This window comes from Argiope bruennichi, chromosome 11 (assembly GCF_947563725.1).
Source record: "Argiope bruennichi chromosome 11, qqArgBrue1.1, whole genome shotgun sequence".
NCBI classification, from domain to species: domain Eukaryota; kingdom Metazoa; phylum Arthropoda; class Arachnida; order Araneae; family Araneidae; genus Argiope; species Argiope bruennichi.
Window position 1 is genome coordinate 66,775,833 of NC_079161.1, and position 72,089 is coordinate 66,847,921.

Consider the following 72,089-nt stretch of genomic DNA (forward strand, 5'->3'; position numbering starts at 1 on the left):
CTTACCCGCGGGGAACTCTTAGGAATACTCTGATCTGCGGCGTTAATTATACAGTTGATGACATTTTGCACCGCTTCTGTAATGTCTGTTTCATTAACCATAGAATCAGTGATATTTGCTAGCTGCATGAACTTATCCCAGTCTGCCCGCTGGAATAGATACCGTGGTGGATAATTATTCGCCCCATCTCTATTAGAGTAAGAGACTATCAAGGGAAAGTGATCACTGTCATACAAATAATTTCCAACTGCAAAATTCAGCAGTGGTAAAAGATCAGGAGTGCAGATTGCCAAATCAATACTATGGAAGCTACGTGTGGGCTCGTGGAAGTACGTTTTTTCTTCATTATTGAGCAGACAGAGACAATTATTCGAAATAAATTGTTCAATCTGTCGCCCACGAGAATTTGTAACTTCCGAACCCCACAAAGTGCTATGTCCATTAAAATCGCCTAACAAGATAAATGGTGATGGAAGCTGATCAACCAAATTGTCTAGATCACTTTGACTAATAGTCCGTTGAGGTGGCAAGTAGATGCAACAGACCGTAACCAGAATTCGAGAACGAACCTGCACAGCCACGGCCTGCAAAGAGGTGTGTAGAGTAAGAGGTGTGCTCGGATAGAGATTAGAAGTGAAAATGCAAACACCACCTGATGGGTGGGTGCTGGAGGTAATATCTCTCCGAGTACAGTTATAGCCACGAAGTTTCAGAGGGAAATCAGACGATAAGAAGGTCTCTTGAAGTCCTATACAAATAGGATGAAATTTGTTGATGAGATGTTTAATGTTATGGAGTTTCGAACGAATGCCGCGACAGTTCCAAGAAAGGAAGGTACCCATTAAGAGGTTTTGGAAAGATAACTAAAAGCAGAAGAATGAGGAGTTGCTGGAGTGTCGCAACTCATTTTCAAATCATCCTCTTCCTCCGACGGATGGAGAGAGATGAGTTCAGAACTTTTAGGGGAATTGCCAAAAATGGATGGCAAGTCTTGTTGAACAAGGCCCCTATTCGCCAGTCCTAAAGCGATTGAATTTTTCAATGTAGATTTTTTGAGCTTTGTTGGCAAATCAGCTTGTGACAGGCCTCGTTTTGAAAGCCTTAGCGACAGAGATTTTTGAGATTTGGTTTTACCTTTACGTCTCCGAGTGTTTGACGATTCAGGAGCACTATTTGAAACCGAATCTGAATCTGCACTGGAGGACTGTGCTTTTTTGGATTGTTTTGTTTTTTCAGAATGAGTTTCTGGAATAGTTACTGGTTTAAAATTTTTTGCTAAAACAGATGCGTAGCTATTACTTGGGTTAGGAGTTTGAGATGTTACCTTGCGCCTTGCCTCTGGATAGGAAATATTTTCTTTGAATTTAACCGTTACAATTTGTTTTTCTAATTGCCAACGTGGGCAGAGTCGAGAATAGGCAGTATGATCGCCACTGCAGTTAATGCACTTTTCAGATTCGGCACACTGCTGACTGTCATGGCCCTTTTCCGAACAACGTGCGCAAGTTAGAGTTCCACGGCAGCTCGATTTTGCATGTCCAAAACGTTGGCACTGAAAACAACGTAGAGGGTTTGGTATATAGGGACGGACAGGTAAATGTATATACCCAGCTTTAATAGATTCTGGCAGTTTTGGGCTATTGAATGTTAAAATATAGTGTTTAGTATTGAGAAGTTCCCCGTTCCGTCTAATTGTTATTTGACGTACTTGAGTCACTCCTTGACCGCTCAATTCTTTTGTAATAATCTCAATAGGGACATTATATAACTCTCCGCAAGTGATTACACCCTTGGAGGAATTCAGAGATTTATGAGCACTAACAGTGATGGGAATAGTTGCTAAGGCTTTAAGTTTCAGAATTTTCTGTGCTTGTTGGCGGGAACTAACCTCCACTAGTAAATCGCCGGAGCGAAGTTTACGAATAGATGAGACATCACCAATCGTTGCAACGAAAGCCTTTTCAACAAGAAAAGGAGACACATTATGAAAGTTTTCTTTTGTATCGGAAACACGCTGTACGACAAAAAAATGATCAAATGGTTTTTCAACAGATTGCAGTTGTACTTTACGATGCCCACTGAAGGGACCCTTCTTGGGAGGAGGAGCCATACGACATTACATAAGATTCAGGCCCGACGGCACCGCCCACCACGGAGCCCAACAAGGGAAGGCAGCCACCGGCTCTGGCCATTCCCAGCCTCGGCGCTTACCTTGGTGCTAGCCGGAACCTATACGCTCGGAGTTACCCCCGGGGACAGTGACCACCCTTAACGCCAAGCCCAAGGAGTAACCCCTTCGCTTGATCCCTAGCAGACTAGCCACTCAGGTGACTAACTACCAGCCGATTGATGCACCGGGGACCACAGTGCACCACCCGTCTTTCAAATGGGTCGCCACGCACGGCCAACACGTGGGGTTTTGGCTGTCCATGAGAAGCAAGAAGCAAACAGAGCGGCGACAGCTTCTCATGGAGAGCTCCCTCGCTTGCCGTCGAGGGATAGAAGGACAAAGCAGACAGCAAAAGGCGTAGGGGAGAGAGAACTGAAAGGGAGTAAAGATCCCTAGGTACCTCGGGATTGGGACACCCGTACTCACCTAAAGAAGGTGAGCCCCTGAGGGGTGTGTCCAAATCGGAAACACCTGAAACATCTAGTCGGCTGCAAAAACTCCTGGACAGGGTGGGAACTGAACCCACAATTTAGCCGAGTCTTGGTTCTAGTGGCCTGGAAAATTTCCGGGGTCACTGCAATAACCCAGCTTTCTGAGTTGCCCCTTCCCCGGAGGCGGAACTTCACCCTCATCTCGCCCTCAGGGAGCGCGTTGCTCTTCCTGAGGCGTCTGAGGATTCTACTCTCCTGTTTATCTCGGTCTTCTTCACTACGCTCAAAGTTGTGAACAATAATGTGCGGATCCCTCCCCTTGGGATCGCTAATGTTCACTTTTTGCTCCACCTCGGGGCAACTTCTTAAAGCTTCATCGAGCTTTTCTTTCATAGAAAGCGTTTGGTTACCAGCAGCACCCCCTTATTCCTAACGGGCCGGGAGGCCACCAGCGTAACTCCGATTTTTCCCAGGCTGATGTTCTTCTCCAGGTGCCGTCTCACCTGGAGAGAATCAGTGAAGGAGGTGCCGTCCTTAGGGTGGATGACTGTCACCCCCTGTTTTTGACCCCTAGGGGCTTTGGGACGATTATCATTTCTACTGCCTTCTTTTCCTTTTTCCCTTGCCTTCTTTGAGCCTCCTCCCTTGCTGGCCATCTCGGCGAAGCTAGGCTTAGGGCTCTTCTTAGGTGGCGGACGATCTTCAACCACTTCCACTTCGGTCTGACAAGCGCTCTCCACACGCTCCACCAGGGGAGGTGGGAGGTCAGTCTGAATGGATTGGTCCATTCTTGGCGGGTTCGGACGGATCTCATAGGCTTTAACTATGTAGTTTACAAGCCTATCCGCCGCCTGCCGACTGATCTTCAACCCTGTGATGTACCGGGTTGCGCGGTTTAGTAGCTTGCCAATATCAGACCCTTTCGCCGTTTTTCTGGCCGCCCTTTTCTTCCTGCCCACCTTGGCAGCCAGCTTAGGAGTCGTCTCACTATCAGGCTTACTCGTGGGAGCTGCCACCACGGTAATTTCACTATCATGGTCCTCATGCTGAGGATCATTGTTAGCATCAAGCTGTCGAATGTCGCTAGAATCTAGGGAAACGTCAGAAAGTGTGACTGTGTTTAGCTCAATACGCACAGTTTTATTCATTTCTGGTGTACCCATATTGACTATTTTATTTGGTTGGTAAGTTCACTTACGGCGGAACTAACCAAGGACCGCCCCATTCCTCAACCGGAGTCTACGGGGAACTAACAGGGCCCTTTGCCTTTCCAGAACGTCCCCCCGTGGGCGTCACCCCACGACCCAAGACAAGTCTTAGGAGATTTCTCGAGGGGCTCTACCCTGGTCAAACCCGCGGTACCATTCGTCAACTCTTCTATGAGCAGAGCCATTGAACCAGGTATCTCATAGCCGCGCCACTCCGAAGATCTCCACATGCCAACTCACGGTAAATCCTCTGGCCAAGGGTCGACGTTACCGCCGATGATCCCAAGACTGGTACGATACCGCTTGGCATTTAAGCCAGACTTGACACGTTTCCTTCTCCTCGGTTTTGACAACTACTCGACCACCGTAATCCGTGCTTAAGCGCTTCCGAACCACGGAATTTTATCTCTCTTTATTCCTTTTATGTTTTATACATTTTTATTACATTTTAGTGTGGCACTTAGGTCTCCCTGGAACCCAGAGGTACAATACACACAGGATACAAGCATATGAATAATAGTTACAAGCATATAAATAATAGATACAAGCATATAAAATTCAAGCTGGCTCCATTTACTCAGGGGCTATGAGCCAGCTCATCGTGAACATCCAGTGGAAATTTAGTTTGGAGTAAGAAGACTCTGCTACGCCAAGACAAGTTGGCGGAGTGTCTTCCTCCGTAACGTCTCGCGCCACGAGAAGGCATTTCCACTTTGGGTGAGGAGAGCCTATTTGAGACGTACGGAGTTACCACCCCAACACCGTGCGCGAAGCACATCGTTGGTGCGAGTGGTGGAACCCGAGCAATTATCTACAAGAAGCTACCACAGAGGTCTTCACCAAGGGACACACCCAACCCACCCGTTTGGCAGAGCAAACAGCGGCGGCTTGTTAAAGCCTAGGTATTCGGTCGTTTATCCACGCAATGATTTGGTGGATGACATGAATGTTGTTAGGAGCTTTAAGAAGCTGATGTTTATCATGCACGTTTATTAATTTTTTCCTGAGTAAATGAGTATGTTTGCACTCATATATGTAATGGTCCGGTGTACCAACTTTGCCACAGTCGCAAAGTGGATCGTTTGTAAATCCGAATTTGTTAAAGTAGAAGGGAAATCTCCCATGACCTGAGAGGAATTGTATCAGCAAAGGATGGAATGATTTCATTTTAGTTGATACTTTAGGGAAATATTTGTGTGTTTGTGGGCCTTTTGTGCTACTTGCCCACTCGTTTTGCCATTCTGCTAATATGCAGCGCCGAATGTCGGCCTTCAAGGTACCATGCGACCTGGTGACATGCGTGTCGATGGTTTCTTTTTCGGTACCAAGCTTTGCTTGCTTGTCAGCCTCTTCATTACCTTGTACTCCAATGTGGGCTTTGACCCAGTGGAGGGACAGTCGTAGATGGGAGTTGACTGTTTTTATTCTGTCTGCTATTTGTTTTAGCATCCAGCTTTTGTGTTTAGGCGAAGCCAGAGCTGAAAGTAGCGAGAGCGAATCCGAGTATATGGAGACTTTGCTCCAAGGATTAGTGAGATCAATGTAATTGAGGGCCATGACGAAAGCATAGGCCTCTGCTTGAAATACCGTTGAGTGGTCGTCTAGGCGATGGGAGTCAACAAAAACAAGTTTACCGAAGTAAAAGCAAGCAATGGCAGAACCCACCCGATCGCCAATTTTAGAACCATCAGTAAAAATTTCAATACCTTCACCAGATGGTTGTTTTTTCAGGAATGGGAAAGTTAACCATTCACAGGGATGTTGGTCGTATGGGTTGCAAGTTGGTTCATACAGTTCGGGATCTAGGATTGTGTTTTCAAACTTAACTTGAATTTTTTGCACCTTGATTAGAAAGTTCGCGAATAGTTCTTTTGCACGAAGGTGAAGAGGCAAGATGCCTGCAAGAACTTGCAACGCGTGTGTGCTTGTAGTTCTATAGGCCTTTAGAATTTTAATTAGAGGCCTTCTCTGTATAATTTGAAAAGTGCGAGCTATTTGCTTAAATTTCAGACGGTGGCCCCATGCCCCATACCCAAATAGGACATAAGGCTCGTAGGCACCTGTGTATATGCGTCTATGGAGATGATGATGTCTGGAAAAGAATCTGTTAGCAACTGTGTTAAGTTTGTACATAAGCAGATCGCTTTTCCGACGGACATGCCTAAAATGCTCAGTGAAAGTGAGCTTGTTGTCCCAAATGACCCCCAAATATTTGAATGAAGAGACCACTTTAATGGTGGAGTTTTTGATGGAGATAGCCGGAGGGTCGTCTAAATTTAACCTGTTGCCGAATGTGATTGGCATGAGCACCATTTTGTCGAGTCCAAAAGCAAGCTTGTGCTCTTTACCCCAGTTAGTGAGGGTGTGCAGGATGGTAGCCCCTTTTGTCTCAATGTCTCCTTTGCAAGAGCCCCCTATGACAACCACGAGGTCATCGGCATATGCTTGAATGCAGCATCCAGGTGGGAGCGGAAGATTTAAAGCTGTGTCCACAATGATATTCCAGAACACTGGCCCGCTGCAGGAACCCTGTGGGACTCCTCTCTCTATTTCGAAGGACCATTTTTGTCCTTGCATTTCTATGGAACCTGTGCGTTGTTTGAAGTAATTTTGGACAAGTGCAAAGAGGTTTTGAGAGCAACCTGCCAAGGTCAGCTGATGTAAGATGCTCTCGCGCCAGACGTTGTCAAAAGCGCCGCTGACGTCAACAGAAAGGACGCAAGCCTTTCCCTTATGCTGAAGAGCCTGCTGTATATTGCTCCAGAGTTGGAAGTGAGCGGTTTCGCATGAGCGGCCCACTCTGAAACCATGTTGGTTTTGGTGTAGGAGCTGTTTCTGGTGAAGTAGAAAAGTAATCCTTTGTGTGATGAGTTTGTCTAGAATTTTGCCAAAGATCGAAAGCAGACAAATGGGCCTATATGAATTAGCCAGACTGAGATTCTTGTCCGGTTTAGCAATTAGTATGACTCTAGCGGTTTTCCACGAATCGGGAAAATACCCAATTTTTAGACAGGTGTTAAAAAGCTGTTCAATGACACCTGGATTTTGTTTGAACAGGATTTTAATGGTTTCTAAAGGAAGTTGGTCAAGACCAGGTGCCTTTTTTGGTTTGAGGGTATGTAGAACGTGCCGAATCTCTTGGCGCGTAAAGTCAGGGTCAGAGAAAGGAGAAACGTAAAGTAAATTTTTAGCCCTGATAGCTGCTTGTGCAAGAGTTTCTTTATTAATGTCATCTTTTGGAAAGAGGGCATCAATGATGGCCTGAACAGAATTTTGAAGTGAGGATGTTAAAGACCCGAATTGGTCGGTCACATTTTGAATAATCAGTTGTTGTTTTAATTTGCCTTTGGCAATTTTATAAGGGAGGTCAAAGGGATTGTATTTAGTGGCCTCAACACAAAGTTCTTCTAATGCTTTCCGACACTTATTGCCAATCATCCATTTGTATCTTGCCTCTTCTTTTTTATATTTAAATCTCCTTATGGATCTTTCATCTGGATTATGGCACCTCTGGAAGCGAGCACGTAGTGCTCTAGTTAGTTTTCTTTGGGTTTCCAGTTCCGAATCCCACCAGGGAACTGTATTATGTTTCTGGCTGTTCTTTGCAGAAACGAAGCATGTTTTTTGCAGGAGTGCAGTGATATAAGCTATGAAATTGTTTACTTCAAGAGATGTTTTTATGTTTTTAGCCGTCTCGAGATGTGAGTTGAAGTGCTTCTCGAGCGTTTTTCCAAGAAGCTTTAGTTTTCTCTTGCTGAAACGGGAACGTGTAGGTGGCAAGTGATTATTAGCAGCAAGGGAAAAGAGAATGTAGGAATGGTCACTGAGTGTGCTACGTTCCAATTGCCACGCCTCTTTGCGGTCATAAAGTGATGACGTAGAGAGCGTGACATCTATCCAACTTCTACCATTTTTTGTCTCAAATGTGGGCCCTGCGGTATAATCATTCCAAACCAGGAGATTCCTATGAATGATGAAGTCAATCATCGGAGCTCCAATGTCTCTCTTTCGTTTGATGTCGTCCCTATCAGGACCCCACAATTCTGATTGGATGTTGCCATCCCCCACAAGGAACCACTGTTTTGGTTTGATAACTTCTAACATGTCATTCAGATTATGGAAAAGGGTGTTTTTGTTAGAGGAAGGTGGAAAATAAAAAGAAATTAAGGTAAACGTGTCCGGACCCTGGGAGACATCAACACAGACAAATAGTTTGTCAATATGTCTAGTCACCACTGCAATGTTAGGGTTTCTGATGGAGATGAGAACACTACCGTCAGGATGGTGTATAGTGCGCCATTTAGATGGGAAAAAAGAGGAACCGGCATGCAGATATGGTTCCTGGACGCAATAGATGTCTGGTGTATTACTGTTGAATAGCATTGGTAACTCCTTGGTTGCTTTGAACGAGCGACCAAGATTACCCTGAAAAATTGACCAAGCAAATAAGTTAGAGGAAGGTGTACTAGTCATAATTGGTATGAGCTTTAAGTTTTTCGATGTTCTTCTTATAGAAGGGACAACTTAGAGAGGTGGCAGAGTGGTCTGTTTTGAAAGTAGTTTTTTGTTTTCTGTTACTTTCGCGACAGAACCGACACGTTTTGTTATTTTTATTGCAAGTTTTTGTTGCATGGTTTTCACAACATTTGCTGCAAGCTATTGGTGCAGTACAGGTATTTTTGGTATGGCCAAATCTGAGGCAATTTTGGCATCGGATCGGCTCAAGATGTTCTTTAAATTTCTTGGATCCGAATCCGTAATGCAGCCTTTTGTCATTTTGAATGACCTTAAAGATGTTTGGTGATAGAGACAAAACCCAGTGTGACCTAGCGCCCCTGCCTGGTTTTCTGAATAGCACTCTAATTTTGCCATCCGGTAGATTATTGTCTGCCTTAATTCTATTTATGAAGTTATCTTCTTCAACATTTTTGTTTTGATCGGTGTTGTCAACATCGTATATTATAATTTGCGGGTCACGCTTTTGTGGGAAGCGTGCCTCACAAATAGTTTTGAGGTAGTCATGAACATTAATTGCCTCCAAGAGTTTTGAGGCCATTTCCTGGGTGGGGACCGAGATCAGGATGTTTTTCGATCTTGCCTCCCTACAAGAAATAATTCTGACCCCTAGAGCTTTGGGGCATATATTTGCCTCCAGGAGAGATTTTAAATTGAGGTTAGTGGTGTTTTCCTCCTCCATTGGGTCTGAGTTTAGAGGAGCAACAAGGATTGTGGGCAAGGCCACAAATTCTGCCTTCTCTGTTATTTTCTGCCTTTTGGCTTGCTCAGGAGCCCTTTGTCTTACTGGTTGTTTAGCTGGTGTTATAGCTGATTGTTTAGCTAATGGTTTAGCTGGTGTTACAGCTGATTGTTTAGCTACTGGTTTAGTTGGTGGTTTAGCTGGTGGTTTAGCTATATTAGATATAGGAGGGTCACGATCCCTATTCTGTATTTGCAAATTTGGAGTGGGCAGGAGACCCTGCGACCACTGCTGAGCCACTGAGGCATACGTTTTTGTTATAGGTTGGGCTGGAGGTGACGCTGGAATGCCCACTTTTTGTTCCAAAGTTTCTATCCTCTTGTTTATTGCTCCCATGTCAAAGCTTTCAACAAGACGGGTAAAAATCCCCATAAGTTCAACTGCAGCATTGCTTTTCAGCTTGTGTTTGGCAATGAAAGTCTGCAGGTCATTTACCGCTAAGAAGTGGGACCTCTCAAAGTTTTTAAATATTCCCTGTTGGGACTCTGGAGTACCCGGGATGAGGTCCTCACTCTCCATATTGTCTATGTCAGTGTTACTGACCTTAGGGAGGGGTTTAAATGGAACACCCTCTGGAATGAGGTTGAGATGTTTTTCTGTCATTTTTTTGTTTGGCTTTCTTCAACGATTTAGCCAGGCGCTTTTTGCGCTTTTTCTGTTTAGTTGTTTCTGCGGTGTTTGCAGACTTGTTGGCCTTAGCCAAAAGAAACCTAGAACTAAGAGAGTGTTTCTTATTATTGTTTTTTAATTTCTCGGCAACTACCGAAGTAGTTGGAGGATTCCGCAGAGGAGAATCTGCCGCTAGTACATCATCTTCTTTCGCGTTTTCAAAAATATCGCTATCATCTGAAAGTAAGTTTAAGCTTGAGCGGGAGTCGCTTTTCGCCATAATCGTATTATCTAAATTTGTAGCCATATTTGAGAATTGGGACAGGGTTTGTTCTTTTTACGGTAGATGAAACCAGAACCGCCTCGTTCCTCTGGACTCCTAGTCAGGAGAAAGTTTCCGTCAAGAAAGTCCCTGGAGTCTACGAAGGCAAACTAACAGGGCCCTTACCAAAACTAACCTGTCTCAACGTGCCGTCCCAGCACGATCCGAGGGTACCTCCTCACCATACTTACGCGCAGCAAGGGACTCCCCCCAGAGGATTTCTCGAAAAGATCAAGTAAGTTAGGAACGTGGAGCCGTCCGTCTCCCCTTCTAAGAGCAAGGGAACACAACAGGTACCGAGCTAGAGGTGCCACTCCGAAAGTCTCCATCTGTCTTGCCGCCATCCCCGTTCTGCCGAAGGGCCTGGGTCACCCCAGTGATTCCCAACAGTGGCGTGAGATGGTTGCCATTGAAGGGCAGGTAAGACAGATTTCCTCTTCCTCGGTTTTTACGGCTAGCCCAGTCACCACACAACGTGCATAATAGCTTCCGTGGTGCGGAATTTTAATTTATTTTTTGTGTTTTTAATTTTGTACTGTTTTTGAAATTTTAGTGCGGCACTTAAACTGAATCAGGAGTCAAGAGGTGCTAATACGCACAGAAGAAGAAGAAAAACTGACTAACTAATGGTATTTACATTATTTACATTTTTGGAAAAGTTAATGAAATATTTGCTGCGTTAAGGTTCTAACTCGCGAGCAAGATAACTAGAATTTGGAAAGAGTTTGTGTGTGTAAAACGTTTTTGAAACCTGCAATTTTAAGTATTAATTTTAACTATTTATTTATTGCCTGTAGAGGCCTGATAAAACAAAGTTAAATCTAAAGGAACTTCAATAAATTTATTACTGTAAACTAACAAGTGTCTAGTTGTTCTGCACTAAAGGGGTAACCTAATTCAAGGGGTTACGAGAGACCGAAATGGTCACATAGCTAGAGAGACCCCCTCCCAGGCTCCTCACTACAGAGAAGACTGCTTAGACCGGTTAAGCACAAACAGCAGAGTTTGGTCCGCGAGGGCTCCATTCTCCAACTGTCCGGCACACACAGCCTAGACTGACGTCTCCTCCCAGCCCAGAACTGAGAGAGGGATGCGGGGGAACCAGAGGTTGGTTGTCCAGCAGCTTCCAATCGCAGACGGAGTTCAAGCTAACGCCTACTACGGGATGTCGCATCGTAGAAGTGCCAACTAGGGCGCCCGGTCGTCAACAAGAACAGAACCGCCGCTATGGTTTTCACAGCTGAAGCTCCTCGCAACTGGTATCCAGTGGAAATTTAGTTTGGAGTAAGAAGACTCTGCTACGCCAAGACAAGTTGGCGGAGTGTCTTCCTCCGTAACGTCTCGTGCCACGAGAAGGCATTTCCATTATGGGTGAGGAGAGCCTATTTGAGACGGAATCACTCACCCTCCTCTCCTTTCGGAGAGACGAGACAGTAAATAGGGACAGTTGGGAATCTCGTTAATCCATTCATGGGCGTCACTAATTAGATGACGAGGCATTTAGCTATTTTTTTTACCTGATAGAGCACCAGAAAGATGTTAGTAAAATAATACAAAAAAGGGGGCTAGGCAGCACCCCATAGGTTAAAAGGATCAGCCAGTCAGCCAATACCCGTCCTGCTCCATTTCCCCCTACTTGTGTGGGTGTTCATAAATCCGAACCGTCGATGACACGCCATAGTACCGATAATGGCGCGTGTGCCGAGGACGGATATGTCTGTCTTATTAATGATACCCAATATTGTGCCTACTTAGGTGACCAGACGCCCTTCAGTTTAGTGTTATACTGGAGAAAATAACTTTTTGGGCCTCTGTCTGCACTTTCACCGCCTGTTCTAATGGTTTAATATTATACTTTGGCGGTGTGAGCAGAGTCCAGCTCCACTCCGTCTCCTACTATTTGAGCGTCGAGGACGAGTGTAGTGCTGTTCTTATTTGCCACATAGTCGGGCTTAACGGTACCAGCAGGCAGAGGATAGATAGGCTCCTCTGCGACCTGGAACCCCTTCTATTGAAGGGAGCGGCTAATATAGTTACAGATAGCGTTATGCCGCTTTATTCGCAGGCCGTGTGTTCGAAAACACTGCTGGATCACATGATTGGGTGTCTCTAGGACGGCGACAGTTCCTTGGTTTTCCTTGGGGCTCCCCTAGCCGTCCTTGTCCGAGTGGGGAGAGCATTAATGCGGGTCTTTATCATATTAATGTAATCTCTCCCGCTGACAAAGAATGTCCCTTTTGAAACCCAGGTGTGCCATCTACTGAGGCATAGAGCCGCTCAGCCCACATCTGCCGCTGCTTAATTTTGGTATCTAAAAGTTTTCCATCCAAGAGTAGACTTTGTTCAATCTTAGACCGCTGTCGTACAATAAAATCACGGGATGCCTGACCTGCAGGATCCGTCGAAGATTTAAAATCGTTAAAATGGGGAACATCAACACCCCTAAAAGTTAAAAACTGATTAAAATAATTCAAGCGGTCAAGGCGTAATGACTTGAGTATTTGCTACTAACGCCAAGATCTACACCGGTGGCAGCTCCAGGCGGGCTCACGCCCGGCACCTCCGATGCTCGCCACCGCGACCCTCATACTCACCACCGGTTAATGCTCAATGAATCTCCAGAGGTGGTCGGGTATGGGCCCGACAGTGAAGCATCGTTCATTTTCAAGGCTAGTTGCTTCGGCAGGTGAGTTGTTACACACTCCTTAGCGGACTCCGACTTCCATGGCCACCGTCCTGCTGTCTGCCACCCAGCTACTTCATCACAATCCCCACCAAACAAGAACATCAACCTCACCTCTCCAGGCTCTCAACACCCCATCCCATCACTTCAGCCAAAACCCACCAAGTCAAATCATCTCAAATTTATCTTTCATTTCTCATCATCCGAGCATCACATACAACATCTCAACACGGCCAATACTAATGTTAACAAATAACACGAATCACCATAAAACGGTCCCAATTAATGTCTAGGGGACTGCATCTGTAATCTGCAATGTACCCCATCTGTAAAAACTCTGTATATAGTGTAAAGTATGTTTGTTTTTTCTTGTATATCCTTATGTAACCAAGTTCGGGAAAAAAAATAAAGTTGTTCGGGGTGCGGCGTTCGGCGTGGGATGCGAAGGGGATCCCCGAAAGACTAGGTTAGTCTCTTCCTCTCCATGTCCACCCAACTGTTAGAATAATCGTCAAGATTATAGTCGCAGGGGCATGGAGGGGTGTTATGTCTGGAGCCTCCAACCCTTCAAACTTAAATATATTATGTAAACCCCCTAATGACCCCCCCAACCCGAAAAATCAAACGAGTAACTCTAGTATGCTAACTCTTTTTCCAACTTTCATATAAAAGGCCGCCCCAATACATGGTGGATGATGTCATCCCCCTCTAAGTACAGCTACTCAGCCGCTAATCAACCGATTTAACTCAAATTTTAAACTTAAACTCACAAGTAGCGTCCCTTCCCCCCACCCCCGCCAGTGGTACCAACATAACTTTAAATTCATTTTTTTTTTCTTTCTTTCTCCGTCTCTCTCTTCGCATCTACATAAGCTCAACTCTCCAACTCAAATCTTAAACTCATTCGAACTCTAAATCATCTCGAACCGCACTCATCACTCCACAATAACTGACTCTAATAACAATAATAATGAAGGTTCGAAGCACCAGGAGTAGGGGGAAATGCGGGACCCTAGTACGCAGGACTCAGCACAATCCATTGTGGGCGCACGATCCCCAGCCGCCATTGCCGTTTCTTTTTATAGGTTAATTTTAGCACAGGAAAGACCAACCGAAATCCAGCAAGTGGAAAACCAAAATGGACAAGAGAACACACCAAGACCTCTCCCAACAATCTCCAAAGGTGAAAGACATTGTTTCACTCCTAGAGAATGATCACAAGCCAGCAAGGCAAAGGAGAACTTCCTCATCTTCCACCATCTCCAACTCCTCATCCATCACCTCCATGACGTCCAACGGGACACAACTAGAAGCGGAGACCACAGCACAACTGATACAGAAACTCCGCAACATCATAAACGGAGGAACCACGACGAACAACACCCAGGGCAAACCCAAATACAGGGCATATCTGAAATCAGATATAGCCTGCAAAGCAAACAAGCTCCTGGACAACCTGGAGTTCAAAATTGAGTCCTTGGAGGCAAGGCCGCAGGAAACCAGCCCAAACAAGAAAAAAGACACCAAGGAAACTGGGACAAGCATGGAAATAGCAGACTTCCCAGAAAACCACACTAATACCCCATCGCTGCAACCAAATAAATCCACATACGCGGCAATCATGAGAAAGCCAGCTCCAAAAAAACCACAGGCCCTCCTGATCTACCCCAGCGAGTCGTCCAGGGGACCAGGGGAAATAAAGGAACTCCTGAGAAAAGAAGTGGCGCATCCGGGAATCAAAATAAAGGACGTGCGCAACATCAAAAACGGAGTGGCAATAGTCTGCGAGAACAGCGAGGACGTCACAAGGCTAGAGTCCACCATAAAAAACTCCGCATCCCTTAAAGATACCATCCAAACTAAACAACCGGCAAAAAGGCACCCGAGCATTATACTGTACAACCTACCGGAGGATATATCAATAGATGAAATAAACGAGGCCCTAAGATCAAGAGCAGGAATCTCGGACGACCTCAAGTTGAGATTCAAGCTAACAGGAAGGCAACCAGGGACAGCGCACTGGGTAATGGAGGCCCCCAGCGACAGCTTCCACAAGATCAAGAAGCTAGGGAAGATTCCCATTAACTGGTCCATGTACCAGGTAAGGGAATTCTTCCACATCAAGAGATGCAATAAATGCCAAGGCTTCCGCCACCTAGCTAAAGATTGCCCCAAGAACCGGCCAGTCTGCGGAAGTTGCGCTGGCAACCACGAAACCAGGAGATGCAGATCCCCACAAGTAGTCTGCATCAACTGCGCCATGCACAACCAACTACATGGTACCAGGTACCCCATCAACCACCGTACAGACAACCAGAGCTGCTCCTGCTACAAGGGAGAGGTAGCTCTATACAAAAAATCAAGGGACTACTGATGGATAAAGGTCCCCCAAACCCCATATCCATACTCTCAACAACCCAACAAATCAACGCAGCTAGCCCCCCGAGCCAAAATAGCAACACAAGCAACCGCCCACCAGCCAATACCCTCCGATTACTCCAAATCAACCTAAGGAGATCGGAGATAGCAACCTCAGCTCTGTTAGAAGCCGCCTCCAAATTTAACCCCAAAATCATAATAGCCCAAGAACCCTACACCCTAGAAGGCAAAATATCTGGAATCCCACGGTCCTGGAAACACTATACCTCCAAAAACCTGAAAGCGGGAATCATCATCCTACCCACCTGCTCTAAACCAGTCTTCCTCTCCACTCAAGAAAATAGCGCAGCAATAAAAATTCAAACCAACAAAGGCCCTTTAAATATAATATCCACCTACTCCTCTCCAAATGAAAACATCCAAGAAGCAATACTTGAAATAGATAAAATAATAGATGAATTAAAAGAAGAAAAAATAATAATTGGGGCAGACTGGAACGCACATAACAGGCTGTGGGGATACTCAAACGAAGATACCAGGGGCTCACAGGTGGAGGATTTTCTCCTAGCAAAGGACCTGTTCCTTCAGAACGACGCAAACTCCCTTCCAACATTCGAGCACAACTTCTCTAAAGGCTGGCCAGATCTCACCATCACAAAAGGCACAGACATGGCAAACTCCACCAAGTGGTCGGTGTCGGAATTTTATTCCCACAGCGACCACAAATACATAATAATAGATATTGAAACCTCCCCAATCCAGCACCAATACATCCGCTTCAAAACAGCCTACGGGGGACACAAGAAAATGCTTGACTCCCTGTCCCAAACCTTGCCCGAAATAAACAGAATAATAAAAGAGAGCAAAAATAAAACTTCGCTTCAGGAAGCCACAATAGCCCTTCAATCAACCATCTTCAACGCCTGCAAAATCACGTACAAAACCAAAAAGGTAAAAGGCACACCAAACAACAACTGGTGGAACCAGGACCTCCAACTGCGGAAGAAGGAAATACAGGCGCTGAAAAGAAGAGTCCGCAAGTCCCCAACATTCGAAAAAGTAAAATATCAAACAATCCTCTCCAAAAAACAAGCGGAAATGAAGAGAGAAGCAAAGAAGGCAAAAAGAAAATCGTTCAGAAACCTCTGCACCAAAACAATAGATCCATATGGCCTCCCCTACAAAACAGTGGTGAAGGATAAGAACCCTCCCTCTGATCTGTTCCGACAACTGGAAGCCCCAATGGAAGGAGACATCAAGGATTTCGCTCTGAACATCCTGAAAGAGCTGTACCCCCAAGACTCCTCCAACATCAACAACCATAGCTCTCCACTAAACCCCACAATAGAAAAACCATTCACCAAGCAAGAAATTAAAAGAGTTCTCAAACAAGCCCCAACAAAGAAAGCACCAGGCCCAGATTCAATAGATTACATCATACTCAAGGAAATAAACTCAAGATTCCCAGATACCCTCCACTCCCTCTACAATAAATGCCTCTCTCTTCACTGCTTCCCACCATCTCTTAAAAAAGGCAATATAGTTCTCTTTCATAAAACAGGCAAAGACCCCCAAAAAGTAAATTCCTACAGGCCAGTAACCCTGCTCTCTACAATAGGGAAAACACTTGAAAAACTCCTTCTCGGAAGACTCAACCACAAGCTCAATAGTCTAAACTACCTCCACCACAACCAGTTCGGATTTAGGGAAGGCAAATCGACAGACCACGCGATAAGCCACCTAATCCAAAAGATCACAGACTCCAAGCTCAGAAAGAACCATACAATAGCCCTCTCCATAGATATCCAAGGCGCCTTCGACAACCTGCAATATAACTCCATCAGAAATAGCATCGATAAAATAGACCATCCATCAAACGTAACCGAAACCCTCAAGGACATACTAACGGACAGAAAGGTATGCCTCGAAACTCCTCAAGGAACAGTTGAATGGGACCAGAGTAAAGGCTGCGCACAAGGCTCCTGCACAGGCCCGATACTCTGGAACCTAGTCGCCAACGAGATCCTCTCTACTACCTGGAGTCCAAATGTGCATCTCCAAGCCTTCGCGGATGACTTTGTCTTTATAATAAGAGAGCCCACCGGAAAGAAACTAAAAGAAACAACAGACCAAGCTCTAGAAACCTTCCAGGCATGGCTCAACAATCACAAATTAAATATCTCAATAGAAAAAACAAACTACATTTTAATAAGTAAACTGGCCAACGGACCAAGAATAAAATGGCAAGGGACAACAATAAAAAGGAAAAATTCACTCAAGTACCTAGGAGTCCATATAGATTCAAAACTTAACTGGGCAGACCATCTCCAGCACATAAAGACAGGGTCATCCAACCTCATACAAAAGATTGGAAGGGTCGCCGGATCCAACTGGGGCCTCAAAAAAGACCACAGGAGAATTCTCTACAAAACCATCGCAGAGAAAATGATCCTGCATGGCTCGGTAGCATGGGCAGCCTCCCTCACCGCAAGGCAAAAACGAGCCCTGAACTCCATACACAGGAAGTTCCTGTTGAACATCAGCAGCGCCTACTCTACAACTCCAACAGCTGCACTCCAGGTTATAGAGGGATCCCTACCGCTGTACCTAAAAGCCGAACTGGAAGCGGCCTACATAAAATTAACAAGGCTCAAAAAAGAAGTCTCCATAGACGGGAATACATTCAAACCCTCCGACTACGAAGGAAAACCATCCTCAGCAAAATTCCACCCAGCTGACTTCCACGTGGAGGAGAAAGTCTCAACAGCCAAGGCATTCTCACCACAGGAAGAAATCAACATATTCACGGATGGCTCACACCTCAATGACCTAACTGGATGCGCCTTCTGCGTAATAGCCAAAGAGGAAGTCCAAAATGAATGGATGGGGAAGCTGAAGAAGGAAAACTCAGTCTTCCAGGCAGAGTTAACCGCCATCAAGGAAGCATGCCGCTGGTCCAAACAACAAAATAAACCAACAAAAATTTGGACAGACAGCGAGTCAAGCCTCCATTCAATTAAAACCATCAAAACCAATAGTACAATAGCCCAAGACATCCAAGAAGACCTCCTCAAAACCAACCACATCAAATTAGGCTGGGTCAAAGCCCACGCCGCAAACGCAGGCAACGAGCTAGCAGACCAACTGGCAAAAAAAGCAACAACAGAAGGAACCCCAATTGACATCCCGCTCCCCAGGAACCAACTTAAAAAACAACTGCACACAATAATGGTCAAAAGATGGCAAGAAGAGTGGAACGCAGGAGAAACAGGAAGGTCCACCTACACGATCCTTCCTAAGGTCAAAACCACTGAAACCGGTTGGAGAAGGGAGGAGATCATGTTTGTAACAGGGCATGGTCCCTTCCCTGCCTACCTTCACCGATTTCACCTACGAGACAGCAGCACCTGCGGCTGTGGCGAGGAGGGCACTGCATTCCACTACGCCACAAGCTGCCCCTTAACCACCTCCTACCACTTCACCAGGCCATCACAACATCTAGAGCCAACCTGGTGGAAGGGAATTACGAGCAACAAAAATTCCCGCATCAAAATAATCCAGTTAGTCAGGTTCCTGCGGGCAAATGAGGACATCCTCTTCACCCAGTAACGAGAGCCTCCAACCTCCAAACCCGTCCACAAACCTCCAAGCCAAAACTGGCGACCAGCGTAGAGACCTCTCCTCCATAGCTCGGACACCGAACAACCTCTCCTAGCCAGCCTCCAGCCCCAACCTCCTCTCCCGGCCAGCCTTCAGCCTCAACATCCTCTCCCGGCCAGCCTTCAGCCTCAACATCCTCTCCCGGCCAGCCTCCAACCTCAACATCAAAATCCACTTCCGGAAAGCCGCAACACCCCAACTCGCAGCCTCTCCGCACGCCTGCCACAGCAATCCAGCCGCCATCCCGCCAGCAACTTTGACTCTCCTCATAACCCCAGCTTCACCCTTCGGAGCCAACAAGCGACCAGCCTCCACTGCCAACAAAGACCGACAGACCCTGGGCAAACCAGCTGCAGACACCCAACAGCAGACAACTTAACTTCATCCCCCGCAACAGGAACTCTTCATCACTAATCACCTCCCAACTATTGAATCACCATAACAACGGCCTCATATCTTGTCAGGAGGCTGCAACTGACAATCAACAATGTAACATTTGTAAATATTTCATTTTTCATTTAATCCTCACAAGAATGTAAATTCACAATCATAACGGCCTCAAATTTTTGTCAGGAGGCCGCAACTGTCATACAACAATGTATACTTATGTAAATATTTTTTTTTTTTTGTTTTTGTCCAATTGTAATCATAACCAAGAATGTAAAAATTTTTTGAACAAATAAAGTTGTTCGGGGTGCGGCCCCGTGCTGGGCGCAACTGGGCCCCTGAGGGTGGGGTAGCTCTGTTTTTTCCACGTACACCCACTCAACCGATAAGGAACCTTCAAGGTTCCACGCTCGGGGTTGTACCGTGGCGTTAAAATGTCTGGAGCCTCCTCAGAACAATAACTTAGCCCCCCCAAATTTTTAACTTAAACCTTTCAAACTTAAATATATTTTGTAAACCCCCTAATGACCCTCCCAACCCGAAAAATCAAATCAATAGCTCTGATATCTAAATTTTTATTCAAGTTTTAATATAAAAGGCCGCCCAATAACATAGTGGATGATGATCACCACTACCAAATCCAATAACCCAGCTCTCAATCAACATAGTAATCGCGCTCCTGGCTCTAGTAGACAACTCAGAACAAAATCTTAGCCCCCCTAAATTTTTAACTTAAACCCTTCAAACTTAAATATATTATGTAAACCCCCTAATGACCCCCCCCAACCCGAAAAACCAAATCAATTGCTCTAGCATGTTAACCTCTATGCCAACCTTTATACATAAGGCCGCCCCCAAAAATGGTGGATGATGTCATCTCCTTCTAGATCCAGCAACTCAGCCGGTAATCAACCGATCCAACCCAAATTTTAAACTTAAACCCACAGTAGCGCCCCCTCCCCCCCCCACCCCCCGCAAATCGTACAACTAAAAATTTATTCTAATTTTAACTTAATTGTTTTTTCTACCACTTCTTTTCTCTTATCAATACAATTTTAATTCTTCAACCCAAATTTAAACTCAATAGAACCTAAAATTACCTATAGCCGCACTTAACACTACACAATAATCGTTTCCAAAAAAAAAAAAAAAAATAACAGAAACGAAGGTTTGTAGCACCAGGAGAAGGGGAAATGCAGGACTCAGCACGGTGTATTATGGGCGCACGAGCCCCAGTCGCTCCAGCCATTTCTATTTCAGGGGAAAAAACAGGTTTTCAACCCAACCATAAAAAGACAATAATACAGGTAAAAACTCGACATCCCTGATGGAACATCCAGGGGACCAGGAGCAGCTGCAACAGTCTCCCAAGGTCAGAGACATGATCTCCCTGCTGGAAAGCGACCATAACACCCAGAGACAAAGAAGAACCTCCTCCTCCTCCAACATTTCTAACACCTCTTCAATGGTCTCGGTGATATCCAGCGGGACCCAGGTGGAAGCGGACATCACAACGGCCCAACTGCTGAAGAAAATAAGAGACATCATCAACGGAGGAACCACCACCAACACCCAGGGGGGCAAGCCCAAATACAGGGCTTACCTGAAATCGGACATAGCACGCAAGGCGAACAAACTCCTAGATAACCTGGAATACAAGATCGAGTCCTTGGAGGCAAGGCCACAAGAACCCTCTTCCAACAACATAAAGGAGACAAAAGAAACTAGGACAAACACGGAAGCAACAGACCTCCCAGAAAACATCACCAACGCCCACAAGCAACAACCAAACAAAATATCCTATGCGGCAATAGCGAAGAAACAAGCTCCAAAAAAGCCCCAGGCCCTTTTGATATATCCTAGCGAATCGTCAAAAGGACCAGAGGAAATAAGGGAGCTACTCAAAAAGGAAGTGGCACACCCCGGAGTAAAAATCAAGGAAGTGCGCAACATCAGGAACGGAGTAGCGGTCATCTGTGACAACCCAGAGGACATCTCCCAGCTTGAGACGAAGATAAAAAACTCCAACACCCTGAAGGAGACAATACATACAAAACAGCCGGCGAGAAGACACCCCAGCATAATAATATACAACCTGCCGGAGGAGATAACCATCGACGAAATAAATGAGGCCCTTAAGGCAAGAGCAGGAACAACGGAAAACCTGAATCTAAGATTCAAGCTGTCAGGGCGAACACAAGGGACCGCGCACTGGGTAATGGAGGCCCCCAGTGAAAGCTTCCATAAGATCAGGAAGTTAGGAAGGATCCCAATCAACTGGTCCATGTATCAAATCAAGGAATTCTTCCATATAAAAAGATGCAATAAGTGCCAAGGTTTCCGCCACTTAGCAAAAGACTGCCCCAACACCAGGCCGTTCTGCGGAAGCTGCGCGGGACACCACGAGACAAGAAAATGCAGATCTCCACAAGTGGTCTGCATTAACTGTGCAATGCACAATCAAATCCACGGTACTCGATACCCAATCAGCCACCGCTCAGACAACCAGAGCTGCTCCTGCTACAAGGGAGAAGTAGCTCTCTATAAAAAGACAAGAGATTACTGATGGTCCAGGCATCCTCCAATATAAAATCCACCAACCCACTAATCCAACAAGACAATGGTAACAGCACACCAATCCCAGAAAACCTCTCAAGGAACAAACAACCACCCAACCTCCTCAGACTACTCCAAATAAACCTGAGAAGATCAGAAATAGCAACATCGGCCTTAATAGACGCAGCATCCAAATTCCACCCCACCATAATCCTAGTTGTTGTTGTTGTTTTGGATTTTTTTGGCGCAAGGGCCATATCTGGTCATGCTGCGCCAAGCATATGGTTTAAAATCATACTACATAAAAAATTGTTTCATCAATTAAAATATAAATCAGTTTAGTCTCGGTAAAAGAAGGCGAAAATTGAATAGATTAAAATGAACATATAACATTCAGAAATTTAAAATGAGCAATGATGGTTTAAATGTGGAAATAAAAAGTGAAAGTCAAAGTTATTTTTAGTTGTCAAACAAATCGAAAAGACAAAAAATGAATTAAATGTACGTGAAAAGGCGAATAGCCTTTAAGAATTTGAAAATATTTTGGTGGTACGTCTCCCCCACCAAGTCTGTTAAAGTTAAAGATGAAGATTTAAAAAAACGAATTCTATGTGAGCTAAATGAGCAACATTCTATTAAAATGTGTTTAATGCTAAAAACGACCCGACATGTGGGACATATCGGTGCACTGTCCCCAAAAATAAGATACTTATGCGTAAAACGTGAGTGCCCTATACGGAGACGAGTCAACTTAACATCCAGCTCTCGTATAGGAATCGTAGGCCATAAACCAATGGATGGTTTGACTGAATGCAACTTATTCTCAGTCTGCAGATCCCATTTTCCTTGCCATATTGATAGCAGGCGGGAAAAAATGGCTGTTTTAAAGTCACTATATGGGATGCTTTGACACAGCGAAGTGGAAGCATGTTTTGCAGCGACATCTGCTGCTTCATTTCCAACAATGCCCACGTGACTTGGTACCCAGCTAAATATAATATTAAATCCCTTTTCCTTAAGAGTTCGTAAAAGATACAATACCTCAATGGCAATCGGATGCATTCGATTATGGTAGTTGGATAATGTCTCCAATGCACTCATGCTATCAGTATAGATTATGAAATTCCCCTGAGTGTTTGGTGAGATCTTCTCAAGAGCACAGAAAATTGCAGTCAACTCAGCAGTAAACACTGAGCAACAATTGTGCAAACGATAGCTCAGTGTCTCAGATGGAAGTATGATGCCACTACCGACATGTCCATCCGATTTCGAACCATCTGTAAAAATTGGTGCAAAAGAAGAATATTGGCAGCGATGATAGTGGAAAAGCTGCTGTAAAACAACTGGTGCAGTTATGTCTTTATTAAAACCAGAAAACGGGTTCAAAAAGATAAATTTTGGAACATTCCAAGGAGGGAATTGGAGAGACGGAATTGATTTAATAGTAATATCATTAAGTTCCAAATCATTCAGAAGCATTTTCATTCTCTCACAAAAAGGGCGTATGTGAAAGGGACGCGCATCATAGAGTCTCCGCAGTCCAGCCGATAGTGTCATTTCACCCAATGGATTATTCAAGTTAGCTTGTGCGTGTAGGAAGTATAAAGTAGATATTTTTTTACGCCTTAAGTCGAGTGGTAACTGGTGGCAGATATTATAGAGGCTTTCTATGGGTGATGTTCGAAAGGCGCCCGAACAAATTCGCAAAGCCGAATGGTGGATGGTGTCCAGACGTCGTAAAACGCTACAGCGAGCAGATCCATACACCATACATCCATAGTCAATGCGAGAAAGGATAACAGCCTGGTACACACGGAGGAGGGAAGTTCTATCTGCACCCCAAGTTGTTTTGGAGAGAACCTTCAGAATGTTTAAGGTTTTCTCACATTTCTTTCTCAAAAACTGAATATGTGGAAGGAAAGTTAGTTTATTATCAAAGAAGATCCCTAAAAATTTCATTTCCTCTACGACAGGTATGGTAGTAGTGCGTATATATAGTACAGGGTCCAAGTGAATGTTCCGTTTTCTACAAAAGTGAATGCACCGACATTTCTCGGGTGAGATTTTATGTCCGTTTGTATCGCACCAAGCTACTATCTTGTTAATTGCAGTCTGTAGCTGACGCTCAATCAAACGCATATTACTTCCTTGGCAAGAGATCTGCAGATCATCAACGTAAAGACTTCCATGAACAGAGGATGGCAAATGATTAAGTATCTGACTAAAATGAAGAATAAAAAGTGTAACACTGAGGACACTTCCTTGTGGAACACCCTCAGTTTGAATAAAATAATTAGAATAAAAATTACCCAAGCGAACTCGGAACGTTCGGTAAGCTAAAAAATTCGTTGAAAAGATGGGCAAGTTTCCTCTAAAACCAAGATTAAAAATCGTAGATAGTATGCCGTATCGCCATGTACGGTCATATGCCTTTTCAATATCAAAGAAAACAGAAACAAGGTGATTCCTCCGGACAAAAGCATTGCGAATTTGGGTCTCCAGTAGTATCAGGTTATCAAAAGTCGATCGTCCTTTTCGGAAACCACTCTGCAACAGGGGAATGCTTCCTTGCTTCTCTAATTCAAACACAAGACGAGCATTGACCATACGCCCAAAGGTCTTGCTGAGACAACTCGTAAGAGAAATTGGTCTATAATTCAAAGGGTTTGATGGTTCTTTGCCAGGTTTTAACACTGGAATCACTAAAGCTTCGCACCATTGATGAGGGTATATCTGCTCATTCCAGATTCTATTGAATAAAAATAATAAATTGGAAAGGGAAACTCTATTCAAATGGCGAAGCATGCAAATATACGATTCCATCTGGCCCGGGGCTGGTATCACGGGTGCGAGATAACGCTGCGTCCAGTTCTGACATTCTAAATTTGCAGTTATATGGAAAAGTTCTCTTGGTATTAAAACGCAATGGCGATCGTTCTGCGCGATTCTTAATTGCCGTAAATTCAGGACTATAAGAATCAATTGCTGAAACTTTCGCGAATGCTTGGCCAAGAATGTTAGCTATGTCCAATGGAGCGGAATGTTTCACTTCTGTATTCAAAACAGGGATGGTAAATTCACGATAAATCCCACTGGCGGCCTTAACTTTGTTCCACAAGGTTTTACTGGAAGTGGAGCATGTTATGGATGAAACAAAAGATGCCCATGATTCCCTTTGACTTTGACGGCGAACTCTGCGAGCAAAGGCTTTGGCTCGTTTAAAAGCAATTAGATTTTTTGTCGTTGGGTACCTTCTAAATATGTTCCAAAGTTTTTTTTGAGTCTTATAACTGTCGCGACAAGCTTCATTCCACCATGGTCTTCGAAATTTTCTGAGACGTGGAGAACTCTTTGGTATGGTTTCATTAGCGGCGCTCATTATGGTATCAATAACATTTTGCACTGCTTCCGAGATATCCGCAGTTCTGACCATTGTCTCTGTAATATTTGCAAGTTCCGAGAAAGCATTCCAGTTTGCTCCCTGGAATATGAAACGAGAGGAACATGGTGTCACCTCATTAATGTCATTTTGTGAAACTATTAAAGGAAAGTGATCACTATTATAGAGATCACTTTCGACTGTGAGATTAAGCAAAGGGAGGATCTCAGGAGAACAAATGGCCAGATCAAGATTATGGAAGGTTCTTGTGGGTTCGTGGAAGTACGTTTTCTCGTTATTATTTATCAGACAGAGGCAGTTATTTGATAGGAACTGCTCTATCTGTCGCCCACGAGAGTTTGTGCTATCCGAACCCCACAAGGTACTATGCGCATTGAAATCACCGAGTAGGATAAAAGGTGAAGGAAGCTGGTCCACCAAATTGTCGAGTTCTTGCTGACTGATGATACCATGAGGCGGAAGATAAATGCAGCAAACTGTGACCAGCGTTCTTGCGTGAACCTGTGCTGCCACAGCTTGCAGGGAAGTATGTAAACTGAGTGGTGTGCTTGGATACAGGTTTGACGTAAATATACAGACACCTCCACAACTGTGAGATCCTGTTTCTACATCTTTTCTAACACAATTAAAGCCACGCAATTTTAAAGGGATGTTTGGTGTCAAGAAAGTTTCTTGCACACAAAAACAGATGGGATGAAATTTGTTAAGAATAGTCTTGATGTCATGAAGTTTGGAACGAATGCCGCGACAATTCCAAGAAAGGAAGGTACCCATTAAGAAATTTTATTGCGAAAAGAGGAATTAAGAGCAGTGGTTGGAGTTGCTGAAACTTCACAACTCATGTCAAATTCAGCTTCATCCTCAGAAGGATGGAGTTTTAAATCGGGACTATTTGATAAGCCTCCAAAAATGGACGTCAAGTCCTTATGGGCTATACCCCTACTAGCAAGTCCCAATGCAACAGAATGTTTGGTGCTTGATTTCTTGAACTGCGAAGACAGTTCTTTCTTCGACAGTCCACGTTTTGCAAGCTTTAGTTTAAGAGATTTTACCGGCTTTGTTTTTCGCTTATTTTTGTCTAGTTTTTCAATATCAGGTGTGTTGCCAATCGATTTTTCTGTATCAGAATCAGATGACTGCTTAGGAGAGATTATACGGGTGGTATTTTGAGCACAGTTGGGACAGGTACAATTTTCACAAAAGTTTTTCCGTACTATAGATGCATAACTTACGCCAGGGGAGGGTGTTTGTGCAAGAACTTTCTTTCGAGCCTCAGGATATGGAATATTTTCTTTAATTTTAGTTGCTGTGATTTGTTTTTCGATTTTCCAACGTGGGCATAAGCGGGAGAAGGACGTATGTTCGCCTTTACAATTCACGCACTTCTCTGGTGCTGAACAATCCTGGCTCTCATGTCCTTTCTCAGCACAGCGGGCACAAGTGACTGTCCCACGGCAGTTTGCTTTTGAATGCCCAAAACGCTGACATTTAAAGCATCTGAGAGGATTCGGTATGTATGGTCTCACGGGAAGCTTAATGTAACCTGCATATATGTAGTCCGGGAGTTTAGGGGACATAAAAGTAAGTATATGATGTTTAGTCTCAAGAGTTTGTCCATCTCGCCGGATGGTAATACGGCGGACATGTGTGACACCTTGCGATTTTAATTCCTCAGTAATTAAATCTACAGGCAAGTTGAAAATCTCTCCACATGTAATAACACCTTTTGATGTATTTAAAGATGTGTGTGGGTATACCTTGATTGGTATAGTTGCCAAAGCCTTTAACTTTTGTATGTTCTGGGCTTGCTTTCGTGAATTAATCTCAATCAGCAAGTCGCCAGAACGCATCTTGCGTATTGACGTCGCATCACCAATTGTAGCACAAATTGCTTTCTGTACCAAAAAAGGGGAAACTGTTTCAAATGTCTCACTTTCAGAAATTCGTTTTATTATAAAATATCTATCAAAATGTTGGTTAATAGAAAAAGTGTTAGGAACTATGTGACGCCCACTAAAGGGACCCTTCTTGGGAGGAGCCATGCGATATGAAATATGATTCGGGCCCGACGGCACCGCCCACCACGGAGCCCAACAAGGGATGGCAGCCACCGGCTCTAGACGTCTAGCCTCGGCACTTACCATAGTGCTAATCGGTACCTATACGCTGGGAGTTACCCCCGGGGACAGTGACCACCCTTAACGCCAAGCCCAAGGAGTAACCCCTTCGCTTGATCCCTAGCAAACTAACCACTTAGGTGGTTAGTAACCAGCCGATTGATGCACAGGGGACCACAGTACACCACCCGTCTTTCAAATGGGTCGCCACGTACGGCAAACACGTGGGGTTTTGACTGTCCATGAGAAGCTAGAAGCAAACAGAGCGGCGACAGCTTCTCATGGAGAGTTCCCTCGCCTGCCGTCGAGGGAAAGAAAAAATACAGCAAAAAGCAGAATGTGTAGAGGAGAGCGAACTGAAAGGGAGTAAAGATCCCTGGGTACCTCGGGATTGGGACACCCGTACTCACCTAAAGAAGGTGAGCCCCTGAGGGGACCATAATCCTAGTCCAAGAACCATACATTCTGGAGGGAAGAATTTCAGGAATACCAAGGTCCTGGAACCAGTTCACCTCCAAGAACCATAAGGCTGGAATTATCACTCTCCCCACAAGCACAAAACCACTTCTCCTGTCCTCCCATGAAAACAGCGTAGGCGAGGGAGCTCTCCATGAGAAGCTGTCGCCGCTCTGTTTGCTTCCTGCTTCTCATGGACAGCAAATACCCCCACGTGTTTGCCGTGCGTGGCGACCCATTAGACGGGCGGTGCACTGTGGTCCCCGGTGTATCAATCGGCCGGTAACTAGCAACCTGAGTTACTAGTCTGCTAGGGATCAAGCGAAGGGGTTACTCCTTGGGCTTGGCGTTAAGGGTGGTCACTGTCCCCGGGGGTAACTCCGGGCGTATAGGTACCGATTAGCGCTAGGGTAAGCGCCGAGGCTGGGAATGGCCAGAGCCGGTGGCTGCCTTCCCTTGTTGGGCTCCGTGGTGGGCGGTGCCGTCGGACCCGAATCACTTATCATATCGTATGGGGCCTAAAAACTTAAATCAACAAACGACAAGAAAAAATACAGAAAAATATTACGATCATTTTTTTGTTATCAAAAGACTTTCTGAAGATAAGGAGACATTTCACACGGTCTCTCCGTTCCTTGTAGAAAAAGCCGTTTCTGGAACACTTGGGGAAGTTTCTGCCATTCGCAAACTTCGTTCGGGAGATTTGTTGGTGGAAGTTAATTCTCGAAAACAATCTAATCAAATTCTCAAACTGAAAGCATTGGCTACAATTCCCATTTCTGTAAGCGCGCATACATCTCTTAATTCTTCTAAAGGTGTTATTACATGTGGGGAGTTATTTCATACATCAATTGAAGAAATTACAAATGACCTAAAACCTGAAGGAGTGATACATGTACGCCGTATCTCAATTCGGCGGGATGGACAACTCCTCCCTACAAAGCACCTCGTTCTTACGTTCCAAATGCCTACTTTGCCAGAAGTAGTTAAAATAGGATATATGAGATTGAAAGTGCGTCCTTTTATACCTAACCCTCTGAGATGCTTTCAATGCCAACGTTTTGGGCACTCTAAGATCGCCTGCCGCGGGACACTTACTTGCGCCCGTTGTTCAGAGAAAGGACATGATAGCCAGCAGTGCACCTCATCTGAAAAGTGCGTCAACTGTGATGGAGAACATACTTCCTTTTCCAGATCATGTCCACGTTGGAGGTTGGAAAAAGAAATTATAACTTTGAAAACAAAAGAACAAATTTCTTATCCAGAAGCGAAAAGAAGAATCGAGGCACAGACACCTTCCCCTGGGGTCAGCTATGCATCAGCTGTTAAAAAATCATATTGTAAAAACTGTTCATGTAAAAATTGTGTGCAGATTGTTGCTGAAAAAGTTCCTCCCGCAAAAATATCCGAATCTGATACAGAACCTTCCACAAACAGTGCTCCTGAATCTCACGATCCACCGAAACGTAAACCAAAACCAAAGCCTCCACGTGCTCTTAAATTAAAGCTTTCGAAACACGGCCTTTCACAAGAAATGATTTCGGAAAAATTTAAATCAAAATTTAAAAAATCCAATATTCGAAATTCGGTTGCTCTGGGACTTGCAACTACGGGGACAGTCCAAAAGGATTTACCTACTATTTTTGGAGGATTGTCCAAAAGTCCTGATTCAATTGCTCTCCATCCATCCGACGAAGAGGAGGATGACCTTGAAATGAGTTGCGAAATAACGCCAACTCAAACTAACGCCCTTTATAATTCCCAAGCTAAAAAACTCTCTTAATGGGTACCTTTCTCTCGTGGAATTGTCGCGGCATTCGGACAAAGCTAACTGACATCAAAGCTCTCATTAATAAATCAAATCCTGTTTGCGTAGCTCTTCAAGAGACATTTTTGAAACAAAATATTCACTTCAAATTAAGAGGTTATAATTGTGCAAGGAAGGATAACGAAACTGGTGCATCATTCTCTGGTGGAGTGTGCATTTTAACCTCGAACTTTTATCCCAGTACTATCCTTAATCTACGCACTAACTTGCAAGCTGTGGCTGTGCAGATTCATGTCAAATCCTTAGTCACGGTCTGTTGCCTTTACTTGCCTCCAAATGAGGTTATTTTGCAGGACGATTTGAATACTTTGGTTGATCAGCTTCCAACTCCTTTCATTTTGCTTGGTGATTTTAACGGGCATAGTACTTTGTGGGGTTCGGATAGCACTAACTCCCGTGGGCGACAGATAGAACAATTCATTTCTGATAACTGTCTCTGTCTGCTCAATAACAACGAAAAGACATACTTTCATGAACCCACTCGTACTTTCCATTCCCTTGACCTCGCTATTTGCTCTCCGGCAATTTTCCCATTATTGAATTTGGCAGTTGAAAGCGATTTACATAATAGTAATCATTTTCCTCTTGTCATCTCTCATGATGATAATAGTAATTTGATGCAAAGCCCACCAACATACATTTTCCAAAAAGCAGATTGGGCTACATTTACTGAGCTTGCATTGATTACAGAGGAAATGATTTCATCTGCCGATATTAGTGAGACTGTACAAAATGTCACTGATTGCATTATTAAGGCCGCTGATGCTTCAATTCCAAAGCGTACCCCTCTTCCACGCAAATTTCGCAAACCATGGTGGAATGATGAATGTCGTAAGGCTTATAAGGAACAAAGAAAATGTTGGGGTATTTTCCGCAGGTATCCTACCACGGAAAATCTTGTTGCATTTAAAAGAGCAAGAGCAAATGCTCGTCGAATTCGGCGCCGCAGTCAAAAAGAATCTTGGCAAAGTTTTATATCCACCATCACTTCCAATACATCTAGTGCACAGTTGTGGAAGAAAGTTAAAGCGGCAAACGGAATTTATAAAGAATTCGCTTTCCCCATCTTAAATACAGAAACGGCTTCATACTCATCGCCACTTGATATTGCAAATGTTATTGGAGAAACCTTCGCTGATGTTTCAAGCTCTGTTCCTAATAATCCGACTTTTCGTGCGATTAAGAGACAAGCTGAACAAGTGCCTTTGAAGTTTAGAACCCGCATGGTCCTCTCTTATAACAATAACTTTAAGATAGTGGAATTAAGGAACGCTCTATCTCGTACTCGAGATACTAGCCCAGGTGTCGACGGGATTACCTACAGTATGCTTCGACATTTAGACGAAACCTCTCTTTTGCACCTCCTGCACTTGTTTAACAGAATCTGGAGTGAGCAAACTTTTCCTGAACAATGGTATGAAGCCATTGTGATACCTATCCTTAAACCTGGAAAGGTTCCTACCAATCCTTCAAACTATAGGCCAATTGCTTTAACTAGTTGTCTCTGTAAAACGCTCGAACGCATGGTAAATGCCCGTTTACTCTATGAACTGGAGAAAAATGGGTATATTTCACCTTTCCAAAGTGGTTTCCGTCGAGGACGTTCTACCAATGACAACTTGGTTATGCTTGAATCTCAAATTCGAAACGCATTCGTCCGGAGAAACCATCTAGTTTCTATATTCTTCGATATAGAAAAGGCGTACGATCGTACGTGGCGGTATGGCATCCTCCGTACTTTAGGAGATTTTGGTTTTAAAGGTAACTTGCCAGTTTTTATTCAAAATTTTTTAAAATTTCGGACATTTCGAGTCCGTATTGGTAATACATTTTCTCATCATTTTATTCAAAGAGAGGGTGTTCCTCAAGGAAGTGTTTTGAGTGTCACCCTTTTTATTCTCCATATAAGCCAAATTATTCATATTTTACCATCATCCGTTTGTGGAACACTATATGTGGATGATCTACAAGTCTCCTGCCAGGGGTCTAATATGGTTTTAATAGAGCGACAACTTCAGAGGGCTGTTAACAAACTCATTTCATGGTGTGATGAGAATGGACACACGCTTTCCCCTGAGAAGAGCCGTTGCGTACACTTTTGTCGGAAACGGAGTCTCCACCCTGATCCTGTGATACAAATTCGAGGTGTTGATATTCCAGTCGTTGAAGAGGTACGTTTCTTGGGTATCATATTTGACCGGAAACTCACTTTTCTTCCGCATGTCCTTCACTTGCGAAAGAGGTGTGAAAAATCCCTCAACATCCTAAAAGTCCTCTCGACTACCAGATGGGGGGCAGATCGAACATCTCTACTTCGTATCTATCAGTCTGTTATTCTATCAAGAATTGATTATGGATGCGAAATATATGGTACAGCTCGTTCTAGTGTTCTCCGAAATTTAGACACAGTACACAACAGTGCTTTGCGTATCTGTTCTGGAGCCTTTCGTACATCACCAGTTCATAGTTTATATGTGATTTGTCATCAACTTCCACTTCATCTGAGACGGAAAAAATTATCTGAACTATATTTTTTCCGTATTGAATCTTTTATCAATCACCCTATTCATCGAGTGAATTTACCTATTGGTTTGGGACGATTATATAATGCACGTCCTTCTAATATCCTACCTTTTCGTGAAAGGATAACAAGGACTTTCGCTGATCCAGGAATTTTAAATCTGCAGGTTCATAATACTACCGCTTATGCTTTGCCACCCTGGGATATCCCAGAAATATCATATCTTAACCCTTTTCTCGCTTATGGCAAGTCTACCACTTCATCTGTTGTCTTTCAACAACTTTTTCTATATCACCGCAATGAATATTCTACACACATTCCTGTTTTTACGGATGGCTCAAAGACAGCTTATCAAGTAGGTTGTGCTGTCGTCATTGCTGAGGACACAAGCAGCTTTCAGTTGAGTACTCTGTGTTCAGTTTTAACTGCTGAACTAATGGCAATTATGATTGCTCTTGAAAAAATGTCTAACCTCACTTACCACAAATTCTGCATTTATTCTGATAGTATGAGTGCTCTGGAGGCCCTCAGCCATCCTCATACTAAAACGCATCCAATAGCTGTAGATATCCTACATCTTTGGAGAGATTTGCAAGCTCAGAACTACCAAATTTTATTTTGTTGGTTACCTGGCCATGTTGGCATTGTTGGCAATGAATCTGCTGATGCTGCAGCAAAGACAGCATCCACTTCTCTACAACGAGCTATTCCGTACACAGATTTAAAAAAATATATTTCTCAACGTATTTTTTATTTATGGAAAGAATCATGGGATTTGCAGATTTCTAATAAGCTGCATTCTATTCAGCCTGACATCACTTTGTGGCCGGTAGTTCCAGTACGCGAGTTGGACGTCAAATTGACTAGGCTTCGCATTGGCCATACTCGCCTCACACATAAACATCTCCTATTTGGTGAGCGATGCCCAGTCTGTAATGCGTGTGATGTTATTTTAACTGTCATTCATATTTTATCAGAATGTCCAATTTTTAATTCTCATCGATTACGTTTATTCGGTAAATCATCTTCAAATATTCGTGACTTGGTGGGAGAACATCCCCACCCAAATATTTTTACTTTCTTGAAAGAAATTGGTGTATTCCATTTTATTTAACTTGTTCAATTTTATCTCCACATTTCTTGGTTTTTGCAAATTTTACTTTAACTTTTTAGAAATTCACTGAATATTTTTTATCTTCAACCATATGTTTGGCGCAGCATAGCCATATATGGCTCTTGTGCCACAAAATCAGAAATAACCATAACCTAACCCATGAAAACAGCGTCAGCATAAAAATCCACACAGACAAAGGCCCAATTAATCTCGCATCAACCTACTCCTCACCTAATGAAAATATCCAAGAGGCCACAGAAGAGATCGATCACCTCATAACCAACATCAAAGGCGAAAAAATCATAATTGGCGCAGACTGGAACGCCCACAACAGGCTATGGGGGTATCAAAATGAAGATACCAGAGGCTCCCAAGTCGAAGACTTCATACTAGCCAAAGATCTGTTTCTCCTGAATGAAACCAACTCGCCACCAACATATGAGCATAATTTCAGCAAAGGCTGGCCAGACCTCACTCTCATTAAAGGAGCAGACCTAGCGGAGGAAACCAAGTGGTCGGTGTCGGACGTCTACTCCCACAGCGACCACAAGTACATAATAATAGAAGTAAACATCCCTCAAAATCAACAACAATACACCCGATTCAAAACGGCCTACGGGGGACACAGGAAACTGCTGGACCTCCTAAGCGAGAACCTCCCGAGAATCAGCCTGAAAATAAAATACAGCAAAACCAAGGAAGAATTAGAAGAAGCCACAATAGCCCTCCAAACGGAAATATTCAAAGCCTGCAAAAGGACATACAAAACTAAAAAAGTCAAGCTAAACACCAATAACAACTGGTGGGATCAGGCACTCCAAATAAGGAAGAAAGAAATCCAAGCCCTGAGGAGGAGAATTAACAGCTCACCACAATCGGAAAAGCAGAAATACCAGATTGAAATCTCCAAAAAACAAGCAGAACTAAAAAAAGAGGCAAAAAAGGCTAAACGAAGATCTTTCCGCAACCTATGCTCAACGACAATAAACCCATACGGACTCCCTTACAAATCAATAATAAAAGATAGAAAACCACCATCCGATCTCTTCAGACAACTGGACGCACCCATGGAGGGAGACATAGAAACCTTCGCACTCAATATTCTCAAGGAACTATATCCACAAGATTCAACTTCTACTCCAACTAATAGCCTTTCAGGAGATTTTACAATAGAAAAGCCCTTCTCCAAAAACGAAATTAAAAGAATCCTAAAGCAAGCCCCACTTAAGAAAGCACCAGGCCCGGATGCAATAGATTATATAGTGCTAAAAGAAATCAATTCAAGATACCCAGACGTTCTCCACACCCTCTACAACAGATGTCTCTCCTTGCACTGCTTCCCATCCTCTTTCAAAAAAGGTAACATAGTCCTATTCCACAAGACCGGCAAAGACCCCCAACAAATCAAATCCTACAGACCAGTAACCCTCCTCTCGACAATAGGCAAAACGCTGGAAAAACTACTTCTGGGGCGATTAAACCACAAACTCAGCCAACTTAACCACCTCCATAGCAACCAATTCGGTTTCAGAGAAGGTAAATCAATAGACCATGCAATCCACCAACTAATCAATAAAATTAATGAATCCAAAAACCAGAAGAATCATACCATAGTAATCTCAATAGACATCCAAGGAGCATTCGACAACCTGGAATATAGTTCGATCCGAAATAGCATAGATGCAATAGACCACCCCTCCAACATAACAGAAACCCTGAAAGACATCCTCACAGGCAGAAAGGTTTGCCTCCAAACCTCACAAGGACCAGTGGAATGGAACCAACATAAAGGCTGTGCGCAAGGCTCGTGCACAGGCCCAATGTTCTGGAACCTCGTGGCAAACGAGATCCTTTCGGCTCCCTGGGACCCTAACATCCATCTACAGGCCTTCGCGGATGACTTTGTCTTCGTAATAAGCGAACCTACAGGCGCAAAACTAAAATCCAAGGCCCATCAAGCACTCGCAATATTCCAAACCTGGCTCGACAAACACCACCTCAAGGTATCAATAGACAAAACAAAATATATGCTAATTAGTAAACTAGTCAACGGACCCAGATTAAAGTGGCAAAACCAACCCATTAAGAGAGCAACCTCCATAAAGTACCTAGGAGTCTATATAGACGCAAAATTAAACTGGGCCGACCATCTTCAATACATCAAGACAAAGTCATCCGTTCTAATTCAAAAGATCAGAAGGGTAGCAGGACCAAACTGGGGCCTCAATAAAGATCACAGAAGGATACTGTACAAAACAGTGGCCGAAAGAATGATCCTTCACGGCTCTGTGGCATGGGCCGCCTCTCTCACAGCAAGACAGACAAGAGCGTTGAACTCCATCCACCGGAAATTCCTGCTCAACATCAGCAGCGCCTATTGCACCACCCCTACGGCCGCTCTTCAAGTCATAGAGGGATCTCTTCCCCTCCACCTAAAGGCAGAGCTAGAGGCAGCCTACGTAAAAACAACCAGGCTAAAATCCAAAGTAACTCTGGACGGACAAGACTTCTCCCCAGAGTCATACGAAAACAAGCCCTCCCCAACAAAGTTCCACCCGGCCGATTTCCAGCTAGAGGACAGGGTCACAATAACAAAGACCTTCTCGCCACAGGAAGAAACCAATGTATATACAGACGGCTCCCACCTCAACAACCAAACGGGTTGCGCCTTCTGTGTCATACACAACAAAGAAATAGTTAAAGAGTGGATGGGGAAACTGAAACAGAACAACTCAGTATACCAAGCAGAACTAACAGCCATAAAGGAAGCCTGCCACTGGGCCAGCACAATCAAAGACGCAGTAAAGGTTTGGTCGGATAGTGAATCCAGTCTTCACTCAATATTAGCCCTAAACACCAATAGCCCAATAGCACAGGAAATCCAAAACACCCTCATCAACTCTACTAACATCAAACTAGGCTGGGTTAAAGCCCACGCAAACAACCTAGGAAATGAAACCGCCGACCAACTAGCCAAAAGAGCCACAATAGAAGGGACGACCATCGACATCCCACTGCCTAAAAGCGCACTAAAAAAGCAGCTCCGCTCAGTATTCCTGAAGAAGTGGCAAGAGGAATGGGACTCGGGCCAAACGGGAAGATCGACTTATACGGTCCTTCCAAAGGTCAAGACCACCGGAGCCCGATGGGAGAGGGAGGAGATCATGTTTGTAACAGGTCATGGTCCCTTCCCCTCCTACCTCCACCGATTTCATCTCCGGGAAAGCCACAACTGCGGCTGTGGTCAAGAGGGCACTCCATTTCACTACGCCACAAGCTGCCCACTAACAGCGAGCTTCCACTTCCGGAAACCCTCAGCACCCAACGAGCCAGCCTGGTGGAAGGGAGTTATGAACCACAGGCTATCGAGGAACAGGGTGAAACTCCTCATCAGATTCCTGCAGGAGCACGAGGATATCCTCTCACCTCAGACCTGAATAGCTTCCTTCCACCAAAGCACCAAGCCCATAAAGTCATAGCCAACCTGCTCATCTCCATTCCTTGCCATCCCTCTCCTCTCCCACCATCACAGATACCGGCCACCTCCAGTCTCTCCTCGCCAGTCCTAGCCCCAATATCCAGACCACCATCCTCAACAACGACCTACTGCAACAATCCAGCGGCCCCATTCATCATAGTCATTGGCAGCAGAACAGCCTCCACACCAGGTCAACAGTCCTCCCACTGATAGCACCATCCAGCAACAATCAGCTCCACAGCCCCTGCAGTCTCCTCAACGGCCTCACCGGACCAACTCCAACAACCCAGCAGCCTTCCAATCATCACCAATAGCAGCAACCCAGCAGCCTTCCAATCATCACCAATAGCAGCAGCAGAGCAGCCTCCACTACAAACCAATAGTCCTCCCTTTGACAGAACCAGCATCATCGCCAGACAGCCACCCCGACGGCCTTATCAGACGGCAACTATAACAAGCCACAGCGGTCTCCTCCGGATGCTTCCGAAGTCCAGCAACGTTACAAATGTATATATATTAACTCCACTGTCTTTGTCATTTTATTATTATTATTTTTATTTTCATGTTCATATTCATTCATCACCAGAACGGCCTCACAACTTGTAGAGAGGCCGCACCTGTGAACCACATCAATGTACTCATCTGTAAAAATACATCTTCTCATCCCATCATCGTAACTCAAAGTGTGCTTTTATTATTATTTTGGTTTTTTTTATCTTTTATTATCTCCATGCTACTATTTATGCCTGTAATCATTCATCAACACCCGAACGGCCTCGCAGTTTGTGGAGAGGCCGCAACTGATATTCACCAATGTACATAATTGTAAATTTTCTTTATTTGTCATATTAACCGGAAATGTATAAATTTGTTTTTGAATCCAATAAAGTTGTTCGGGGGGCGGCTACGTTACGAGCGCAACTGGGCCCTCTTGGGGGTGCGGTTGCTCTTCCTTCCACATGCATCCACCCAACCGACAAGGAACCTTCAGGGTTCCACATTCGGGGATGCATCGTGGCGTTTATGTCTGGAGCCTCTACTTCGAGTCTAACCTCCGAAGAGTGAAGACGTGCGATCTTGAGCTCCTGTTGTAGCGCACCGCGGATAGCGCGCAACAGAGTCAAGCTCTTTTTAAATCGATATCACCGCGAATTCCAATCGGAAAATAATAATTTCAACATCATCAAGTGTGAAAGTGTGCTGTCAACTCAAGTGTGTGGAAAAAGTGTGTGTTTAGTGATTTATTTGTGCCATATTCAAAGGATTACTTCATAAAATTTTGGATAACCACCTACAAATAGAGATGTCCGGCTAAGCAGGCGCCTTGCGGCTGGGGTGAGTGTTCCCATTTTTATATGTGCTGATAGTGCGTACAATTCCCTGCATTTTGATATAAATATTGTGTATTTATGTGTATTAGTTTATTTTATATGAATTTTTAAATTTTTGTGTTTTTGCGTGAGCAGACGGTTGTTTACGTTTCTACCTTTGACTTTACAACTCCCCATCCCCCCCAAAATTTTATTATTTCAGCTCAATCTCATAAAAAGAGGGTACATTTCCTAGCAGAATGATGTATAAATTATAAAAATACGTTTATTGGTTGACGAGATATAAATTTTTTACTAAAAGTCACCCTCCGTAAAAATGCACTATATTTTGGTACTTTTTACTAAGTCCCACTTTAAAACTTAATAACTTCCAAATTAATGGTCCGATTCTCTTCAAATAAAGGATGATCGACAGTTTAAGCGTTTTCGCGTCGATCAATACCCTATTTTTCTCAATTGGATCATAAGTTTATTTTTTATGAATTTTTAAAAATTGTTCACTTCGGCAACCCTCCACTAACTTTTTCTCCCGATACGTTCTTCCCCCCAGTCTAAACACCCCTCTGCTCATAGCTTTAACATAGCTCCTCAACGGCCTCACCGGACCAACTCCAACAACCCAGCAGCCTTCCAATCATCACCAATAGCAGCAGCAGCAGAGCAGCCTCCGCTGCAAACCGACAGTCCTCCCTCTGACAGAACCAGCATCATCGCCAGACAGCCACCCTGACGGCCTTACCAGATGGCAACTACATATTTTAACACCACTGTTTTTTGTCATTCTATTATTATTATTTTTATTTACTCTCATGTTCATATCAATTCATCACCAGAACGGCCTCACAACTTGTAGAGAGGCCGCACCTGTGAACCACATCAATGTACTCATCTGTAAAAATTCATCTTCTCATCCCATCAACGTAACCTAAAGTGTGCTTTCATTATTATTTGTTTTATTATCTTTTATTATTTCAATGCTCCTATCTATGCCTGTAATCACTCATCAACACCCGAACGGCCTCGCAGTTTGTGGAGAGGCCGCAACTGACATTCACCAATGTACATATTTGTAAATTTTTTATCTTATTTGTCATATTAACCGGAAATGTAAAAAATTTTTTTTGAATCCAATAAAGTTGTTCGGGGGGCGGCTATGTTACGAGCGCAACTGGGCCCTCTTGGGGGTGCGGTTGCTCTTCCTTCCACATGCATCCACCCAACCGACAAGGAACCTTCAGGGTTCCACATTCAGGGATGCATTGTGGCGTTTATGTCTGGAGCCTCCCGCCCCGACAACAAGCATCAAAATCAATCAGGTGAGAAGGCTGCAAAAGCAGGGTATAGCCATCGACTGCAACTCGGAAGAAGACCGATCCAAGCTCCTTTCTGCCCTCTCCAACAAACCCTCTCTGCAAGAAACCATCAGACCAATTCAAGTAGAGAGGAAGCTTCCGAGGCTAATTTCTTATGGATTCCACCATGAAACCAAAAGAGAGGACTTCGAAGAAGGTCTACGCCTTAACTTCGATTCCCCCCTGTCTTCTGAAGTGAAGGTTCTCTTCTCTATCAAGGGTAAAACAGGGAAAGTCCACTGGGTTTTCCAAGCTCCCCAACCCATCTGTCAAACAATCAGGAGCAGAAGGGGCAAAATCTGCTACGAGTGCGAGAACCACAGGGTTGAGCCCTTCAGAAGCGTGAGGAGATGCTCGAAATGCCAGGCATTCGACCACACAGCTTCTAAGTGCGACGCCAAATTCCTCTACTGCGCCTTTTGCGCGGGGAACCACCACCATGATTGTACAAGTCGCTCTCCGAAATGCATCAACTGCATGGACGAAAACCACCGGACCAATAGGAGGTTACCGGTAAATCACCCATCCAACCACCTAGATTGCCCAATTTTCAAATACAAAACAGAAAGAGCCTCCACCTTCTAAAACATCTAAAAATGCACACCCCTCCCGTCCTCTCAACAACCCAACTCAAGCTACTTCCAATAAACCTAGGCAAGGCGAAAGTAGCAACTGACATCCTTCATCCAGCAGCAACAAAAATAAAACCTGACATAATAGCCCTTCAAGAACCATACCAGAACAATGGTCAAATCAAAGGCCTGCCCAACTCCTGGCCATTGTTCTGCTCCTCCAATAGGAAAGCTGCAATAGCCCTCTCTAACCCCACCATCAAAATAGCAATAATAGGAGTAAAAACAAATTCAGTGGCCATAAAAATTCAAACCTCACCTCTTCCTACCACGATAATCTCAGCATACTCTTCCCCAGCCTCAAACCTTCAAGAAACCCTTGAAGAGTTTCAGGACCTCATAGACGCCTTGCCTAGGGAACAAATCTTGATAGCCGCAGACCTAAATGGCCACAACAACCTCTGGGGTTATGAACATAATGACCCCAGAGGAAACCAAATTCTTGACTTCGCCCTTGCAAATACCCTGTTCATAATCAACAAACAAGACGCCCCTCCGACCTTCACTCACTGCGGAACCAAAGGATGGCCGGATCTCACCCTCTGCAGCCAAAATTTAATCCATCAAATTGCCAAATGGGAAGTCCTGGAAGAACCGTCCCTCAGTGACCATAAATACATTGAAACTACAATAGCAACAAATCATCAGATCTCCACAATATCAAGATACAAAACGAAATACGGCAACCACAATAAAATGCTTAAATCCCTCCAACCAAATGTCACCCAAATCCAACAAGCCATCAACAATAGCACGACCCACCAGCAACTAAACGAAGCCACAACCCTCCTCCAAGAACATATAATTTCAGCCTGCAAAAATAACTACAAACTTAAAACCCATAAGCATAACCAACAACCCAACTGGTACACCCCTAAATTGGAAATAGAAAAAAATAGACTAAAGGCACTGAGGAGACGCGCTCAAAGATCGACAGAAGACCGCCAAGCTAAGTTCCTGCACCTCAAGCAGGAAACTGCCAAATACATGAAAGCAGTTAGATCAGCTAGGAAGGCGGGATGGAAAGGCTTCTGCTTCCAGGCGACCAACCCATTTGGCAAACATTATAAATCAGCATTCCGGTCCTCAATAACGCCAGCCCAACTAGTCCTACTCAAAAACAAGGATGCAGTAGGCGGTCAGCTGAAAATAGCCAGCGACATACTGGAAGAGATCTTCCCGCATCCGACCACTACTGCAATCCCAACAGCAACACACAGCTCAACACCAGATGACTGCCCATTCTCAAAAAGCGAGGTTTTCAAAGTCATCAATGGCCTGCCAAAAGGAAAAGCTCCTGGGCTGGATGGCATTGATAACATTGTCATCCAGCAAATAAATAGAAAGTTCCCTGACCTCTTCACGGGCCTTTTTAACAAAAGCCTCCACCTAAGAAAATTCCCGGACCCACTTAAAATAGGCAACATCATCCTCTTTCAAAAACCAGGCAAACCAACAGACGAACCCACCTCCTATCGCCCAATCTCTCTATTACCAACAATAGGAAAAGTACTAGAGAAATTAATAACCCAACGCCTCACCTACCATCTCGAAAATAGTAATCACATCAGCAATAACCAATATGGGTTCCGTGAAGGGAAATCAGTGGACATGGCCATCGAAAACCTCGCTAATAAAATCGAAGAAGGAAAGAGCAGGAAGCATCACGTTCTCCTTCTCTCAATTGATATCAAGGGTGCGTTCGACAATATCCAGCATAATATCATCAATTACCTTCAAAATACCACCACTCCCACCAATATAAAACAAATGTTTGAAGACCTACTCAAAAACCGAAAAGTCGTCCTCAACACAGCTGAAGGGCCAGCAGTAAGGGCACAGAGGCAGGGCTGCCCACAGGGTTCCTGTAGCGGACCTGCCCTCTGGAACCTAGTTGCAAACGACATCTTGCAACAAGACTGGCCCGAAAATACCACCATCCAAGCATTTGCGGACGACTTTGCAATAGTCACCCATGCCCCAACAAAAAAAGCAATAGAAGATCAAACCCACTCAGCAATATGTAAATTTCAAAACTGGGCCAACAAAAATAGTCTCCAAATATCAACTAACAAAACAAATTTTATCTTCTTCAGCAAACTTGTAAAAGGCCCTTCCATTAAATGGAACGGCAATAATATCAAACGAAAAAACGCAATAAAATACCTAGGTCTTCAAATAGATGATAAACTCAACTGGAACGCACACCTTCGATATCAAGCCACGAGAGCAGCAATCCTCCATCAAAACCTGCTCAAAATAGCAGGGAATTCCTGGGGAATTAAAAAATCCCACAGGAAAACCCTGTATCTCACTGTCATCGAGAGGATGCTGGCACACGGCGCAGTCATCTGGTGCCAAGACCCCACCGAGCGGATGAAGAGGAAATTAGCAGCCATTCAAAGGCCTTTTCTTCTAGCCATCTCAGGAGCCTATAGGACGACCTCAACAGCAGCCCTGCAAACAATCTTGGGAATCCCTCCTCTCCACCTCCAACTGCAAAGAGAGGCGAAGGGCATCTCGCTCTATAGGCTCCACCACAACAACAACTGCCTCAACTTGGACCCCGACAAAGTTGACAGCAAGATAACCGGCTGGACCTCTCATCCCTCGGTGCACCTCCAGGACCGGCAAATTTCGTTAGAGGACGGAGGAAGCTTCTTTGACATCAATGGGATATACACAGATGGCTCGAAGACAGAAAAAGGCGTCGGAGCAGCCTTCTGTGTATTCCAAAATGGATATCCTACGACTGCTTGGACATCCAAGCTGGCTGAATATAACACCGTCTTCCAAGCCGAAATCCTGGCTCTCTACAAGGCGGTCAATTATATTCAGTCAACGTCAACACCAACTACCATCTACGTTGACAACAAAGCCAGCATCCAAGCAGCCGCCAATCCTAAATCCAAGAATTGGAAAGCCAGGGAAATCTACAAAACCCTGGCCTCCAATCCCAACATCAACATCTCTTGGATCAAGGCCCACACCGGACATGCCGGCAACGAATCGGCGGACCTTCAAGCCAAACAGGCAGCAGAATCAGAACAGGATATTCAGCCAGAGCCATACCCAATATCATATGTTAAGTCCACTCTGCGCCAAGCCATGATGGTAAAATGGCAGAGGGAATGGGACCTTGGGGATACAAGAAGAAACATCCACCTCCTAATCCCCAAGGTCACTCTACAGCTCACACCATGGAGAAGAGAAGAGATCCTCTTCTTCACCGGCCATGGTCCATTCCCCACCTACCTCAAAAGATTCAACCTTGCTGCGGATAACCTGTGTACCTGCGGTGAGGTTGGATCTCCACTCCACTTTGCCACAGAGTGTATCTTAACATCCTCATTCCACCTGAGGAAACCATCCGAAAATCTGATACAGGAATGGCTCTCCAGGGTTGCAGGCAACCCCCTCTCAAGGCTGAAAATCGCTAAACTTGTGAGGTTTCTGCATGAAGAATCCGCCCTCTTCCACCATTAAGGGAATTCTTCCATCTACTAGCCTTCCATCACCATCTTGCAGGCCAGCATGTCCGACCACTTCCATCTAGCCAAGCTTCCTCCAACGGTCCTCTCCGCACAGTCTTCTCTTCCACAAGGACTCTCCTGCCTCCACCGACCTCCTCCTCTCCAACAGATCTCCTCGTCCACAACGAGTCTCCAGCCTCCATCGGCCATCCTCCTCTCCAACTCACCACCTCCTCTCCACTTCAGCAACTCCATACCCATCATCCAGCTCAACTCCCAGACCGCCAGTTCACCAACTCTCATCCTCAACCATAGACTCACCAGCCAACCACAAGCTCCTCCTCACCATCTGCAACCAGTCTAGAAGCCCTAGAAGCAAGACCCCATGGCTACCACATCTGCCACCCAGCTACTTCATCTGCCACCCAGCTACTTCATCTGCCACCCAGATAATTCATCTGCCACCCAGCTACTTCATCACAATCCCCACCAAACAAGAACATCAACCTCAACCTCTCCAGGCTCTCAACACCCCAACCCATCACTTCAGCCAGCAAAACCCACCAAGTCAAGTCATCTCACATTTATCTTTTCTTTCTCATCGCCTCAGCATCACATACAACATCCCAACACGGCCAATACTAATGTAAACAAACAACACGAATCACCATAAAACGGTCCCAACTACTGTCTAGGGGACTGCATCTGTAATCTGCAATGTACCCCATCTGTGAAAACTCTGTATATAGTGTAAAGTACGTTTTTTATATCCTTATGTAACCAAGTTCTAGAAAAAAAATAAAGTTGTTCGGGGTGCGGCGTTCGGCATGGGATGCGAAGGGGATCCCAGAAAGACAAGGTTAGTCTCTTCCTCTCCATGTCCACCCAACTGTTAGAATAATCGTCCAGATTATAGTCGCAGGGGCATGGAGGGGTGTTATGTCTGGAGCCTCCCTTTAATATAAAAGGCCGCCCAATAACATAGTGGATGATGCTCACCACTGCCAAATCCAATAACCCAGCTCTCAATCAACATAGTAATCGCGCTCCTGGGTCTAGTAGACAACTCGGAACAAAAACTTAGCCCCCCTAAATTTTCAACTTAAACCCTTCAAACTTAAATATATTATGTAAACCCCCTAATGACCCCCCCCAACCCGAAAAATCAAATCAATAGCTCTCATATTTAAATATTTATTCAAGTTTCAATATAAAAGGCCACCCAATAACATAGTGGATGATGCTCACCACCGCCAAATCCAATAACCCAGCTCCAAATTAACATAGTAATCGCGCACCTGGGTCTAGTAGACAACTCAGAACAAAAACTTAGCCCCCCTAAATTTTCAACTTAAACCCTTCAAACTTAAATAGATTATGTAAACCCCCTAATCGCGCACCTGGGTCTAGTAGACAACTCAGAACAAAAACTTAGCCCCCCTAAATTTTTAACTTAAACCCTTCAAACTTAAATATATTATGTAAACCCCCTAATGACCCCCCCAACCCGAAAAACCAAATCAATTGCTCTAGCATGTAAACCCCTATGCCAACTTTTATACAAAAGGCCGCCCCCAAACATGGTGGATGATGTCATCTCTTTCTAGGTTCAGTAACTCAGCCGCTAACCAACCGATCTAACCCAAATCTTAAACTCAAACCCACAGTAGCGTCCCTCCCCTCCCCCGCCAGTTGTGCCATCATAATTTTATTTTAATTGTCTTTCTACTACTTATCTACAATAATCGTTTCTAAAAATCAACAAAAATGAAGGTTTGAAACGCAAGGAGTAGGGGAAATGCAGGGCCCTCGTACGCAGGACTCAGCACGGTATATTAGGGGCGCACGAGCCCCAGTCGCTCTTGCCATTTCTATTTCAGGTCAAATTTAAACAGGATACCAACCCAAATATAAAAAGATAACAGTCCTAAGAACACAGGCAGAACTCGACATCCCTGATGGAACAGCCAAGGGACCAGGAGCAGCTGCAGCAATCACCTAAAGTAAGAGATATGATCTCCCTTCTAGAAAACGACCACAACACCAGGAGACAAAGGAGAACCTCCTCCTCCTCCACCATCTCTAACACCTCTTCAATAGTCTCAATGGTCTCCAGCGGGACCCAGGTGGAAGCAGACACCACAACTGCCCAGCTATTGAAGAAACTTAGAGACATTATCAACGGAGGAACCACCACCAACACTCAAGGGGGCAAACCCAAATACAGAGCTTACCTGAAGGCCGACATAGCCAACAAAGCTAACAAGATTCTGGATAACCTAGAATTCAGAATCGAATCCCTAGAGGCCAAAACACAAGAACCTCCCCCGCCCACCCAAAAGGAGACTAAAGAATCCGGGACCAACACCACTGAAACCGGAAGCATAGAAGCCACCAAAAACAGCCCACCATCTCAGGCCAATGACCGTGCAACTTATGCAGCAATTGCAAAAAAACGCACACCCAAGAAGCCACAAGCCCTTCTGCTGTACCCAAACGAGGCAACAAAGAAACCGGAGGACATCAAAGATCTTCTAAAGAAAGAAGTAGCTCATCCCGGGATCAGAATAAAAGAAGTACGCAACATCAAGAATGGTGTTGCCGTCATATGCGACAACTCAGAGGACATAGCCCAACTGGAAACAAAACTAAAAAACTCCACAGCCCTAAACAACAACATCCAGATAAAACAGCCAGCGAAAAGACACCCCAGCATCATCATCTACAACCTACCAGAGGAAATAACCCCTGAAGAAGTCAACGAGGCCCTCAAAACAGGAGCTGGGATAGCAGAGGATCTGAAGCTAAGGTTCAAGCTGTCAGGGCGCCAACAAGGGACCGCACACTGGGTATTGGAGGCCCCCAGTGAAAGCTTCCACAAAATCAAAAAGATGGGGAAAATTCCCATCAACTGGTCGATGCATCAGGTGAAAGAATTCTTTCACATCAAAAGATGCAATAAGTGCCAAGGTTTCCGACATCTCGCTAAAGACTGCCCCAACACCAGGCCGTTCTGTGGTAGCTGTGCAGGTCATCACGAGACCAGGAAGTGCAGATCACCACAAGTGGTGTGCATAAATTGTGCAATGCATAACCAAATACACGGGACACAGTACCCAATTAGCCACCGCACTGACAACCAGAGCTGCTCCTGCTACAAGGGAGAGGTAGCTTTGTACAGGAAAACCAGGGACTACTAATGGACGAAGAACCCTCAAATCTTTCTTTCACCCCCACATCAATCCAACAAGACAATAGCAATAGCGCATCAACCCTCAACAACAACCCTAGAAACACACCGGCCACCACTCCTATCAGGTTACTCCAGATCAACCTGAGGAGATCGGAAATTGCCACGTCAGCCCTACTAGATGCAAATACCATATTTCAACCTAACATCATGCTAGTACAGGAACCATACATCCTAGATGGAAGAATAGCAGGAATACCAAGGTCTTGGAACCAATATACCTCCAAGAACAACAAGGCGGGAATCATCATCCTCCCAACCTACTCAAAACCACTCCTCCTGTCCACTTCCGAAAATAGTATAAGCATCAAAATCCAAACAGACAAAGGCCCACTAACCGTAACTTCTTCCTACTCATCGCCAAATGGAAATATAAAAGAGGCAACCCAAGAAATAGAGCAACTAATAACTAACTTAAACGAAGAAAACGTAATAATAGGTGCTGACTGGAATGCCCACAATAGGCTCTGGGGGTATCCCAACGAAGACGCCAGAGGCTCCCATGTAGAAGACTTCCTGCTCGCTAAAGAACTCTTTCTCCTCAACAATGCCAATTCCCCACCAACCTTTGAACACAATTTCTCCAAAGGCTGGCCAGACCTAACAATAGTCAAAGGAGCAGACCTCGCAAACTCCGCAAAGTGGTCCGTCTCGGAGTCTTACTCCCACAGCGACCACAAATACATAACAATAGAAATTGACATACCCCAAACGCAACACCACTACACAAGATTCAAAACCGCATATGGAGGCCACAAAAGAATGCTAAACATCTTGGCTACCACGCTACCAGGTATCAACAGGAAGATAAAAGAAAGCCGAAACAAAACAGAATTACAAGAAGCAACAATAGCCCTCCAATCCACAATATATGAAGCCTGCCAGAAGGTTTACAAAATCAAAAAGGTCAAAACCACAACACAAAACAGCTGGTGGAACCAATCCCTCCAAATAAGGAAAAAGGAGTTACAGGTCCTGAAAAGAAGATTGAACAAAACACCAATAGCCGAGAAAATCAAATATTCCATAGTAATCTCCAAAAAACAGGCAGAATTGAAGAAAGAGGCCAAAAAAGCCAAAAGGAAATCATTCCGCAACCTCTGCACTCAAACAATTAACCCATATGGTCTCCCCTACAAGACAGTAATACAAGACAAAAAGCCACCCTCCGACCTCTTCAGGCAATTAAACGCACCACTGGAAGGAGATATCAAATCATTCGCCTCAAACATCCTCAGGGAACTCTACCCCCACGAACCAACCACTAACCACAACAACAGCCCTCCAACAAACCCTGCAATAGAAAAGCCCTTCTCAAAAAGTGAAATAAAAAGAATCCTCAGGCAAGCCCCACTAAAGAAAGCACCAGGCCCAGACTCAATAGATTATATCATTCTAAAAGAATTAAACTCAAGATTCCCAGACACGCTCCATTCCCTCTATAACAAATGTCTCAATCTGCACTGCTTCCCATCCTCTCTGAAAAAAGGCAACATTGTCCTCTTCCATAAAACCGGAAAGGACCCCCAAGAAATTAAATCATACCGACCAGTCACCCTTCTCTCTACAATAGGCAAAACCCTAGAAAAGTTACTTCTAGGACGTCTCAACTACAAGCTAAATAACCTTAACCACCTCCACTGCAACCAGTTTGGATTTAGAGAAGGCAAGTCAACCGATCATGCAATAAACCTCCTAATCCAAAAAATCACCGAATCCAGAAACAAAAAGAACCACACAATAGCCATCTCCATAGACATACAAGGAGCATTCGACAACCTCCAATACGAATCAATAAGGAACAGCATAGATGCAATAGACGGCCCATCAAACATAACGGAAACCTTAAAGGATATCCTAACAGACAGGAGAGTTTGCCTGGAAACTCCACAGGGAATCGTAGAGTGGGAGCAGCAAAAAGGCTGCGCACAAGGCTCCTGCACAGGCCCAATCTTTTGGAACCTTATGGCCAATGAAATCCTTTCCGCCCCCTGGAATCCCAACACACACCTTCAGGCTTTTGCGGATGACTTTGTCTTTGTTATTAGCGAACCAACCGGAGCTAAACTTAAAGAAACAGCGCACCAGGCTCTAGAAACCTTCCAGTCTTGGTTAAACAAACACAACCTCTCCATATCTCTAGAAAAGACGAAGTACATACTAATAAGCAAGCTTGTCAACGGCCCAAGACTGAAATGGCAAGGCAAAACCGTAAAGAGGAGCAATTCCTTCAAATATCTTGGAGTATACATCGATTCCAAGCTAAACTGGGCAGACCACCTCCAACACCTAAAGACAAAGTCATCCAACTTAATACAAAGGATAAGACGAGTGGCCGGTTCTAACTGGGGCCTAAACAAAGACCATAGGAGACAGCTTTACAAGACCGTTGCGGAAAGAATGATTCTCCATGGCTCAGTGGCATGGGCCGCCTCCCTCTCGGCAAGACAGAAACGAGTTCTAAACTCGATTCAACGCAAATTCCTGCTAAACATCAGCAGAGCTTACGCCACAACACCAACTGCTGCACTTCAAGTAATAGAAGGCTCTCTCCCCCTTCACTTGAAGGCTGAACTAGAGGCGGCCTATGTCGGAATCACCAGGCTAAAGAAACATATTTCAATAGACGGAAGAGACTTTCCACCAGCGGATTACGAGGAGAAGCCAGCCACAACAAGGTTCCACCCGGCAGACTTCCAACTAGAAGACAGGATATCCTTCTCGAAAACCTTCTCGCAGGAGGAAAAAACAAATATCTACACAGATGGCTCCCATATCAACAACCAGACGGGACGCGCATTCTGTGTAATCAAGAATGGAGAAGTAACATCAGACTGGATGGGGAAGCTGAGAAACGAAAACTCCGTTTTCCAGGCAGAGCTCACGGCCATTAAAGAAGCCTGCCACTGGGCCAGCAACCAAGATCTCCAAACCAAAATCTGGTCAGACAGCGAGTCGAGCCTGCATTCCATACAAGCCATAAACACTAAAAGCACAATAGCCCAAGAAATTCAAGAGGTCCTCCTTAACTCCACCAACATCAGGCTAGGCTGGGTTAAAGCTCATGCGGAGAACAAAGGGAACGAGATCGCAGACCAACTAGCGAAAAGAGCAACGACGGAAGGAAACCGAATCAACATCCCTCTACCAAAAAGTCAGCTCCAAAAACAACTTAAGTCAATATTCCTAAAAAGGTGGCAGGAAGAGTGGGATGCAGGAGAAACGGGCAGATCAACATACAAGATCCTCCCAAAGGTGAAAACAACCCAAACTGGATGGGAGAGGGAGGAGATCATGTTTGTAACAGGGCATGGTCCCTTCCCCTCCTACCTCCACCGTTTTCATCTTCGAGAAAGCCACAACTGCGGCTGTGGTGAAGAGGGCTCCCCTTTCCACTATGCCACAAGCTGCCCTATGGAAGATACGTTTGGGTTCATGGAAGTAAGTCTTATCTTCACTATTGAGCAAGCAGAGACAGTTAGCAATTAACTGTTCAATCTGCCGCCCACGAGAATTTGTATTTTCCGAACCCCACAACGTACTTTGGCCGTTGAAATCACCAAGCAGGTTAAAAGGTGGAGGAAGCTGGCCCACTAAATTGTGAGCTCTTCCTCAGATGAAGAAATGGAGATTAATGAAGTTAACAAAGAATCGACCCAGCAACCCAAGGTGGATGATGTCCAAACATCGCCAAACGAAGAAATATCCCCGAGGCCAGTCTCACCTTCATCTGTGCAAGTCTCGGAGGAGTTTATCTATCTGAATCACATGGATATCATTCAGGCCATCACCACAAGAAATACCATGGAAAGCTGGGCCCAAGCTCAGAGATGACACCAGGGTGAGTGGCATTTTAAATCAATTATTAGTGAAATTAGGGATCTCCCTTTTTAAGCTCCCTCTGAGCATTAAAGAAGTCAACAAATTTTGTGAGAAATTTAAAGAGGCTAATGCAACCTCAGAAGATAATAGTATTAAATCTAAAAATGTAAACGATCAAAATGTAAAAGCAAATCAAACGCCAAAACGTAAAATAGATGTAGTAAAAATTAACAAAAATGATCAAAACGTAAACAAAAAGAGAACCGCTGACGAAGATGGTTTTTTGCTCCTGCTGCCCATCTCGTCGGGAAAGTCAAAAATTTAAAATTAAATGAAAATGATAACATTAAAATCCAAAAGCAACCGGAAGGAATTGAAGAGGTTGCATTAGATAACGAGGTCGATGCTGACCAGGCACCTGCACAACCAAAACGAAGGAGAGTACCGCCCTTCTTCGATACTCCTAGAGCTCACTTTAAAGTCATGCTTAATATCTGTAGGTTAGAGGCCCCTTCATTAAAATCAAGTATGAGCAGCAAATTTCTTAAATTAAAAGTGGAAACTGATGAGGAGCACCGACGCCTTTCTCGTCTACTCGAAGCTCAGGGTGCTGAGTTTAAAACCTTTATGTTAAAAACTGACATGCCCATAAAGGTTGTACTTCGAGGACTTCCCTCCTGCACTTCTATTGAGGAAATCAAAGAGGAATTAGAAAGAGAAGGCTTTACAGTTGTTAGCATTACTCAACTGACCAAATTTCAAACAAAATCACCAATGCCGTTATTTTATGTGCAAATCGCAAACGGCACTCTGTCTGAAACGGTGTACACTCTGACTGAAATATTTGGCACTAAAATTTCAGTAGAGCGATACAGAGGTAGGAAGGGACCCTCTCAATGTTGGCGGTGTCAGAGATTTTTCCACAGTTCTGAAGCATGCAAGCTTCCTGTGAAATGTGTCAAGTGTGCAGGACCACATCGGGCTAAAGATTGTCCTTTAGCCTTTGAGGATAAACTAAAATGTGCAAACTGTGCAGGTGACCATGCGGCGAACTGGCGCCAGTGCCCACGATTCCCTAAATCCGGTGGACGAAATCCCGCCACCAGTAAATTTCTAAAAACTCCTACTCAAACGGATTCATCAAGATCACCCCCGGCACCGATGAAGAAAGATTGGGAATCTTGGATTTCCTAAGCAAAAAGAAGCTGGAATACGTGCAGTCTGAAGACCCCACAGAGAGACCCATCAAAATCATTATCAAGTTACTGCCTGTCAACCATGACATGAACGATCTTAAACAAGAAATGGAAGCATTGCATTACAATATATGACGCATCTCCCAACTCAAAAACTACAGGAATAAGACCCTTTACCCTATTTTCCTTGTGGAAGTAAAGAAAACGGGTAATTTCCATAATACCTACAATGTCACACATCTGTCCTATATCAGGGTTAAAGTCGAAACCTACAGGAAACACGCCAAAGCTACAATGTGCTACAGATGTGCAGGATTCCTTAACAGCGCTAGAAATTGCAGGTGCAATCCTCGCTGTATTAAATGCAACGGCAACCACACAACTGCAGAGTATCTACAGAAGGAAAAAATCTCAGAGCCTATCTCTATCAATTGCACGAAAACTGGACACCTGACCTCCTGGTAAGGATGCCCTGCCTATCCATCAATAGCCCCAGCCGCAGGATACAGAAGATCATATGCTGATACCCTTAGGAATAGAAAAATAATCCCCACTAAAGTTCCCGACTCAATCTAGTATCCACCCACATCAGGGCAGAGGCCCCAACATCAAAACCAGTCAATTGAATCTATCCCACCCACAGAAGCTCACAGATCCATAACCAGCATCTCAGAGATGAAATAACTAATTAAAGCCTTCAAAGAAATTAGAAAACTTTTACAAGAATCCCGGACTTCTTACTGCAGCAGCAAAATTAAAAGAAACAAAGTCACAAGAAGAAAAAAAACTGATCCTCCTCAACGCTGTACTAGACTAAGTCCCTACTCACCCGCCCACCTTCTTTATGCAAGCTCCTGATTCGTCCACTTCGAACAATAGATTATCCACCACCAGGCACCGAAAACTGCAAAGACACTGCCAACTTCACCCTCACGTCTCCCGCTAGCCGTTCATGATTGGTCGCCGCCGCACCTACACCTCCTGCCTTCTCACTTTACCAGCTCTGACCTAATTCTTCATCGGCCACGAAGAGGGGATGGTCCTTCGGACCGCTCCCCTCTATATATATCTCTTCGGATATAACGTTAAAAAAAATTTTCTAGATTGCATAAACATTGCTAATGATAACGATGATACAGTAGATGATCCAGATTTTTTTACCCCAAATGGTGAATCCAATTCTGAAGATGAAGAAACTCAGGAAGATTCCATTATTCAAAATGAAAACCTGGACGATAGAGAATACATATGGTCTTCAAACCAGCAGCACAAAGTTACACCAAGCTTTGATGTAAAGGGTAAGCCAACCCATCAAGGGTTCAACAGACTTTCTCAGCCAGCTAACTATTTTACTCGCTATTTCGATTCCACTATAATTAAAAAAATTGTTGATGAAACAAATTTATATACCCAACAAAAAAAGGACAAAAATTGGACACTTCTCAATGAAGAAAAATTGCAGGCCTTTTTGGGAATTCTTATAATGATGAGCATCAATAAGTTGCCAGTTTTAGATTTGTATTGGTCATCTGACCCATTTTTTCATAATCAAGAAATTGCTTCAATTATGCCTGCAAAAAGATTTTAAAAAATTATCTCCAATTTGCATAATAACGATAACCTAAAGGCTATCCCTAGAAATACGCCAGGATTTGATAAGTTGCATAAGGTACGTCCTTTGATCACCTACTTGGAAAAAAAGTTTTAAGAAGAATATTCTAACTCCTCAATTCAATCAATTGATGAGATTATGGTGAAATTCAAAGGAAGATCCACTATGAAACAATACATGCCTGGAAAGCCTGGAAAGAGAGGCTATAAGATTTGGGCCAGGTGTGATGCTTCTAATGGGTATATCTACCAATTTGAAGTGTATACGGGTAAAAAAGATGACGTTTCAATTTCGGAAGATTTAGTATATAGGGTGGTTACAAATCTAACTGATGATTTGAACCTTACTTCTCCACTCTTGGTGGTTTTTGACAATTTTTTTACGTCAATGCCACTAATGGAAACACTTTTTTCCAAAAACATCCATGCAATTGGTACCGTCAGAGTTGGGAGAAAACACCTCCCCGAATCCATGAAAAAGATTAAAAATTACAAGAAAAATTAATCGCTCATGCTATCAAGCAATAATACTATTGCAGTGCAATGGAAGGACACCAAAGTGGTCACTCTTCTTTCAACTGCCCACAATATAAATGACATGACGGAAGTGAAGAGAACCCAGAAAGATGGTTAAAAAAAACTAGTTGCAAGTCCAAAAGCAATTGCTGACTACCCGAAAAGTATGAGAGGAGTAGACAAATTCAACCATTTGAAGTCATCCTACAGTACTAGTAGAAGATCAAGGAAATGGTGGCATCGATGCTTTATTTTCTGTTAGATGCTGCTCTAATAAATTCATACATTTTATACGTGGATATTCATAAAATGGCCAGAAATCCTCATCTTGATTTCAGGTTGAGAGTTGCTAGAGGGCTGATAGGAGGATTCTCTAGTAAAAAAGGGAAATTGTCATCAAACTGGGTCTCAACAACAAAGGAAATAGCTATTCCAAAAGAAATAAGAACCGCTAATGTTGGGGCACACATGCCAGAGAAAGGAGCAACTTACAGAAGATGCAAATATTGCAGCACGAAACTAAACCAGAAGCGAACTAAAGTTTTATGCACAGCATGTGATGTACCACTATGTGCAGCTCCATGTTTTGCATCATTTCATCAGAATAATTAGAAATGTAGTTGAATAATTAGAAATGTAGTTGAAATGTTTCCCTATATTAAATTTTTCAGTGATCAATATATTTTTATTTTAATCTAGAATAAATTGTTCTTAAAAAATGCATGTTAATTTGTGTTTTTGTGAGTATTTCATGTTTTTTCCTATTGATTTAATTAGTAAAATATCATAGCTTGTATTGGGCGGTGGTAATTATGTTACTACCCCTATTATAAACAAAATTAAAATTTCAAAAAATTGCAAAAATACTTTTTTGATCATTAAAAAGCTTTCTTCTTCCATTTATAGCATAAATTTTGAATTTTGGAAAAAAAAAAAAAAGGCTTGGGCCTGTTAAAGGGTTAAGAGCCATGTCTTCATCAGTTTCCCCCCAATTACAGGAGATAGCTTCTGATTGAAGCGGGTACTCCTTAACCTCACTTCTAAGTCTTTCCACACATACATTTTCATTTTTTCATTCTCGTTTTCGTCCAGCTAGGGAGCAGACGTGTTTTTCGTCTCTCCAGTTTTCTGAGAAGGCTTTAGTGATGAACCGGTCCAGTTCTTCGGAACTAGCCGGGCTGGCTGCCACAGGCACTGTCAAGAGAGTATGCATTGGAGAAATGGAGACTGTTGGTTTTCTTAACAACATTGCTCTGAAATCATGCACAAATTGTCACAGAAGTGGAGTGTTAGGAAAGGCAATAGAAAGGGAACTGGCTAAATTAACTTACGTTGAGACATATATTAAGTCAATGGATACAGACGAATTCGCAAAACACGATGGGGATGTAAATTATACACAGATGAAGGAGGAACTGGGGATTACCTCCAAATTCATCTGACATTAATCCTATAGAGCATTTGTGGTCCCACCTGGAAAACCAAATTCGTGCTGCCACGTTACCCTTTCGCAACTTTAGGGAATTGCAGGACCAGTTGGTGAACGTGGTACAAGATACCTCAAACTACCTATCAGCACTTTGTGGAGTCAATGCCTTGTCGGGTGCTGGCAGTGTTGCGGGCTAAAGGAGGCCCTACATGTTATTAACAGGGTAGTCATAATATAAAGGTTCTTCGGTGTATATAAAGCATGGTCTCATCGGTCTTTTATTTGGCTTGGTGCCGCAAATTATCTTCTCACTGGTTTCCAGAATTCCAGATGGAAGCTGAGACAGGTTCTATGCTCATGTAATAGAAATAATTTCTCATAAAATTTAATAGATTCATTTGAGTTACATACTATGCCGTTGTTTAAATATTCGAAAACTTTCAGACTAGAAGATTTTAAAAAGATGTATTTACCTCAGCTTTTTAACACTAAAGAAAATCAAACCTATTAAGGAAATCTTCCGGATGCCAATTATACAAAGTTCATGAGCCCCGAGAGAGTGAGAAGTTCCTGAAATGATACGAATTAAGGAAGGAGAAGAAAAGAAACTTCAGAAAGGAATTAGACGAATATTGCAAGTATAATGTATTATTAATTAAATTCATAAATTTACCTTTTTTTTTGTTAAGTTTATCACAGTGACCACACTTAATGCCAAGAGTGAGTGAATATTATACTAGCGCAAGATCCATTCTCTGGATAAACTTAATGCCAAGAGCAATGTATCATTCCTTCGCGTGATCACTAGCAGACTAACCACTCACGTGGCTAGTTACCGGCCGACTGATACAACGGGGACCACAGTGCCCCACCCGTCTAATGGTTGGTTGGAGTTTTATGGCTCAAGAGCCATATCTGGCCCTACTGCGCCAAGCAAAAGGTAAAATAGGCTTTATTAATCATTAAAATTACCTACAGCACAAAACCAGGATAAAATTTCATAAAACATGGATATAAAACATGATTGCATAACATTTATATATGTTAAAAGTAAACAAAAAAAACATTTTGAAAATTAAATAAAAAGGAAACGACTGATGGAAAGAAGTTAAAATTTTTAAAAAGATAAAGCAAAAGTAATTTGCGGAAACATTAAATGTGATTTAAAAAGCCAATATCTCTCAGAAAGTTAAAAATATTTGGGTGGTATTTCTCATCCACCAGGCCCACCCGTCTAATGGGTCCGCATGACCAATAATTGGTGTTACTGGCTGACCATGAGAAGAAGAAAGCAAAAAGAGCGACGCAATCTTATCAGGGAGAGCTCTCTCGCTTGCAGTCAAAGGAAGGAATAAAAAACAGCAGACAGCAGCAGGTATAGAGGAGGAGAATCTGGAAGGCAGGCCAGATCACCGGTGTTGCAACTCCATTTATTTATCCCTGATCACGCACGTGGCCTCAAACTATGACGTAAGGATTAAAGTGATGTCATGTGCGCCGGTCGCGGATTGGTTCCTGATTACATCACAAAATGATGTCATATATAGAATTAGAGTATATATGTATCTCTCTCTTTAAAACTGCGCGCCTTTTTGTGTGTGCCTCTGTGCTGTGCTGTTAATAAAGATTTTTGTTACAATAAACGTCGTAAAGATTTCTTTGCAGAACCTGAGTTTGTAAAATCTGGCGTCCACGACAGGACGGTGTTATTGGAAATAGAATTTGATATATAGAATTAGATATGAATCTTTTTATTGATATTTGGCGTACACTCCCCAATTCTACAATAGACTACTTAATGACAACAGATGTAGGCATCTATTGTGTCCGCAATTTGATCAGGTATTTTTCATTTCTTTTAAAAAGGGGGTTCTTTTAATTTCTTTTAAAAGGGGTTTAAAGGGGGTTCTCGTGAAATGGAGTGTTTCTTGAGTGGAAACTCAAAACAAAAGGCTTTTAAGGATCTTCTTCCTTTTCATGCCAAGAGATGGGAGTTTCTTAAATTCATAGTTGAAGAACATATAATGTCCAATACAAGAATGAAGAGAGATAGAGCAAAATTATTAAGATATATGAATATTGATAAAAGTAATCAAGACATATGGAAGGAAGTAAACAAGTGAATTCGCCTGATAACAATTAATAAATATTACATTAGAAGGAATAAGCAATCAAAAAGTATAGTGTAATGACATTTAAATCATCATTACACATAATTCTTTACATATTTTGCAATCAAATAAACAACATGCATGTGCAAAATAAACTTTGTAGTTTACTTGTTAAATAATATTCTTATACAGATCTTCATTTATGTGCTTGCTTTTGCTAAAATTATTACATATGCAATAAATACAAATGAAAAGGTAGATTTGTACTGTATTTATTACTTAATTATGGAGATTTTTATTTAATTGGTAATTTTGATATAATTATTACATATGCATGGAATAGAAGATTTGTGCTACAAGCAAGAGTTGCTTTGTACTTCATTTATTAATAGATGTGTTTCTTAATTAAGTATGTTGACAAATTTATTATGTATGAATTGAATTATAACTGAATTACGCGCACATGCAAGAGTTGTTTTGCACTCCATTTACTCATATTACTTGCGTAGATGTTTTTTTTTATGAAGTATTGTGGAAGATTTGTTATGTATGAATTGAATTACAAGTATATTAACCACACATGGAAGAGTTGTTTTGTACTCCACTTACTGATATTACTTGAGTAGATGTTTTTTTATTGAGTAGCATAAGAATTCTTTTAGATTCAGCTAGCCAGTATTCTCACGTGAGTGAAAGATTAATTGCGCACTTGGGATTAATACCGCATAGATATGAAAACGTAATTCACTCCCTGTTTGGAGGAACGCAAACGAAGCCTAAGCAACATGGAGTTTATTCTATCGAGATGTCAGCTTTGAATGGAGATTATTTTTGTTGTTTAGAGGTTCTCTCGGAAGAAAAGATATGCAACAGTGTCCCGAAAATAACAGATCAGTGAATTCTAAATAATTTAAGAGAATTGAACATAGAGTTTTCGGATTCATTCAGCGAAGATTTAGAGATCGAGAGAAATAACTTTCTGAAAGAAGTTAAAACTCCTTGTGAATTAGTTTCCCTATCTAATATTTCTAATGATTTTATTTGTGATATTCTAAAATTGAGTAACAGCTATACTAAAATTTGTCGCATTGTAAGTTATGTTTTCATATTTATTAATAATTTGAAGTGTTCTTCTGAACGTAAAAAAGGTAAGTTAACAATAAAGGAAATTCAAGCAGCTGGAGTTCATTTGAGCTTTGCCCTTTGGCGTTGATGCTACATCGATGAATTTACAAGACTGATCATTTTTCGCATATACCGCTTGAGGTTGTTACAAGTGAGAAGCGGGGCAATTTGCTTACGTAACAAATGCAATAGTTACAACTCTTCAAACCACAGAAGACATAAATATTAGAAAAAGGCGAATGATTCAACATTTGATGTCAACAATATTAGAATGGGACACGTTACATTCTCTTCCAGACATGGAAAAAAAACTAAAAACTATAAAAGCAAGTTTTCAAATTGTAGCTACTTTGAATAGTGTTTCTCATAAACAAAAGGAGCTACTAAAAAATCCAAAACTCGACCAAACAAACATGAAAATTCATAGCAGAAAACAATAACTAAAAAAAAAAAATGTTAACCAATTTGTTTGGGGCCATGAACTTCCATATAAATACATGGTATTTTTCTTTGTTATTTTTATGCTTATTCTTTTCCAGCATTGTACTTAAATTTAACATTTTTTTTAATTTTATTACAAAATATGTGTTGTTGTTTACATGTAACATTGTTTAGTAGATTTTAGAAAAGTGTATGCTTCTGTGTTCATGTATACATTTACCTTTCACGCTGGCATATAAATAAAGTATTTCTTTTTTTTTTTTTTGTATTTGAAATTTTTATAAATTTACAAGGATGGTCTGATTATTAATTAAATTTAGTTGCCAATAACTTCATTCAAGAGAATGCAAATGATTATACAAATAAATAATTTTAAAAAATCTTCTTGAGATAGATTTAAGTAAATGGATGAAAACGAGATGAAACATAAAAAGAACTTTAACCTACAGTTAGAATATCTGTAAATAATATTTAAATCACTAGAAAAACATCTGCAAATAGTATAGTAGATCTAACGGGTCGCCACGCACGGGCAACACTTAGGGTTATTGACTGTCCACGAGAAGAAAGAAGCAACAGAAAAAACAACTTCTCAGAGAGAGCTTTTTCGCTTGCCGTCCAGGGAAGGAAGAAATGCAGCATGCCAAGGGAAGGAGAATCTGAAAGGCAAGCCAGGTCACTGAAGCACATAGGGGTCGTGAAGCCCGTCACACCTGCAGGAGGTGCATCCCTGAGGAGTTATGAACTTAAGGTAGGTAGGTATTGTGAGATTTAATGGCGCAAGAGCCAAAAATGGCCATACTGCGCCAAACAAATGGTATTAATAAATGCCGAGTACAATTCAGTCATACAATTTAAAATTAAATTCTCGTGATAAAATGAGACATCTAGTAATGAATATTAGTAGTGGTTTTAAGATTGCAACTCGCATCCCAGAAAGTAAATTTTTCCAAATATGTTAAAAGATTAAAATACCAATGAAATTCGAAAGGTGCAACACTCATAACATTAAAACAAGTACAATAAATTACAAAACCAAGTGAAAAGAAAAAAAAAATCATTGTAATCTTTTGATCCGATGTTTCTTCAAGTATTTGTTATGAATGGGGGTACTTAAAGATTCACAATGGAAATTTTTAAGATCGACCCATTGAACTTGACAGTCTTGGGGACTTTGTTTGAACACAGTTTTATCAACTGTGGTGGAAACGACAGAAGATTCTGGAGCAGGTGGAGTTTCATCAATTGTTTCATGAGGGTTATATTCAATTGCATTATCTGATTCTATATCACTATCTGTGTTACGATTGGACATATTTGTGGTCATGGTTTTATTATCTTTAGGCTTGGAGTTTTTCTTGTATTTTTTCCTGTTAATAACGGTTTTGAAACTAGCTACGTTTTGTGAAGTGGCAGCAACTTTACACTGTGGGATATCTTGAGAAGTGTCTTCCATAGGAATACTGGGTGAAAATTCTTTTATGAATGATTCAGATTTGGGACAAATTTCAGAGGGCGCATAAGATGGTTGAAACGGATTATTACCAACATGCATGATTATAGGCATTATCTCAGTGCCTCTTGTTTCCAGTGTTTTCTTGGCAGCATTAGAATAGCTGGATCCATCAACTGGTCTACGAGCTTTCACCATTCGCTTTGCTTCCGGATATGAAATGCCTTTCTTCACCTTTTCAGCAATCACTTCTTTTTCCAATATCCACGATGGACAGGAGCGAGAAAAGGACGTGTGCGAACCTTTGCAATTGAAGCATTTTTCCGGTGCGGTACAGTCAGAGTTTTCATGGCCTGTTTCTGCACAGCGGGCGCAAGTTAGAGATCCGCGGCAAGAAGCTTTGGAGTGACCAAAATGCTGGCACTTGAAACATCGCAAGGGATTGGGGATATAAGGCCAGACTGCCAATTTCATGTAATCAGCTTTAATGTATTCAGGTATTTTAGACGAATGAAATGTTAGAATCAAATGCTTGGTTTCAAGGAGTTATCCATCTTTTCGTATTGTTATACGACGGACATGAGTAACCCCTTGACTTTCCAAATCCTTAGTTATTTGAGCAACTGGAGTATGAAAAAGTTCTCCGCAAGATATTACTCCTTTGGAAAAGTTTAAGGTCGAATGTGCACTGACGGTCACTGGAAAGGATGCAATGTTTGTCATTTTCATAATCTGGTAAGCTTGTTTTTGAGAGAGAACCTCAATGAGCAAATCCCTTGAACGTAATTTCCGAACAGTTGATACTGTTCCAAGATGTGCCGATATACTTTTTTCAACTAAAAAAGGTGAAACGGAATGAAACGTATCGTTGGTAGAAGATACTCTTTTTATAATAAAAAACTTATCGAAATGTTTTGAACATAAATTGTTTTGCATTTGATGCCCACTGAAGGGAGCTTTTTTTTTTTTACCCATGCACAAAAGGTCATGAGATGCGGGTCCCAACGGCACCGCCCACCACCGAGCCCTACAAGGGATGGCAGTTACCGGCTCTGAGCACCCCAGCCTCGGCACTTACCATGGTGCTGCTAGTCAAGACCTATACGCTCAGAGCAACCTCCAGGAACGTTGACCACCCTTAACGCCAAGCCCAAGAGAATGGCTCTTTCGCTTGATCCCTAGCAAACTAACCAAATTGTTAGGTTACCAGCCGAATTGATGCACTGGGGACCACAGTGCACCACCCGTCAAATGGGTTGCCACGCACGGCCAACACGTGGGGTTTTTGGCTGTCCACGAGAAGCAAGAAGCACACAGAGCGGCGACAGCTTCTCATGCAGAGCTCCCTCACTTGCCGTCGAGGGATGAAAGGACCAAGCAAAAAGCAGAAGGTGTAGGAGAGTAAGCATGAAGGGAATATAGTTCCCTGGGTACCTCTGGCTTGGGACACCCGTACTCACATAAAGAAGGTGAGACCCCTGAGGGGCTATGAACTTAAGAAACATTGTCACTAGTTGGACCGGACACTATTACCATAGAGAGAAGTAGGCTGAATATAAACAAGTCCGGAAAGAGTTTCCTCAGGTGAACGAAGTTTTGAATAATATCTCAAGATTAAAATCGCCATATTTAAATTGCCTGGCCATGAAGGAGTGACGATTCATTGAGGCCGTGAATCTCCCCACTTGTATATCTGGCCAATTTCAACTTGGGATGAAGGGGTGTTAGCTTGATAAACACTTCAGCTACTGGCTCTAGAACAGTGAGCCTGGAACTGAAGAGTAGCGTAAGTAAAGAAACAGGCTTGTATTTACAATTAGAACAGGGATCTTTTATGATTTTGAGTTTCAATGGATTATATTATAAGTTTCTAATATTACAAAGTTTTGAATAAATTATAGAATTTTTTCGAGAGTTTATGAATAAATTTGGTTATGGAGGATTCTAAGTGAACAAACGCTTTGTTAGTGATAGAAACAATAGTTCCTACAAGTAAAACAGTTTTGAGTTCTGAAAGCTAGATTGTACTTATCTCCAATACACATAATATTGTTACGAATCTGTGATGCTGCTTCCCAGCATAGTTGGTTCCATCATCAGAAACTGTTTTACAGTCATCTGTATTGGACGGAGTCCGGGTGTCGCGTCGGAGGTCCCAGAGCTTGGCGACTTTGGACACACGGGTATTTATGGAAATGAGCAGGCCGGTTGGCTTACAAAGGCTGCCAATAAGCGCAGAATTGACATTATCGTTAATATTCCTAAATCCTTTTTTAAGAAGGTTAAGAGAAAAAGATGGTGGAGTCTTGGAATCAAGAATATCTAATTTCAAATAAAGGAGCTTAACAAAAGAAAAATTTTCATCCATTAATAAGAGACTGTCATGCCACCATTTTTATACTAATTACACAATAAACCAATTTCTCACCGATCATGGTAATTTTAAAAGTTATTTGTACAAATTTAATTTGTTTCCGTCACCTACCTATCATGCCACCATTTTTATACTGCCTGCGATTGTAATATTGGTGGCGAGGAAAATGTACAACATGTGCCCCTACCATGTTCCAAGTTTGTCAGAGAAAAACAGATCCTAAGACTGGCTCTCAAGGGCATTAATATAAATTGGCCTCCAGATTTTCACTAACTTATTTCTACCAGAAGTGCTTTTGAAAATTTCTGTAAATTTATTGTAGACATCTGTAATCCTACATGACTGTTAAATTTTCATTTTTTTTCATGTAATGTGTTGCATACTTACTTCTGTAGGTCCCGTGTGATACTTTGTGGTGCACGGGGTTTTTATAAATGTTTCAATAAAAAAAAGACTAAATTGAAAAGAGCGGATATTCACCACTGAAAATATTACGCATCTAACTAGTTTACGCAGTAAGCGCCCCCTCCTACTTTTTGAGGCTAAGAAAAGATATATCAAAAAGCAAAGAAATTTGGTCGCTACAAAAAAAAATGTGTACCAGGGGGGGGGGGAAAGACCGAGAAAAATTTTCCTACTTTGTGTGATTTGCGAACGCATTTAAACACCAGTCATAAAATAAAACATTTTGGAAATTGCATAAAGTTGAAATTCGAGAAATACTCAAATAATTACAAGCATTGATTCAGTTTGATATATTTCATACGGCATTTTAAATATTGATTTGTCTTTTTAATGAAAAAAACTTGTCTAAAATCTTCAATCATATTCGATTATCCTTGAGCTTTGCAACGTTTGAGCTTGTTAGAATCAAGGGACTTTTAAAGAAATAAGAACTGTAAAAAACGTATGGTTAACAAAATATTGATACTTTTATTTTACTGCTTAAATTTAGTGCGACGACAGAAACAAGTAGTTCCAAATAGAAGTCTGTTTTGCTTGTTATGTAAACTTAGCGATCAAAATTGTAGACAGTCTTGAAGGAAAAGAAAAGATTAAATTTGGCATAAAAAAGACTAGAATTCAATGTCTTAAATATTCCAGAAAAAGAATATATATTATAAAACTATTTATAGGAAAGTTTTGTGATTGTACTATTGATTTTAGAAGTTATAACTTTGTTAAAAATTAAAACTTCTAATGAATACTGTATATATATTAACTTTTTTGTATATACTTCACATACTGGTGCAAAAATCATATTTGGCTGTGCTGCGTCAAACTTATGGTTTAAAACATATGGTAATATAGTATAAAAAAGTTAAAATTCTAAAAACATGAAATTGCAGAGGAATTAAAAGATGGTGAAATTATAAAACAATTTTTCACGTCCAATTATAATGGAGAAATTGTGAGGACAAATTTTAAAAACGGTATACAAGATTTGTTTAAAAAACGTTGTTGGAAAAAAATTAAAATATTTGATACGCAACCATATAGATAAAATGCAAAAAAAGAAAAAAAGTTATAAAAGTAAATATGATAGAATTTCAAGATGTAAAGCATCTTCTTAGGTTAAAAGCAGAAAACCATATCGAAAAGACGTAAAAGTAAGATGCACGTTCGCTACAAGTTCTTATATTTCGTTGGAATAATGCCTTTTTTCTTTTCTATTTTAGATTTAATCGAGGGACGAGGACTTATAGTTTCTGGCGAGTCTTTAAGTCCTCAGACATATGATATTCCAACGTGTCTCCTTTCGATGCAGTGGAAGAACTCATTTCCGCATCAGCATCGGATTCCCTAGATTGTTGTAAATTTGTTCCTTCTAAAGGAAGATTATCTATAGACTGTAATACAGTCGTGGAAAATACTTTGAGACCACCATTGAACTTTTTTTTTGCATTAAAAAATGCAAATATTTTTTGTAATTTATATTTACACTTATATATAAAATGTAATAAATAAAACTGTCAACCAGAATGAAAAGAAGTGTTATAAGGAAGGCTGTTAAAGACAATGCACATTCTGCAGCAATAAAATCGACACTTAAGCTTCCAGTTACGGCTAGAACAGTTAGAAATATTCTGAGTAATACGGAAAACATCAAATATGGAAAATTCAAAAGTAAACCCAAACTTGAAAAACGTCATATTGCAGCAAGATTGAACTTTGCAACATCTCATGTTTTAAAACCCAACTTGTGGCGAAAAATAGTGTTCACGGATGAAAAGAAATTTAACCTAGATGGACCTGATGGTTTAAGAAAGTATTGGCATGATTTGAGACAGGATGCTACGCATTTTTCAAAGCGAGTTGAAGGGGGTGGATCCGTCATGGTTTGGACAGGTTTCAGTGCTAGAGGTAAGACTGATATTGTGTTCACTAAAGGTAATATGAACTCTTTTGACTATCAAGATATACTGGCGAACAATTTTGTTCCATTAAGAGATGAACTTATGGATCAAAATTTGATTTTGCTACAAGATAATGCGTCAGTGCACAAATCTGCTTCAACTATTGCTTGGCTAACTGAAAATAATAAGTTTTATGGATTTTCCGGCCAAAAGTCCAGACCTCAACCCTTTAGAGAACATGTGGGGTATCCTTACACGCATGGTGTATGAAAATGGTAAACAATATTATTCTGTGTCTGAACTAATAGCTGATATTTTAAAAGCATGTTATAAAATACCGATTCTAACATGCAAAAACCTAGTAAAATCCTTCCAGAATTGTCTTTTAGAAGTAATTCGTGTGAAAGGAAAACACACGAAGTACTAAAAATTGTAATACTATACATTTAATTAATATTTAACTTTGTGGTCTCTAAGTTTTTTCCACCCTTTTATGTTATGAAAAAAAAATCATTTGAGTATAATGTATAATTACATTAATTTCTTTATAAAATAATATGAAGAAATTTTTATGTTTTTGTATTGTATATACTATTTAATGTATCTTTTTTTAGTAAAGTTAAAAGTTTTCAATTTCACATATGGTCTCAAAGTTTTTTCTACCACTACTGTATCAGTAGAAGGTAGCAATTTTATTTCAGCCGTAATTGGCTTATTACTCAATTTGGGTTTCCCAGTTGACGCAATTTGCAATGCAACAGTGGTGGGAACTTGGTGAGATGAGGTAGAGTAAATTTTTGAAATTTTTTCAACATTGGTTCAAGTTTTTGTTTCCAGAGGTGAGGCCTTTTTAAACTTTTTAGTGTGTGTCACCAGCTACAAGCCAGTTAAATCCGGCGAAGTTGAAGAATGTCACTGATTGGTGCAACAGATACAGAAGGAGGATTTGGCAAGTTAACTGGACTAAGCGTTCTTAGAGTAGAGTCTAATGGCTTTAAAATCCTACCAGAAGAGAGATCAGTTAAATCCCACTGAGATGATACGGCGGCAGACATTTTTAACAATAGAAGCGTAATTAATTCCAGATGCAGGTATTTTCGATTTTATGTGTTTCCGGGCTTCTTGATAAGAAATTTTATTTTTGATTTTAGTTGAAATTATCTCTTTTTCGTGTTTCCAAGCAAAACAATTTCGGGAAAAAAGTGCATTAGTCTTTGCAATTCACCCACTTCTCTTCGGCAGTGCAGTTAGTATTGCCCTGGCCTGATTCTGCACAACGGGCGCATGTTAGAATCCAGCAGCAAGAAATTTTAAAATGCCTAAAGCGTTGGCACTTGAATCAGCGTTAAGGTATTTGGAATATATTCTCGGACTGAAAGGCGCATATATCCGGCTTTTATGTGTTTAGGTAATTTAGGAGAATCAAATGTCAATACTAAGTGTTTTGTGTTTAGGAGCTGCCCATCCTTCCGTATGGAAATATACCGTACATGGGTCATTCCGGTTGATTGATTTGATTTGTGAGGTTTTTTTGGCACAAGAGCCACATTTGACTAAGCTGCGCCATGCAAATGGGTCATTCTCGAATTTTTTAATTCTTTAGTTATATCTTCAATTGAAATATTTAATAGCTTTCCGCAGGATATAACTCCTTGTTTGGATTGTTTTGGAGGATCCAACTTCAACCAGCAAATCGCCAGATCGAAGCTTCTTTGTAGATCTCACTTCACCAACATTACCAGAAATGGCGTTCTCGACATGCAGTGGGGACACATTATGAAAAGACTCCTTTGCATCAGATACTCGTTGAATTAGAAAGAAAGCTGGAAAATGGTTCACTTGAGGACTCGAGATATTGTTGTCCACTGAAGGAATACGTTTTTTTTTTTTTTTTTTTTTTTTTTTTTTTTTTGCCCATACGACATTTATTGGGATTTTCAGGCCCGAAGGCACCGACCATCATGGAACCCAACAAGGGAAGGCAGCAGCCACTGGCTGAGGCCATCACCAACCTCAGCGCTTACCTTAGTGCTAGCCGAAACCTATACGTTCAGAGTTACCCCCGGGGACAGTGATCACCCTTGACGCCAAGCCCAAGGAGTAACCCCTTCGCTTGATCCCTAGCAGACTAGCCACTCAGGTGACTAGGTACCAGCCAATTGATACACCAGGAGCCACAGTGCACCACCCGTCTAATAGGTCGTCAAGCACGGCCAACATGTGGGGGTTTTGACTGTCCATGAGAAGCAAGAAGCAAACAGAGTGGCAACAGATTCTCATGGGGAGCTCCCTCGCTTGCCGTCGAGAGAAGGAAGAACGACAGCAGAAAGCAGCAGACTAAGGGGAGGAAAATCTGGAAGGTAGACTAGATCACTAGGAAACCTAGGGGTCGTGAAGCCCGTCACACCTAAAGATGAGCCCTGAGGGCGATTTTTCAACAAAGGCTGACAAAGAAGAAAATAAGTACTGTGTTCCGTTTTTTATACATTCTAGAAAAATATGAAAGCCCTTTCTACTCATCTTTCTGGTGTAATCGTAGTGGTGTCCACAAACCAAAGGTTGGAAGTCGAAAAAGGCAACTAAAGACTCAAGGGATTATGAAGATAGCGTGTCATTGTATAGTTGAGATTTCAGAAAACATTTTTTTAATCTCAAGTTGAAGTTTCTGATTACAAGGAATATAAAAGGAATATTAAAAGCATGAGAAGTCATTATGCCACGTGCCATTGTATAAGTTTAAAAACAGTAAATACTAGAAAAGGCAGGTAAACATCTTGCAAGATATTCAGCATTCCTTAGATACATCATTCGAAAGGAAGCCCTTAATGATAAGAAAAAATCTGTAAACTATCAGGAGAAATTTCGAAATTATGCTTCTCAGTAGAGGATCTGTAATTCAAAATAAGATTAGTGTCTGTGCTTGGGTCCATAAGATGAACAGGCCACAAAACAATATCCATTTTAACAGAATGTAATTTATTTAAGATCTGTACATCCCATGAGTTTTCATAGTTATAAGAAATAAGCTCAGAGATGGGTCTTTTATCGTCTTAAAATGGCTAACGTATCTTCAAAAAAAGTTGATGCAAATTTTGCAGCCAAGTTTGCCTTCCCAAGATGCCGAAATTGACTTGGAAACCAACAGAAAATAATTTGAAAGCCATCATTTTGTAAAATCCGAAAGATGAATAAAATTCTAATGGCAATCGGATGCATCTGATAGTGATAATGTGAAAATGTTTCCAAAGCATTCCTGTTATCGATGTAGATAATAATTTGACGATAAGTAAATGTGAAATCTTCTGGAAGGCACAGAATATAGCTACCAACTCAGTAGTAAATACGGAGCAACAATTGTGAAGACGATGGCTGAGTGTATTAGATGGAAGGGCGATGCCACAACCAGCATGCCCTTCCAATTTTAAGCCATTCCATAAAAGAATACCGGTAACAATGAAGTAGAAAGAACTGTTGAGGATTTATCGAATCCAGAGAATAAACTGAGAAAAGAAAATTGTGGGATATCCCAAGGTGGGAAACAAAAAAAAATCACAGCTTTAACACGAATGTTGAGTCATGAAGATGCATTTTGGATATCTCACACAATGGGAAAATGTGTGAAAGAAGGGCATTATAAAGTCGACGAAGACTAACTGGTAGTAACATTTGGTTTAAGGGATGGGTCAGAACAGATTTTGTTCCGAAGCAAAATAGGGCAGAATATTTTTTACGCCCTAAAAAAAAGGGTAGCTCCCTTGGATTCCCCGGCCTTCAATAAATAGTTAATGATTTTATTTTTTACATATGTTACTGCGAAAGACCGAAATATGGAGAATGTCTACACTCACCGGTGAATGTCAACATATACCAAATACCTCGGTGAAAGACCGAATATTTTATTATATTCTCATATACTTGGACTATCACCGGTGTATGTCGACAATCACCGACATGCTCTGGTGGAGGTCGAAACAAGGCGCCGATGTCCACGGAGTGGCGACACCACTGTGCGAATACAAGTCCTTGATGTCGACCGTGATCGTACAGATGCCCGAAATGTGTTGGTGGTTGTTATTGGAATAAAAGACTCCGACTTTTATAAATTAGTAAATAAAAATGGTACCATCAAGAAGCTTTATACCCGTAATCAGTTTGCAATTTGTAAAGAAAGGTAACTTTCCATAGTTGAGATTTCTTCTCAAGAAATGTCGCTAAGAGAAGCCGCTGCAGCTAATTCGAGATGTGGAGGGCAAGGCTATATACGCTGTCATTGCAAAAAGAAATGTTTCACTACTACATGCAATTGTAAAAGAAAGAGACTCTTGCGCAATTCCAAGTGCCGTAACAGTTTAAATTGCTGTAACAAATAAGATAGTATGATTTCAATAACATATTTTAGTTTTAAAAATGTAATTACTGTAATTTTATTAGCTTTAAGTTTAATTACTATAGCTTTCTCCTATTTTGACATATCATTTATAATATGTTTTAATAATAAAGTATGCTTTAAAAACGTAAAAAATATTTTTTTTTTCAACATTCGCCATCAGTGCATGGTGATTGCCGACATACACCGGTGATAGTCCAAGTATATAAGAATATAATAAAATATTCGGTCTTTCACCGAGGTATTTGGTCTATGTTGACTATGCGGTGAGTGTCGACATTCTCCAATTTCGGACATTCTCGGTAACATATATAGTATGAAATCAACTTCCTACCTGAGATGAGCTCAGATTATAATTCCATAATGCTATGTTCAATACATTTACTTTCAACTTATGTACTTTCAATACATTTACTTTAATAATCAAAATTAATAAAAAAATAGCAGGACAAAATTCAAAAATACCCTTAAAAAGTATTACGCCTTTAGCATCTTTACCATAAACAAGCCAGATAAAATATATCAACAAGTAAAGGAATATGAAATTACAAGGCTTGCAAGTGTAATTCATAAATTCCACATCACAACAAAAAAAAAACTAACCTATATAACCAGGCAACTACAAATACTGAATGGTAAGTATAATTATGCGAGGAAGATATACCAAAGAATAAATTAAATATACTCATGAACAAATTAAATAAACAAATCAAAGCACTAAATGAAAACTAAAAAAGGAAAGCTTCACAGATTCATTAATGTCAATGCTCAGGAGGCACAATATGGACTTTGTTTGTCCTTTTAAAAAGAAAAATAAAAACAATCCGATCCTTGATGGTTGAACCAATATTGCCCTTGCAGACGCAGACAAAACATCAACCTAGCAAACAGACTGGAGACACAATTCACTTTAAATAAATTAGCACATACAAAAAGTACAGTGAAGGAGCGTCAGGCGCTTTCGTAATCCCCAAATAGAAATTTTCTTATAAAAACAAACCAAAATCCTCTACATAATACAGATATTGGCCTCCTTCTCACCTCTACATAATACAGAATGAATATCAAACAAAATGTTAAGACTATGTTTCCTAACAGATCCTTTAATTTCTTAGAGAAAAAAAAATGCTTCCCATAGGTCACTTTCCCACAAGTTGGAAATATGTTAGTATTGTCCCTATACTAAAGTCAAGAAGACATTAAATTAACAAGTTTTCATTTCATTTCTCACCAAATTTCAGTAAACAATTATATTACAAAAAGTTTTAATGATAAGCAAGAACTGTTTTCCAAGATATTCAGTAAGCACTCAACAACGTCCAGAACAATGGTGTACAGTATTGTTTGTTACACCTACATAAAAGGGGCACTCAAGACAAATACCAAATTTGCACTCTTTCCTCCCCTTGAAAACACAATCTTAATTTTTTTCTGATTCTGTGAACCGAGGAGGACAAATATTGAAAATGCAACTAAACCTTAATATTATTGTATAAAACATTTTGAATTTTATATGTTAATATAAAATCAAAAATTACAAAAACCAAAACTAATCTAAACATTTCAAATTACTTTACAACTCTTGTATAAGATGTATCATCAGAATATTTCATAAAATGTTTGGAAAACCAATTTTATAAAATCAGCTGGAAAGTTTATGCTAAACTTACTCAGAAAATTTTCAGCATCCTAATTTTAATAATTCAAATAAGACTTAGATTGGAACTTTTATACATTATAAGTGTTAATTAAAAATGATTTTTTATATCATACTAGGGAAAAAACACTTAAGATGAGTATAAATCTTTTAATTGGTCGAAAATAAATATACATATATATAAATAATAATGAAAAATTATAAATGTTATTTTTTTCACTCAAAAATTATATAGAAACTCTGTATAATAAATTCTTTGCAGCACATAAGATTGTTCAAAAGTCTTGGTAAATAAATTTATAATAAAATGCAAAATTATTCCACTAAATTATCATTAAATTTATTTGTCAAAATTTACAATTAATAGCATTTATTGATATATGTAACAACACCCTATGATAAAGTTGAAATGCACTGCATGAAATAAAAAAATATGCAATTACACAAAAACTCAAAAGTTCTGATTCAAAGATTAATTAAAATTAATACATTATTTGTTTACAACATGTAAAATGAAACTTCATTATATTTTTAATAAAAATTATTTATATACTTATAAAAAAGACATTATTTCTAAAAAAATCTGAAATCAGTTGGAAATACTATTCTTTTTTCTCGCTTTTATTGACTCAGAATGTCTAGGATATCATTGAAATCATTTTATACTCAAAATAACTAAATCACAGAGACTTAACGTTGCACTGAAATATGAAAGTATCAAGTTTAGTAAAATACAAGATCCTTCAAAGTTAACACGATGTTGCTATCATCAAAAGTATCAGCAGTGCCACCTTACTTGATTTAAAAGTAAAGAAACAAATTTTTGGATGTATGTGTGTAAATATTCAATTGATGCTTGATTATATCTACACCTTTTTAAATTATAGTATAAATTTTTATTGCATATAATTTCCAGGAGAAGTCCTTTTTATTTTTAAAGAAAATTATTTCCAGCTTTTTGCATCCAAATTCCAAAAGATCACTTGTTCATAGTAC

The 72,089-nt window shown here is 41.8% G+C and overlaps 3 protein-coding genes across 3 annotated transcripts; 2 read left to right on the forward strand and 1 right to left on the reverse strand.

Moving 5' to 3' along the window:
• Positions 1-841: 841 nt before the first annotated feature.
• Positions 842-2,110, reverse strand: LOC129956604 (uncharacterized). The gene is made up of 2 exons (XM_056068534.1): positions 1,399-2,110; positions 842-1,338 (listed from the first exon to the last, which is right to left on the reverse strand). The coding sequence occupies exons 1-2, from the start codon at positions 2,108-2,110 to the stop codon at positions 842-844; spliced, it is 1,209 nt and encodes a 402-aa protein (XP_055924509.1).
• A 25,649-nt stretch (positions 2,111-27,759) lies between these two features.
• LOC129956605 (uncharacterized) lies at positions 27,760-29,418 on the forward strand. The gene is made up of 2 exons (XM_056068536.1): positions 27,760-27,770; positions 28,227-29,418. Exons 1-2 carry the CDS (start codon positions 27,760-27,762, stop codon positions 29,416-29,418), a joined length of 1,203 nt encoding a protein of 400 aa, XP_055924511.1.
• Positions 29,419-30,158: 740 nt separating this feature from the next.
• Positions 30,159-36,875, forward strand: LOC129956606 (uncharacterized). Its single transcript, XM_056068537.1, has 3 exons — positions 30,159-31,224; positions 31,468-32,695; positions 33,238-36,875. Exons 1-3 carry the CDS (start codon positions 30,159-30,161, stop codon positions 36,533-36,535), a joined length of 5,592 nt encoding a protein of 1,863 aa, XP_055924512.1. The 3' UTR covers positions 36,536-36,875.
• Positions 36,876-72,089: the final 35,214 nt, after the last annotated feature.

Bases quoted from the DNA above. Each gene is read 5' to 3' on its own strand.
- LOC129956606 (XM_056068537.1), top strand. From the start codon at position 30,159: ATGATTTCATCTGCCGATATTAGTGAGACTGTACAAAATGTCACTGAT. The intron at 31,225-31,467 runs GTAACTTGCCAG...TGGTTTTAATAG, and splicing joins AGGAGATTTTGGTTTTAAAG to AGCGACAACTTCAGAGGGCT. The intron at 32,696-33,237 runs GTACACAGATTT...CCACAAAATCAG, and splicing joins TCTCTACAACGAGCTATTCC to AAATAACCATAACCTAACCC.
- LOC129956604 (XM_056068534.1), bottom strand. From the start codon at position 2,110: ATGGCTCCTCCTCCCAAGAAGGGTCCCTTCAGTGGGCATCGTAAAGTA. The intron at 1,339-1,398 runs GTTGGCAATTAG...TTTCCTATCCAG, and splicing joins CTATTCTCGACTCTGCCCAC to AGGCAAGGCGCAAGGTAACA.